The sequence below is a fragment of the Sciurus carolinensis genome, chromosome 12, assembly GCF_902686445.1.
Source record: "Sciurus carolinensis chromosome 12, mSciCar1.2, whole genome shotgun sequence".
Taxonomy (NCBI): Eukaryota; Metazoa; Chordata; class Mammalia; order Rodentia; family Sciuridae; genus Sciurus; species Sciurus carolinensis.
The window spans coordinates 11,913,311-11,984,908 of record NC_062224.1 but is presented as its reverse complement, the minus strand read 5'-3'; the positions used below and the strand labels follow the sequence as shown (position 1 = coordinate 11,984,908).

Below are 71,598 nucleotides of genomic sequence, written 5' to 3'. Positions count from 1 at the left end.
TGGTTTTTGAATCTTGGTCAATTTTAAAGCTTAATTGGCATAGTAGGTATTATGTTCCCATGATTGGTTCCTCTTTATGTTAGAAATATTGAGTCTATGTAGGAGCAGCTGTTAAAAGAAAGTTAAAAACTAAAGTTATGGCATTGTATAAGGCTTTAGGCAAGAGGATGATAATGCTCTTTGATTTAAAGGAATAAATAATGATCATTATCAAAGGGAGAAATGAAGCAGACCAGGTATCCACAGTCAAAATCCTTACCATAATTAAGTTTCTCTAAAAACAGTCCCATAATTATACTTCTCATTACCAAGATTTTGAAAAAGTTTCAACAAAATGTTACCAGCTTGTCTGCAGAGCACACTTTAGTTTGAATCTTCCTCTTTTTGTAAACACTAGGTTAGCAGATAAAAGGTGTGATAGAGTCTACCTCAAAAAGAGCTTGTTACTATGCAAAGGTATTATCTCTGTTTTCTTGATAAAAGCTTGTAAAACTTCTATCTAGCCTAAGAATATGGGACAAAGAGTAACTGTTATATACCTACTCACTGACATGTTACCACCCCACTAAATATAAAGTATAAAGAATTACCAGACTTGGAGCTGGGGTTGTGTCTTAGTGGTAATGCACTTACCTAGAACATGTGAGGCACAAGGTTTGATCCTCAGAACCCCATAAAGATGAATGAATAAAATAAATGCATTATGTTCATCTACAACTAAAAAATATTTTTAAAAATTCTTACCAGACTCAAGATCTAGCACCTGGACCACTGCAGTTAAAATAAAACTATATCCTGAAAATTTCTCAGGTGTTCCACCTCTTCTGTTCTATAACAGTGAAAGAGTGATTCCTATATTCCATATTTACATTTGCATTCATATATTCAGGTAAGACAGAAGCCCAACTTCAACTTCTTATTTTGTCATATGCAATTATACTGAGACAATTGCAAATTTGACAATGTTTGGCAAATATTAGGAGAAAGATCTAGCATCTCAAAACTTAGATATAAGATCTAGGGGATCCCCGTGGTCAACAGTCCCTGTTTCCAATGAGAATCTCTCTACCCATATTGTCTTAGCTGTGAGATTGGCCTGCTGTGCACACCCATGATGATCAGTCAGCTGTTTAGCAAGGGCTCCAAGTGAAAATCAGGTGGCTCCTCCCTTGATATTTCAATATCTAATTGGGAATATAGGAAAACAAATCATCATAAGAAGCTTGTCACAATTTACCTGAAATGGTAAGGACAGGTGTCATTTTTTACCTATGCTGGAGAAATTTCAGATAATCATTGGATTCTTTCCTTATTCTTCTAATTATGAAAAACCTCTGTCAGAATCCTTAATATCCAATAGTAAATAAATGTAAAATTTATGAAGGATTATTACCCTAATTGAGAACCATGTGGTGGCATTACTCAGATCAGTAATATAAAAGGTAAAAGCTGCCTTCTATGTTGCATGAAGTATTGAACATTGTAATATTGAAAAGTGCTATATTAGGATGTTTCAAATGTGAAAACAGAAAATTCAACTCTACTTGATTTAAAATTAGAGGAAATTGATGCAGGTCACTAATTTGGGGCAACTAATGCTTAGTTTCTTAATCATTCTATTAGGAATGTTGATATCATATATGTTTTAATGGAAAAGCAGAACTAAGTTGCTTATCTGAGAGCTTTCTGGTTTTTGTTAGAATATCTATCTCACTAGGCCTAGAAGCTAAATTTCCATCTCAGATACCAAATGGAAACCAAGTCTCCAAAACTGTGATCCTCTAAGGCTGCTATCATCTTGACTCTGTTACCTTACCTACTTCTTAGTACACTCATTCTCTTAGTTCAAATTTCTGCCCAAGACATGTGGATGTCACCTGTCATTCTTCATGCAAATAACTGAAGCTTCTAGTTTTTTGGCATTTTCAACTCCTAAGTATTTCTACTGATAGCTAGATTATGCTTGAGGTAACAGATAAAATATTAATTTTAATCATTCCATGCTTAGAAGTTCTCTTGCTCTCTGGCTTCTACTAAATTTTCACACATCAAATTCCTGATCCAACAGAGTTGAAGTCATTGGGTCTCTCTTCTTTTCTATTAATTTCCCATGCAAGCTGACATATTCACATTGCATTAACTAATAGAGTAAGTGAAAGTTGGTTAGAATTCTCTTAATATATTTCTTACAACAGACCCACCTCTGGGTGAGGCCCTTTAATAGATATGGAAAATGAGAAATCCCCAAATAATGAGGCCTGAGAAAAATAAGTAAAAATGAAGATTATGCACTGATGGCCTTCATTTCCCAAGACAAGTGTTTTCCAGGTGCCAGCTGCAGACAGTGAGGTGGTGTTTTACCACCCTTAAAAGAAACAGTTCTAGGAGGCAATAATGTCCTCCAATATAAATCCTCCCCAGACAATGCCAACAGACTTTTGACCAACAAAGCTAATTCCTGAGTGCCTAAGAAAACTGATAAGTTCAGTAGACCAATCCACAAAACAACCTGTATAAACCCAGTCCATTTCTTGGTTCGGTGGCTCATTTTCCACCAGAAATGTGGATCCAGGGTTGCCACTTCATCCCTGCAGCCCCTGAAAGATAGTTGAGATTATTCTGAGGTTTGCTCCCTACCCAGTCTTTTTGTGCTAACTCCTGTCATTTTCACCTATTGATCTGTCCTTGTACCAAGTATCTATAAGAAATATTTCTCTAATAAGAACTAATCAACTCTGCTTCTATTTTCATAGACTCTTTTATTTAAAACTGAATTCCCAACCTGTTCTCATTTGGTCTAAAATAAAACTTAAGATATTACAAGATTTTAAGTTTCTCAAGCAGCTCAAAGTCTAAGCAAGGCAAGAAACATTGAATCTTAAAATGCTTTTCCATCATGATTTTAGGGACCTAGTTGTCTATCTTCTCAACATCTCTTTTCTACAGAGTCTTGCTTGGGTCGCTCATGTTAATTCCATTGACATTAACTTGTGGTGACTCTGGAAAAGGAGCTATGACCCGTCCTAGAGAATTCCACATGAAAAGAATTCTGATGGGGGATTATATGTAAGTATCCCTTTGTTCTAAGAAGGTTTTTTTTTTTTTTATGCCTGATATTTTTTTTTATTTTTATGTAGGTTATTAAAAAAAAAAAAAAGGTAACTTGTCTTCCTTATCTGGATACTTTTCTGCTGTGCAGGGAAGTCTGCTCCCATCCGAAAAATGATGACAACAGAAAGAATAGGGAAGAGCCAGAAACAAGGGAGAATTTCTAGACTCATATGGACAATATACAGAAATTACTCTTTATCTGGGCTTTTTGTTGTGGAAGTAAACATGTCAATGAGGGTTCAGTCAATATGATATCTTTATAAGGTTTTATGCCTTGATGTAACCAAATAAAAGCAACTAATGAAGATGAGTTTCTCCATGAAACTCCTAGCCTTCCTACTTTTGGCCTGCATCCAAGAACATTCAGAATCGTTGAAAAATGGTGAATCCTCTGGAGAGCTTATGCTCCTTAGTTTCTAAGAACCAACCATGGTATGTGCAGGCATTGTTGGCAAGGGTCTCAATTTTCTTGTCCATTCCTATACAGTCTTGGTCCATTTTCCATGTGCTAGGGAAGGCTACTGGTGGTTAGGGTATACTAATTATTTTCTTTAAGATAATAAAAGAAAAATCAAAGAAATTTCTTCTGTTTTCTAAGGTACACAAGAATTTTGTGACTAACATTTTCTAAGGCACATAAAAATGACACCTAACGAAAGTCGTGTCATATTTATGAACCTTAGAGTTTACTATTTGGATCATTCATATGCCATATAATCTAGTGTTTGCTGAACTATGAGTAACAAGCTGCCTCTCTGCTCTGCTGAGGATTGTATCTAATTTAAGCAACTACTTAAGAGGTTAAGCTGTGTGCCGCTCTGGGAGAATTAAGCAAGGTGATTTACAGATGGAAAGCATTGCTACCTGGTATCTCCCAAAATTTGTGATCTGATTGGGTACAGTGACTTTCAGAACATTTACTTTGCTTTGTGGAAAGAAATGGATAGTTCTGTTGACACTACCAACAGACCAAGAAGACCACACTGTGTGATGCAACTTTGGCAATGAAGGAAAAGTAAAGGGAAGTTATTGACATAAGAAATTGATCAAATGTTATGTATATGTATGAGTCTGACACCATGAATCCCACTGTTCAGTATAATTAAAATGCACCAAAAAGAAAAAAAAGAAAAGAAAAACTTTTGAACATATTTCCCAAGTATATCAGTGCTCAACTCTGCACTTTTCAACATTTCATCTTAAAGGGCATTTTCCCTCTCTCCTCGTTGACAACAATCTGAAAGGAAAACCTGATTCCCGGGTTCCAGGAGGTCTGGTCCTTAAGCTGCAGGAAGGGAACCCTTGGACTTCTGCTCATCCTTGCCCTGTGTGCTTCATCTTGCAGAGTCAGAAGCATGATCTAAATGCAATGTGTTTTCTGGTTTCTACATGAGCTAGAGAAAAACTGACTAATAAATACCAATTGCTACTTCCCTAGAGCCTGAGATCTCCTGTCTACTCCCACACCAGAAATATGTCAGCATCTCCAAACCCCTGCTTGTAGGTTTGTGGCCAAATTAGTTTTTGTTTGTAATGAGTCACAGAGAAAACTAATCATAACAAACAGTGAAGGTAAAGATATTGAGAAAAACAACTTTATTTTGTTTATTTTGTTTATAAAAAGTGTTGAAAACTTAGTACCTTCTTTCCTACACTGGAGAACTTTGCTTTAGCAGAAAATGAGTTGCTAAGAAGTATATAGAAACAACAGAAGTGATATGTTCATTCAGAAGCATCTACACCATCACTTACATCACAATTGAAGAAGGGGTCGTAGTAGAAATCATGGCAAAGGTGTCCTTGTTAATATTCATCAGCAGATGGATAATTTGGGTGGTCAGCCAGGCAAAAATGAGAAAAAGTAAGTAAAACAGACTCAGCGACTTTATTTCTACAGGGTTAACCTAGGGCACCTAGGGAGCCCCATCATATTTCTTAAGCGAGTGTGCAATCTGCCATTCCTACATTCATGAACATAGCTTTGTAAAAAATGGTTTTGTAGTTAGAACTAAATTATTAAAATTATATTCCCTTGCCAAGAACAAAACACAAAGAACTCACAGAGTCAATAATTCACTTGTATTCATCTCTCTTGGTTGTATCAATCTACCAAAGCAAAGAAATTATTTCTTATTTCATTTTCTACGTGAGAGACAACAGATTACTCCAAATTTATTTGCTTACATTGTAGAGGAGGACACATCAATTCATGTCATGTTTAGTATAAGGAGAATTTCAGATATTGATCAATAAAAAGTATTTTAGGTATATACAATATAGCAATAAATTACAATTGAATTTTACTAATACATTAATTATTTGTTCACTGCCCATCACACACATGATGGTGCTAGATTCAGATATGGGAAGAATGTTGCAAGTCAGATATGGACTTGCAAGTCCCAGGAGCTCACCATATAATATAGTGTGGGAGAACATTTCAAAGATACATGTGCATCTGAAAAACAGTATCCAAAATATATAAATGTGGTCAACTGTTTGCAAAATTTTCCCCCCAATAATCTATTCATATCTCCCAGTCTCCAAACCCTTACCCTACATGAATTTAAAACTTTTTTCACTAAGAAACCGTGTCTATTCCCCACTGCTTTTCTCTTGCATTGGTCATTAGAACTTGGCAGAAGTAACGATGTGCCCATTCTGAACTAAGGCATGAGAATGCTCTGCAAGGATCCATTCACTGCCTAGGGAGAGTGCTCTATGATGAGGTGAAACTGGGTCATCAACTTGTGGATGTGAATTTCTATGGAGGGGATCTCAGATATCCCAGACAACAGAGCAAGCAGGACTGAAGCAGAGGGACCACACTGTTCTGCAGTTACATAGGAGGGTTCATTACAAATACATGAGAAGCCAGTGCAGCTGGAAGACACTCACTGAGTTCAGGCCAAGCCAAGGCAAATAGTCAAATCAAAGAATCATGAAATTAAAAAAAGCTTTATGTATGAACCTCAACATTGGGGGTGGGTTGTTTTGCATCTGTTCTAAGTAATAGTCCATAAAAGTACTCCTACCTGAAAATGAAAAGAAAATCAAACTACTTAACTGGGAAACAACTAAACTGACAGTCATAAAGTGAAAATAGTCAAAATGAATAATATTAAAATATATTGAGTATTTGGGGAAATGTAAATTAAAATCATCATTTATGGAATAAAAATCACCCAATACAAGTTCTCATTTCAGAAAATAAAAACAAATACAAAGAAGCAACTTGCACAGGATTGTACAATACATGACTGGCAATGGTGAAAATCAAATCTCTGTGCTTTATACAATCCTAATTATACCTACATACTGCCTGCCCCATTGTAGAGAGAGAAAACACACTGCTGAAAGCACCTGAAATCTTACATGTACCGGATATGCTGGGGATATTGACTTGGCTCAATATCATCCTTATATGTTTCAAAGAAGCGCACATGTGAAGGATACTGTGTAACAACCCAAATACCCACTGGCCTCCTCTTTGCCTGCATGTTCTCCTTGATCCTTTTTTCATTGAAACTGTGGTCCAGAACCATAACCCCACAAAGCAGCTGATAGCAGAGGTCAATCAGTGTTGGGGATTGCTTGTGCTTATTTGCCAAGGCACCATGAACTAGATCATCCAACAGAACTGGGGGATTCTGCTGAACCCTGGAAGAAAACAGAGATGCTGAAGTCCTGAGGACAAATTAGTTAGGAGGCTTTTGTTTATGTTCCTTTTGGGGGATTGTAGTTTACTGATGGCTGAATCCAATGGCATTCTAACTCTGAACATGATGCCTAGTGACTGTATTTTTATTTTGACCCAGGATCTCACTGAGATTCGGAGGTTGGCCTCAAGTTTGCCATCTCCTATTTCAGCCTTCTGATCAATGGGATTAGAGGCAAGCACCACTAAACTCATTCACAGAACAGACCCAAGTCTGTTCGGACCACTCTAAAGAGGTATCCTCAAATGCAGTGCCTGGACCAGCAACCTCAGTGTTTTGTGTGATCTTCTCAGAATTGTAAATTTTCCCCTCTCTCAGGGTCAGTAGAGAGTAATCTTCTGAAATCTGAGACTTTAGGACTATAGTTTACATCACCAATGGCATTTAGGTTAACTCTCTGATCTTCTCATTACCCTCTGTTGTCTCCTTGAGTTCCAAGAGTACCATAGTCAACCAGAACAATGTCTTTTAATTTCCAGAAAACCAGCAGTTTTCTCTAATTTTGTCAAACATGACAGTCTACCTACAGTGGAAAGATAGAAGGAATCTCATTCTACTAAATGACAACGTTAATATAAAAACAAATTGTCAAAGAAAAAGAAGTTTTAAAAAAATTAAAATATAGACTTTAAATTCTGCCAAATATCAAGAATTTGGTCAAACACTCAGCATATGTTTGAAAGATTTTTGATAAGTATTCTTCAGATGACATTTGGGTAAATTTGTTCATCAAAGCAATAAAACCAGATTCCAACTCAGGCAGTTTAGAATAATTACCCCTACCACAATAAGTAAGAATAATTTCCAATTTCAGTCAGTCAGTGTGGTCAAAGTCACCCAGAATGAAAAATCTCCGCTCTACAGAACAAGGACATTCACAAGGAAGACTTGGAAACCTGAGGCAGCCCCATTATCAGTCAGCAGTCTAGAGGTGCAGCTGGGCAGGACTATGAAACCTTCCCTGGGACTCCCAAGAAAACTGGAAGGCAGGAGGGGCATGCCCTCCCTCTCCTCTCCTCATAGGATTCACTCTCTCCCTTGAGAGTGTCCTCTTTTTTCTCTCCTTTCCTTTCTAATAAACACAAGCTTTCTACACTGAGCAACATGTCTGAAATTTTTCTAATGTGATATAAAAACTGGTAATTGAAGACCACACTGCCATGCCCTTGATCTGCAATAAGAAATTCAAGTCTAACTCCTAACTGACAGAAAATGGGAATATAAGAACAACTTAACTGATGTAATATGACAGTTTGAATAAAGTCCTGCTTCAATATCATGTGGAAAAGCATTGGGTGAACATTGTGTGTGAAAAGAGCTTAAGAAACATGACCAAAAGTAACCTGTGAACCAGAGCTGCACTCTGGAAAAGGGATAGAAATATACAAGATATTTCAGAAAAGCCAAGGGAAACTTAAATACAGACTGGATTTAGATGATGTGAGAGACTTACTACCGGCTTCAGATGTAGTAATGGAAATGTGCTATGTGAGATATAATCTTCATTCCAACGAGATGTTCTCTGAAGTGTCTAAGAGTGAATAGTCTAGTCTACAATGTACTTTGAAGAGATTTAGCAAAGTATTACTCATGTGAATGCAGATGTACCCACATAAATCAACATCTCAGAGAACCCAGAAGTCAACAATTTTAGTTACAGGGTGGAAAATATGGAAGTCCTGTATCATCTTCTCACTTTTTTGGTATGTTTGAATTTTTTCTTTATTTTGTAATAGTTACATTTTATTCCCTTATGTGCTATAATATTGATTTATTTACTCAATATCTTGTAGCTAGTTATTTGGATTGTTAATAATTAATGCAGAATGTTGTTTTCACTGTTTTGTCTTTTCCAAGTAAATACTCTCTTACCCATTCCATTATGTTAACTGAAATAAGTCTCACATAGAAAGACAAAAATTTTTCATTCTTCTGCTTGGACACTAAAAAAAAAATGTATTTGAATGTAGAATAGTGATTACTAGAGGCTGGGAAGGATGTGGGTGACTGGATAAGTAGGATGTTTAATGGCTACCCAAATTTGGCTAGATAAGTAGTAAGTTTTAGTGTTCTTGATGGGTTGACTCCAGTCCACAGAAGCCTATTGTGTATTTCATGAATGATTAGATGAGACAAACTCAAAGGGTCCACATACAAAGTCATGAAAAGGAAATGATGTTATTTACCTTGGTTTGATCATGATAAACAATTTTGGGTAAAAATAATATTGAAATTATTTTTAAATCTTTAACATTTATATTTGAAAATTTTAGTGCTCTATCAACATATAGGAAATTCATGAATTCTAGCAGCTCTGTTTGCCAAACACCATTTCTGAAAGTTGTCAAAAATAAGTTAAAGAACCATGTGCAACATAGATGTGAGTACACAGTTGATCTGATATCAGAAAGATAGAAGAAATGTAAGTAAGAGGGACTCAGGCACAAGTCCAACCATATACTCTGGTTAAAGTTCCTGAATGTGAATTTCATCCATTGTCAGTATCACCATAAACACGTTACTTCCTACAGTCCTTTAACTTTCATAAGCTTTGCTTTAATTTCCTCTAACTGTGCCTCTTGGTCCAGAAAGATGAAATAAGAGACTCAGGCACACAACCTCCACAAACACCCTGACCACTGATCTTCTCTTTTCACTCTTTTCTTGCTCACTCCCCATTCATGTGTACTGGGCTTCTTTCCTACACACAATTTCCTCCACAGCACATTCACCATCCAATCTCAGGTCATCCTTCATTACTGAAGGGCAAGCTCACCCTGCCCTGAAGTTGGATGTACAACCACTCTCCTCCTTGATCACCTTTACATCACCAGATCCCTACATAAACTGGGCTCTAAGATTTTCCCCTCATTTTAACTAAGGATTCACCCAGTGGAGATAACAATTGAGAATCCTGCACACCTCCAAACCAGTGGCACTAATCTTAGACTCTTTTGTTCCACAAAGGTAAATGAACTGGAGGACAGAATGAGTGGACAAGTGGAAGTGGTGGAGACATGAGGAAATGAATAATAGTTAGTGATGAGGCGCAGGGGTCACACCTGGTTGCAGACAGGCTTCTAACTGAGGCCTGGTTTATTCAGGATTATCACCAGCTTCCTGCAATTAAAGTTGGACAACCGGGTGGACTCAGACAACCCTGCTTCCTTACATTTCTCTATGGCCTTGAGAGCAAGGGGTTTTGAAGAGTCATTTGTACAATGGACTACATCAATATAAATGCAAGGTAGAACTGTTAAAAGAAACACTGTGTCAAGAAATGACAACAAAACTGGTTAAAATATAAAGAAGAGATAAATAGTAAAGATAGTGGGGCAAGGTGTCGGCAGCCAGAGAAAGCATTCCTGTGTCCTCTTTAGGGAATCGGACATCACTGCATGTGGAGGCAGGAGTTTCATGTCCTTGTTGTCATCAGTTCTTCTCCTCTATTTCCCCCTGTTTCATTCCAGTAGTGTGTTCATCCCTCCATTCTAACAAAAAAAAAAAAAAACAACCTAAACCCAACACCCTACTGTCGCCTCTTGAGATTTATAGGTGCCAAAGTCCAGCCCAGGAATAAAGTCCCTGGCACTGAACTCCACATTTTGATGTATGGAACTCCTCAGCCTAAGCAGGTTCTACTGCTTCTTCTCTCTTCACAGGTCAATAAGTAACTGGATTTCACAACCCCAGCTGCTTATCTAATCATTATCCAGTTCTACTTCCTGTCAAATATTTAGGCAATATTGTGTAGGAGGAGTGAGATTAAAGGAATATTCCACATGTGAGATGAGAACTGGAACCAGTTCTCTTATTTCATATGGAAAAAATGTTAAATAAGTTAATACACAGTGATAAAATGTTTTCATTATTAATAAGATTTCTCCTGACAATATTGTCATGCATTATGATAAGAAATGAAAACATAATGATCATTTGTTAGTGTGGAAACATCTCATTCCTATTCTTTCATATTTTGATTGGTTGGCTTAGGGAATGTTTTTGGTTCATGAAGACCTTTCTTGGCCATTATTATTAGAAATGATGAACTATATCATCTGTCATGTACAGAAAAAAATTTTAGAAGAGGATTATGGAGCATTTTTGAAGTCTCAGAAATTAATATCTCATTGTCAAAATGTTTTCCACAAGTTTTTCTAACAAGTACTAAGATGTTGCAGGACTGACAAGTGTACACTAAAGTCTGTACTCATTGGGATATTCTTCTCAATGGAAGACTAATTATTACAACCGCATCAAGTTAGTTTCCAATAGGAAAACAATGGATAAAGTATATTATAGCTCTCACCTGTTTGATAACTTTGAGAAAACTGTCAATATGTAAGAAACAAAATTAAGACTTATTTATTATATATAACTTTGTTCAACATTATCCACTGAAGGATGAAACTGGAAAACACTTGAAATACTATAAATTTTGAAAGAGCAGTGTAACCTTTGATGCACTGATGAAGTGGAATATTTGAAGCAACAGAAGTTAAACATGAAAGTTTATTAAAGAAAATTACTAAATATATAAAGAAGGGCTTTTATTTAAGTTTAAAAAGAAGGGAATATATTATAATCAACAACACAATACATCCATAAAAGATGCATGATACAAAAGAAAAGACTACAAATTTTAAGTAATTATTATTTCTGAATAGTGAGACTAGGATTGATCTCCTACATACTTTTTAATCATCTGCATTATTTTTTGTTTCCTTCATAATACTAAAAAAGTATTTTCTTTATATTCAAAGGCTCAGCCCCTTACACAAATCCTATTTTCTTGTGGCTTTTATTTTATTAATATAAGTTCTTTTTCAATCACTCATTATTAGAAATAATAATGCAATTATTATTGCAATTGGAATATGCAATTCCACCCACAAATATGTACACAAAATTCAAATTTTGATCCTCACAGAAAGTGTGAAAAATTTTCCTCACAGGGGAAAATTGAAAAAATATACCATTTTAAACTTTCTCTTTGGAAAAATATATTCTGAATCTTTTTAGAGTGCTTAGTAATGAAATTGTCTTTGTTAATTAGTGTACAATCCCAAGAAGTGTGCAACAATAAAGGTGTTATGTCAAGCTGCTTAGTGAAGAATAAAAGACTAACAGTTCCAGGAAATTATTTTGCAGGATGTAATGGAAGGCTAGGGTTCTTACTGAAAAGTGAGACTCTGTGTGATTGCTAAAACTTCAGTATGTTTATTGGTTCTCTGCAATTAATGTTTCCCTTTTGTATTCTAAGAAATTAAAGATGAAAAGCTCTGATCTTGAAATTTAAACAGAAAAGAAATTCCTGTAAAAACAAAACAGCCCTCTCTCAAACTGCATTTGCTTAGGGCCACTAACTTCACTGAGAGCCCTCAGTCTTCTCTATTCTTTCATGGTTTACTATTAAAATCCTGCCTATCACCTCCTGTGAAATACAAACTTGGATTATGGTGTGTTCTGACTTTACCTTGGTTGCATTTGCAGGACATTATCACCATCTCTCTTCTCTCTGAGATAATAATTGTCGGTACTGATCCTGTGCTCCAGGTGGTCTACATGGACATGGTACCTTGTGCCCAAGTCTCTCTGAATGTCCTAGCCACCAGAATGCCCTTCTTCCACGTCCACCAGACACACTAGTCAACCTCAAAAAAATCCATGGTGAACTCTGTTTCTTTATAGAACCTGGTTTTGGTGGGGAAATTTGTAGGCTAAATTAAATCACAAAAAATATGAAATGGTAAGATTGCAGAAATAAAACATTATGGCCATATATAAATATCTGTACTATATAAGGAATTTTATAAGAGTCATAAACAATTCTTTGATCTACAAATGATTAATTCTAAACAACTCTTCTGTACCTGAAATATACTTGACCATTCCTACACTGAGAGATGTTTTTCCATACCCTGGAATGAAACATCTGTGCTATTAAAACTAAGAATAACAAGAGTTATTCCTGGATTATATACATATGTTTGCATCCAAACATCAGGTAAGATGTGAGCCCAGATCTCTATTTTTTAAAAGCAATTATATTAAGACTGTGGCATCTTTGCTGATGGTTGGCAAATAATAAAAGAAAAATCTACCATCTCAAAGTTTACAGCTAAGTTCTTGGGCTGTCCCCCTGGTCACCAGTCCCTCTTTCCACTGAAACACACTCTTCCCAAATGGTCTGATCTATCCACATAGGGCTGCCATGAACATCCAGGGTGATCAGCACAGCAGTTTAACAAGGACTCCAAGTGGAAAGAGATGGCTCTTCCCTTGGAATTCAATGTCTAATTGGGAATAGAGAAAATCAAAATATCAACAGAGGCTCATCACAATACCTGAAATGGTAGGACAGGTGTCACGTGATAACTGTGCTGGAGAAAATCTCATAATCAATGGACTCTCTTTTATTGCACAAATTATGAAGATTTTCTGACAGAAACTTAAATATCTAACAATAAGAACATATTAAATTTATGAAGGCTTATTACTCTAAGTGAGAACCATGCTGTGACATTACACAGATCAATAACAGAAAGGTAAAATCTGACTTTATTGTTGCATGAAGTGCTGAATAGTGTAATATTGAAAAATTGCTAGGTTCTGATTCTTTCAGTTAACATAAACAGAAAATGCAACCCACCTTGGTGAAAAATTGTGGAAATTGATGATGATCACTAATCTGGGGCAATGAACAATTGGCATCCTAATCATTTCATTAGGAATATTGATATAATGTGCAGGTATGATAGAAAAGTGTTGAACTATGTCATTGATTGGTGATCTTTCTGCTGTTTTCATAGAGACCTTGAATATGTATATCATGAGGGTTAGAAATACCAAACTTCCATCTCAGATACTATGTGGCACTAGGTGGCATTTTATGGGTGCTATCATCTTGACTTTGTTACCTTACCACTTCTTGATACGCCCCATTCATTCTCTGAATTTTCTGCCCAAGATATGTTCACATCACCTGTCATTCTTCATGCTAAAAATGGAAGCTATCCAGTTCTTTGAAATTCTCCTAAGAATTTCTACTCATACCTAGAGTATAGTTGAGGTAAACTAGATAAAATCTTAACGTTAGCCATGCCATGTTAAGCAGGTCACATGATCTGTGGCTTTTACTTTGCTTCCATGCATCGAATTTGTGATTCATCTGAATTGCAGTCATTGGGTAGCTGTTCTTTCCCCTATTAAGTTTCCATTAATGCTGAGGTATTCAGACTGCTTTAAATGATAGAGTAAGTGAAAGTTGGTCAGACTCCTCTCACTGTCTCTGCATTTCTCCTCTAACAGATCTGCTGCTGGGTGATGCTCCTGGTTTCACACATCGGTCTATTCTTGGGCCAACTATCAGGGAGAAATATGTGTATAAAGACAACTGATCATTCTGTGTCTATTTATATAGACCCAGTCATTTAAGTCTCAGTCTCCAACTCAGAGACTCATAACCATTTGTTTAAATAAAACTTAAGATATTAATAGGTTTTAAGTTTCCCAACAGTTCAAAGCTTAGGCATCCTGGAAACATCAAATCTAAATAAATTGTTGCTTTTTATTATGATTTCAGTGACTGAGATTGTTGTTTGTCAAACATCTCTTTCCTCCACATTCTTTCTTTGGGTTACTCATGTTAATTCCATTGCATTGGCATTAGCATGTAGTTACTGTTTTAAAGAGGCTGTAATCTAGATCTAGTCAGGGCCACATGAGAAGGATCCTGTTGCGGCTTCTCTGCAAGTATCCCTGTGTTCTAAGTAGGCTATTTTAAAATGAGGTGAATCCTTTTCCTAAATGGGAAGTGCTGCTCTGCTGGATGCTCTGCTCCCAACCACATGATGTCAACAAACAGAAGAGAGAAAAGCCAAGTATAGGTGGGAGAAGCTCTTGACTGCCATGGACAATATCCAGAGCTTATTCTTTCCCTGGACTTCTTGTTATGGGAGTAACCTAAGATGTTTAAGACAATGTGGTTTTGTAGGAGTGGTTTATCTTTTGTTTTTGTTTTCATTTTTGTTTTGCTTTGTTGTATCCAAACAAAAGCAACCATTGAAGATAACAAGTTTCTTCTTGAAACCCCTACCCTCATTGCATTTGACCTACTTCCAAGAGTATTCAGAACCTGTGAAAATTGCTGAATCCTCCTGGATAGCATAAGCTCCACTGGTTTCTAAGGGCTGATCATGGAATTCACAGATTCAGCAATGTTGCAAATGGCCTCAATTTTCCCCTGCAGTCTTCTGGAGTCAAGGTCAGTTGTCCATTCATCGGGAAGTGCTACTGGAGATTAAATGAATTATTTTCTTCAAAAAAAAAAAAATTGGAAAGGAAATAAAATCAAATTTCCATTTTCTTCTATTTTCTATGGCACACAAAGATTCTGTGACAAACATACAAATGGCACATAAGAAAGTGGTGCATTTTTATTTACCTAGGAATTTATTATCTACAGCAAGCATTTCACATGAAATTGTATGTTTGCTGCTCTATGAATAAAAAGTTACCTCTCTGATCTGCTAAGGCATATCATCTAATTTCAGCAACCATCTATGAGATTACACTGCATGCCAAAGCAATGTGGTTTAAGATCCCAAGCACAGGTTTTCTACCCAATATATTCCAAAGTTGTTTTTTTTTTTTATGTGATTCAGTGGTCCAGTGTCCCTGAGTTTAATCATTTAATCCCTGATACACATGCACACCAAAAACAAAACAAAACAAACAAAACAAAACCAATAAAATAAATTTCTGCAGTTGGAGTTGGAAATGGACTGAGGGTCTGGTGACCAGGTGACCAAAATGATGTGCTGTTCACCTTCCACCCACGTTGTAAATACCTCATGGCAGTGACATTTAGTACAGTCACCTTTCGTTGAGAAAAGAAATGGATGACTCTGTTGACATGCCTGTGGATCAAGAACACGCTGCGTGAGGCAGCTTTGGCAATCACAGGCAAAAGCACTCTGAAATCGTCTGCCACTTCTAATCTCATTTTTCTTCATTGTGGGCTTTTTTGTTGCTGTAAACAACAGACTGTTTATAGAATTTTGCAATGTGAATTCACCAGAATCTAAGGTTTTCTTGATGTGTCTATGGGAGAAACTCGGTCTCTACTAGTTCAACATTTGGTCACAACACTCTATTTTCTAAATGTCTAAGTGATTTATGAGATTTCTTTCGATGAACGTATCCTAGTCGACAAAAACATTTTCAAACATATTGTAATTAAAGTTGTTTCAGCTTTTATTTTTAATGCTGATCATGTCTCCAGCTATGGCATTGGAGAAAGTAAGGAAAAATGTCCTTTTTGTCCACAGAATATATTTATGAAAAGAACATTTGCTACAAAGAAGACTGACAGAGTAAAGGAAAGGAATCAAGAGGAAGGAGGGAGGAAAAAATGGAAGGAAAGCATGGGGAAGTAATTGGGGAATGAAGTCTACCATAATATGCTATTTCCATGAATGCACATGCCACAGTATATCAATAAATCAAATCATCCACATATATACAGGTATATGCATATCATATTAAGTAAATCACAATAATAGTAGAGGAAGCAGATTGGGGGAGGGAGGCGGGCATGAAGGGGAAGTTCTTGAGTTATGAGGTTAATCAAATGTTATGTGCATGTATGAGTTTGGCATCATGGAGTTCACTAGCTAGAAGCAAAATCTTCAGCTTGCAAGAAGCAACAAAGCACTCAACTCTACTCTGTGTTAAATGCACTCTTTCCCCTAATCCTCTAACAGAATGGGAACTAAAATATTCACAGCAAGAAAGTAATTGTTTTAAGACTGAAAAAAATAAGCTATCTCCCAGGTGGATGGTGGTAATTTTCTGAAGTTTGGGTAGTCATCTCTGAGACTCAAGCCCCTGACTTCATTAGGCAGTTCCACAGGAAAACACACATTGGTTAGAAGGCACTTGAGACTGTTCTGATGCATCATTTCTATGCCCCCTGACTCACAAGAATTTCTTGGTTGACCTGTGAACAGTGCAAAGTTTGTGTCCACCTCAACCAATGCCAGGGCCAAGGCTTCCACCAGAAATCCAAACTACAGTGGATACACCTTTTGAAGACATGGAAGTAAACTTTACTGAACTCCCATGCTCACAAACCCATAAACATCTTCTGGCTTTTGTGTATACTTATTCTGCTTGGGTAAAAGCCTTCCCAGCCTACACTGGAAAGGCTACAGAAGTACCGAGGATGCTCCCCGAGGCAATTATTCCTAGATTTCTCATTCCAACAACCATCCACTCAGACAGAGGGCCAGTTTTTGTGACAGAGTTGATAAAATTATTGAACAAGAGTTTAAATATCAGATGGAAATTAAACACTGCCTATAGGGCACAGAGTTCTGCTAAAGTAAAAAATATTGGATATTAAAGGCTTAATAAGGAAAATTGTCAGGAATCTCACCTACATTGTGACAAAATTCTCCCTTTTGCACTGTTAAAGATTAGATCCACTCCTACTAAGAGGACTGAATTCCCCCATATGAGATAATGCATAAGAAACATCCCCCCCTTATCACAGGATAAGAGGAGGACTCTAGGGAAATAACATTAAGACAACTTCAAGCCTTAGGAAACACTGAACGAATTGTCAACCAATGGGTCAGAGAAAAAGTGCCAGTAAGTTTGACTACAGATACAAACCCCTTCAGGCCTGGAGATTCAGTCTAGGTCAAAGAATGTCATAGTCAACAAAATCTTAGCAGCTTATCTGCAGAGCACACTTTGGTTTGAATCTTCCTCTTTTTGTAAACACTAGGTTAGCAGACAAAAGGTGTGATAGAATCTGCCTTAAAAAGAGCTTGTTACTGTGTACAGGTATTATCTCTAGTTTCTTAACAAAAACTTGTAAAACTTCTATCTAGCCTAAGAATATGGGACAAAGAGTAACTGTTATATATCCACTCACTGACATGTTACCACCCCACTAAATATAAAGTCTAAAGAATTATCAGACTTGGAGCTGGGGTTGTGGCTCAGTGGTAATGTGCTCACCTAGCACATGTGAGGCACTGGGCTTGATCATCAGAACCCCATAAAAATGAATAATAAAATAAATGCCTTGGGTCCATCTACAACTCAAAAATATTTTTTAAAAAGTTATTACCAGACTCAAGATCTAGCAACTGGACCACTGCAGTTAAAATAAAACTATATCCTGAAAATTGCTCAGGCGCCCCACCTCTTCTGTTCTATATCAGTGAAAGAGTGATTCCTATATTACATACACATATTTTTATTCATAAATTCAGGTAAGATAGAAGCCCAACTCTTTATTTTGTCATATGCAATTATACTGAGACCATTGCAAATTTGATATTTGACAAATATTAGGAGAAGGATCTACCACCTCAAAAATTAGAGCAAAGACCTCAGGTGGCCCTCTGGTCACCAGTTCCTGTTTCCAATGAGACACTCTTCGCACATTGTCTGATCCATTGAGGTTGGCATGCACGCATATCCATGATGATCACCTAGCTGTTTAGTAGGGGCTCCAAGGGGAAAATAGATGGTTCCTCCCTTAGGATTTCAATATCTAATGGTAATATAAAAAAATAAAATATCAAAGAGGCTTGTCACAATTTACCTGAAAAGAAATCAGATATTAGTGGACTCTTTTCTTATTCTAAAAAATATAGAAATTCTCTGTCAGAAACCTTAATATCCAACAGTAAATAAATATGAAATTTATAAAGGATTATTACCCTTAGTGAGAACCATGTAGTGACATTACTCAGATCAATAACATAAAAAGTAAAAGCTGCCTTCTATGCTGCATAAAGTGTTGAGCATTCTAATATTGAAAAGTGCTAGATTAGGATGTTTTAGATGCAAAAACAGAAAATTCAATTCAACTTGGTTTAAAATTAGAGGAAATTGATGTAGGTAACAATTGGGAGCAACTAATACTTAGTTTCTTAATCATTCTATTAGGAATATTGATATCATATATGTTTTAAAGGAAAATGCAGGACTATGTTGTTTATCTGAAAGCTTTCTGCTTTTTATAGAGACTTTAATATCTATATCACTAGGCCTTGAAGCTAAATTTCCATCTCAGATACCAAGTGGAAACCATGTCTCTAAAAATGTGATCCTCTAAGGCTGCTATCATCTTGACTCTGTTAACATCTTAGTACACTCATTCTCTTAGTTTAAATATCTGCCAAAGACATGTAGATGTCACCTATTATTCTTCATGCAAATAACTGAAGCTTCCAGTTTTTTGGCATTTCAACTCCTAAAAATTTCTATTCATAGCTAGATTATGCTTGAGGTAGCTGAGATGAAATCTTAATTTTAATCATTCCATGCTTGGAAGTTCTCTAGCAGTGTGGCTTCTACTACCTCTTCAGTCATCAAATTCCTGATCCACCAGAGTTGAAGTCATGAGTCTCTCTCCTTTCTCTGCTAAGTTCCCATACAAGCTGAAGTATTCATGTTATATTAACTAATAGTGTAAATGAAAGTTGGTCAGAGTCCTCTTTACATATCTTCTGTAATAAACCTACTGTTGGGTGAGGCCTGTTAATAGATATGGAAAATGAGAAATCCCCAAGATAATGAGGCCAGAGAAAAAGAAGTAAAAATGAAGGTCATGCACTGATGACCTTCATCTCCCAAGACAAGTGTTTTCCAGGTGCCAGCTGCAAATAGGGAGGAGGTGTATTCTCAACCTTTAAAGAAACAGTCTCTAGGAGGCTGTAATCACCTCAAAAGTAAATCCTCTCCAGACATTGCCCAAAGACCTTCAACCAAAGAAAGCTCAAATTCCCAAATGCTCATGGAAATTGATATGTACACTAGACCACCCCCCCCAAAAAAAACCTATATAAACTCAGTCCCTTTCTTTGTTCAGTATTTCATTTTCCACTAGGAATGTGGATCCATAGGTGCCATTTATTCCTGCACCCCATGAATAAACAACTGAGATGACTGGTGAGGTTTGCATTCTGCCCAGTCTTTTTGTGTTAACACCTGTCATTTTCACCTGTTGGTCTGTCCTTGTACCAACTATGTATAAGAAACATCTCTAATGAGAACAAATCACTCTGCTTCTCTTTACATAGACCCATTCATTTAAAACTGAGTTTCCAACCCATTCTCATTTGGTCTTAAATAAAACTTAAGTTTCCCAAGTAGTTCAAAGTCTAAGCAAGATTAGAAACATTGAATCTTAAAAAAAAAAAATTCTTGATTTTTCATTATTATTTCAAGGACAAAGTTGTTTGTCTTCTCAACATTCATTTTCTCTAGATTTTTCCTTGGGTCACTTATGTTAATTCAGACTAGAGGGTGGCTGCATTTCATGTTGCTCCAGGACTCAGGATTCAAGAAGAGGAGATATTGAGAGACTTGGGACCAACTCAAAGCCACCGGGTGAGTCTCTCCCTTTGGGGAGGCATCCTGGATGGGACGGTAGTCCCGGAACGCAGGGAACTTTGTGAAGTAGAGTTGCCCAACGAGACACCCCTCTGGAGCAGTGAACACGGACAACTGGGAGCTTTGTAGAGGAGGCCACTCAGAACAGCGCTTGGACTCGGAGCAAGCCACTGGGGCTCCGGACAGCTGCCCAGAGGAGGAGCTGCGCAGCAAGCTGTTTGGACTCAGAGCGTCTGATCCTGAACACAGGGGGGCTGCCTGCAGAAGGAGGAGGAGGAGCACGGCGGGTCGCTTGGGCTCGGAGTGACTGCACCCGGGTTATGGGTGGCTGCCCAGAGGAGGAGGCACACGGTGAGTGGTTTGGACTCGGAGCGGCTGCACCAGAGCTTCGGGCAGCTGCCCGGAGGAGGAGGCATGTGGTGGGTCGCTTGGACTCAGAGTAACTGCACCAGGGCTACGGGTGGCTGTTGGAGGAGGAGGTGCACAGTGAGTTGCTTGGACTCCTAGCAACCACACTGGACACCAGGTGGCTGCCCGGAGGAAGAGGCATGCGGAGGGTCACTGGGACTCAGAGCGACTGTACAGGGCTCCAGGTGGCTGCTCAGAGGAGGGGCCACATAGCCAGGCGATTAGGTGCAGAGCACGGTCCCAGGACCTAGGCAACTTCTTGGTGGAAGAGTCGCACAGAGACAAGCTGATGGGCAGAGCAAAGGTTCCAGGACTGTGGGCAGATTCTCTGAGGAGGGGCAGCCTAAGGAGACTCGTCTGCGAAGGGTGAGGCTCCAGGCCCAGGAAGTAGGTCCAGGGCCCTGGGAACGTTGCAGAGGAAGGCAGCCCAGCCCAGGCGGTAGTTGTGGATTGAAGGGAACCTCTAGGAGGGGAACTGACCAGCGAGACCTCCCCACCGAGTGAGATTTCCCTGCCGGTTGAGGTTTTCCCACAAGGAGGGTAAAACCAGAGACACAGGCCCAAACAAGCCTTGCCTCAGCCCACAGCCTAGTTCCCCTTTGGATGACCATTGGTCAACAAGTGGAGGCACCACTGACCACTAGCAGGGAATATACACCACCTGAAGGCCACTACCCCTAGGGAGGCAGCTTCCTTGTGGAGCACTGCATTATCAAGTTCCTCCAAGACTGCAGGCTACTGAAGGCTAAGAGGGGATATACTAGAAATCTTCAGGGACATTATAAGTCAATAGAGGAAATCTGCAATATCTCAGTGGTCCACTGATACTTGAACAATATGAGAAAACAAGGGAAGAAAATGCCCCAAACAAATCTAGATGTTACATTAATAAAATCCAATGACAGCATGGCAGAACAAATGACAGAAATGGAGTTCAGAATGTACATAATTAAATTGGTCAGGGAAGAAAACAATGAGGTGAAAGAGCAAATGCAGGCATTGAATGATGAGATGAAAGAGCAAAAGCAGGCATTGAATGATTGCACCAATCGACAGTTAAAAGAGCAAATACAGGAAGCATAAGATCATTTCAATAAAGAGTTAGAGATATTGAAAAAAAAAACAAACAAACAGAAATCCTTGAAATGAAGGAAACAATAAACCATTTAAGAACTCCATAGAAAGCATAACCAATAGGATAAAACACCTGGAAGACAGAGCCTCAGATATTGAAGACAAAATATTTAATCTTGAAAAACAGTTGACCAAACAGAGAAGATGGTAAGAAATCATGAACAGAATCTCCAAGAACTATGGGATATCATGAAAAGGCCAAATTTAAGAATTATTGGGATTGAGGAAGGTTTAGAGAAACAAACCAAAGGAATGAACAATCTATTCAATAAAATAATATCAGAAAATTTCCCAAATCTGAAGAATGAAATGGAAAATCAAGTACAAGAGGTTTTTAGGACTCCAAATACACAAAAATACAACAGACCCACACCAAGGCACATTATTATGAAAATACCTAACATACAAAATAGAGACAGATTTTTAAAGGCTGTGAGAGAAAAGAACCAAATTACATTCAGGGGGAAACCAGTATGGATATCACCAGATTTTTCAACCCAGACCCTAAAAGCTAGAAGGGCCTGGAACAACATTTTTTAAGCCCTGAAAGAAAATGGATGCCAACCAAGAATCGTATACCCAGCAAAACATACCTTCCAATTTGACGATGAAATAAAATCCTTCCATGATAAACAGAGGCTTAAAGAATTTACAAAAACAAAACTAGCATTACAGAACATTCTTAGCAAAATATTTCATGAGGAAGAGATGAAAAGCAAAGGAGCAAATCAGCAAAGGGAGGAATTATCCTAAAGCACTTGTCAAATAAAGGAGGAACCAAGTCGTGTCAAAAAAAAAAATAAATAAATAAATAAAATTAAAAAATGAGCCAAATGACCAGGAATACAAATCATATCTTAATAGTAACCCTGAATGTTAATGACCCGTACTCATCAATCAAAAGACATAGACTGGCAGATTGGATTAAAAAGAAAGGTACAACAATATTTTGCTTGCAAGAGACTCACCTCATAGAGATACCCATAGACTAAAGGTGAAAGGATGGGGAAAAACATACCATGCACATGGACTCAGCAAAAAAACTGGGGTATCCATCCTCATTTCAGATAATGTGGACTTCAAGCCAAAGTTAGTCAGAAGGGATAAAGAAGGACATTTCATACTGTTTAAGGGAAGCATAAATCACAAGACATAACAATCATAAACATCTATGCCCCAAACAGTGGCTCATCCATGTATGTCAAACAAATCCTTCTCAATTTCAGAAACCAAACAGACCATAACACAATAATACTAGGTGATTTTAACACGCCTCTCTCACCACTAGACAGATCTTCCAAACAAAAATTGAACAAAGAAACCATAGATCTCAATACCACAATCAATAATTTAGTCTTAATGGACATTTATAGAATATACCATCCAACCAAGAGCGAATACACTTTATTCTCAGCAGCACATGAATCCTTCTCTAAAACAGACCATATATTATGCCACAAAGCTAAGGTTAGCAAATACAAGAAGATAGAGATACTACCTTGTATTCTATCAGATCATAATGGATTGAAGTTAGAAATAATGAAAGAGTAAAAAACAGAAACTACTCCAAAACCTGGAGATTAAACAATATGCTATTATATGATGAATGGATAACAGAAGATATTAGTAAGGAAATTAAAAAATTCTTAGAGGTAAATGAGAACAAAGAAACATCATATCAAAATCTCTGGGACACTATGAAAGCAGTACTTAGAGGAAAATTTATTTCATGGAGTGCATTCAATAAAAGAAGTAAAACTCAACAAATAAACGACCTAACACTACAGCTCAAAGTCATAGAAAAAGAAGAACAGTCCAACACCAAAAGTAGTAGAAGACAGGAAATAGTTAAACTCAGAGCTGAAATCAATGAAATTGAAACAAAAGAAACAATACAAAAAATTGACAAAATAAATAGCTGGTTTTTCAAAAAAATAAACAAAATTGATAAATCCTTAGCCACACTCACAAAGAGAAGATGAGAGAAAACCCAAACCACTAAATTCGGAATGAACAAGGAAATATCACAAAAGACACGATTGAAGTACAAATCATAATTAGAAGCTATTTTGTAGAATATTTTGTAGAATATTTTGTAGCTATTTTGAAAATCTATACTCCAACAAAATAGAAAATTTCAAAGACATCAACAGGTTTCTACAGACATATGAATTGCCTAAACTGAATGAGGAGGACATACACAATTTAAATAGACCAATTTCAAGCAATGAAATAGAAGTCATCAAAAGCCTACCAACAAAGAAAAGTCCAGGAACAGATGGGTTCTCAGCCGAGTTCTACAAAACCTTTAAAGAAAAGCTCATTCCAGAGGTCCAAGATGGCGGACTAGAAGGAGGCTGTGTTCCTTGTACCTCCGTAATGCCGGGTACAAGCAGAGGATATCTGTTTCTCGGTGAGGCAGTTTTTGCTGCTTATCGATCCCCTGGTGTTTACCCATTTGTCTGCTGTGATGACCTGCAGTCTGCCAGCGTATCGACGCCTTTTTTGAGAGCATAATGCTCACTGTCAGGTGTCGATCATCCGCCATTTTCCTGCCTCTCACCTGTCCATCGCCTGCCTTACTCATATCCATCACCCAATGCTCAAGGTTCACCTCCTGATCGTCCAACAACAGTCAGCAAACTGATCGCCAACCACCAGTGGAGCACCGCTGCCTGCTGCTGCCTGGAAGTTCACTGTCACTGTACCTGCAGGTTTGATTACACGTGGCTGCCACCATTTTGAGACAACAGCCAGGCCCCATAGGACCCCTGGCCAGACGGGCTGAGCCCCGTCTCCAGGATCCCTCAACCCCACCAATCACTCCCTGTCTCTGGGGCCCTCACATCGACTGCCTGCTCCCTGCTGCCAGGATCCCCAGACCAGCTGACTGCGCCCTATCACCGGGACCCCAGAACGACTGATTGCACCCAGCCTCCAGGATCCCACAACCACACCAAACACACGGGACCTCCAGGACCCCTGCCGGACCAACCGCATCCTGTCTCCAGGACCTCCAGCTGACCATGTCCACCCCTGAGCTGCAGCTCCCCATTTGTCAACACATTTCGAAGCCAGAGCGGCCATCTTGGATAATCCTGGAAGCTGTACTTCTGATCTTTGGGTGGGGAAAATCCCATCCTGAGATGCCTGCTGGGTGTTTGAAGCTCATTGTCAGGTACCTCTCATGCATCAGGCTACTGAACACTGGGAGGTTTCATTAGTATATGAATGATATACAGTAGATTTTCTTTTTTAAAAAATTGTAAGTTTTTATTTCTTTACTTTTCTTGCACTCTTTTCCTTTTGTTTATCTGTTCCCTCAGAGTCTCTTTCTCCCTTTTTCGCATGCTAACATCCGATTTCTTTTGATTACACTCTCACCCTTTCTATTTTCTAGAACTTCTGTATATTCTTTTCTTCTCCCATTAACAGCCACATTCTACATCCCTTTGCATCCTCTTTGTCCTCCATTAGAAACTGCAGACCTTATTGCAAACCTGTTTGTTTTACCAAAGATAATATTTGAACTCATTTTGTTTATTATGACAATTTTGTTATTGTCCCTATAGGGGCTATTTGGTCTAGGATTGCATAGTGTCTGAATTGGGCACTGCTAATATTGATCTCCCCTTAAAGAAAGGGTTTTGGAAACCTATAGGTTCACTATAAGCCTATAGGGGGAAATCTGCAATACCCCAGATCTGCACTACTAGAGGGGAAGATACATGAACAACATGAAAAAACAAGGGAAGAAAATTATCCAAACAAATCTAGATTCTATAGTAATAGAATCCAATGACAGTATGTTAGAAGAAATGTCAGAAAAAGGACTTCTGATTATACATGATTAAGTTGATACATGAAGCAAAGGATGAGATAAGAGAGCAAATGAGAGATTCTAAAAAAAAAAAAAAAAAAAAAAAAAAACGGAAATTGTTGAAATGAAGGAGACAATAAACCAAATAAAAAACTCAATGGAAAGCATCACCAACAGACTAGACTGCTTCGAAGACAGAACCTCAGACAATGAAGACAAAATATTTAATCTTGAAAATAAAGTTTCCCAAACAGAGACAATAGTAAGAAATCATGAACAGAATCCCCAAGAACTATGGGACATCATGAAAAGACCAAATTTAAGAATTATTGAGATTGAGGAAGGCACAGAGATACAAACCAAAAGAATGAAGAACCTATTCAATGAAATAATATCAGAAAATTTCCCAAACCTGAAGAATTAAATGGAAAATCAAATATGAGAGGCTTACAGAACACCAAATGCACAGAATCACAACAGATCCACACGAAGGCACATTATAATGAAAATACCTAACATTTAAAATAAAGATAGGATTTTGAAGGCCATGAGAGAAAAGCATCAGATTACATATAGGGGGAGACCAATATGGATAGCAGCCGGCTTCTCAACCCAGACTCTAAAAGCTAGAAGGGCCTGGAACAACATATTTCAAGCTCTGAAAGAACAAGTTTGCCAACCAAGAATCCTATACTCAGCAAAACTAACCTTCAGATTTAAAAATGAAATAAAATACTTCCATGATAAAAAAAAGTTAAAAGAATTTACTAATAGAAAGCCTGCACTACTGAATGTTCTCAACAAAATATTCCATGAGGAGGAAATGAAAAGCAACAATGGAGGTCAGCAAAGGGAGAAACTACCTTAGAGAAAAACCACTCAAAGGAGAAACAAAGCCAACTTAAAAACCAAAAATAAGCCAAATGACTGGGAATACAAATCATTTCTCAATAAAAACCCTGAACGTTAATGGTCTAAACTCATCACTGAAAAGACATAGACTAGCTGAATGGATTAAAAAGAAAGACCAACAATATGCTGCCTGCAAGAGACTCATCTCATAGAAAAAGATATCCACAGAGTAAAGGTGAAAGGATGGGAAAAATTCTACCACGCACATGAACTCAGTACAAAAGTGGGGGTTTCCATCCTTATATCCAATAAAGTGGACTTCAAGCCAAAGTTAGTCAGAAGGGATAAAGAAGGACATTTCATACTGCTTAAGGGAACCATAAATCAGGAAGACATAACGATAGTAAATATTTATGCCCCAAACAATGGTGCATCCCTGTACATCAAACAAATTCTTCTCAATTTCAGAAATCACATAGACCACAACACAATAATTCTGGGCAAATTTAATGCACTGCTGTCACCACTACATAGAACTTCCAAACAAAATCCAACCAAAGAAACCATAGAACTCAATAACACAATCAATAACCTAGACTTAAGAGATATATAGAATATTCCATCTATCAGCGAGCAGATACACTTTCTTCTCAGCAGCACATGGAACCTTCTCCAAAATAGACCATGTGTTATGCCAGAAAGCAGCCCTTAGGAAATGCAAAAAAATAGAGATACTGCCTTGTGTTCTATCAGATCATAATGGACTGAGAGTAGAAATCAATGACAAAATAAAAAAAAAAATTACTCCAACACCTGGAGACTAAATAATATGCTATTGAATGAAACATGGATAACAAAAAACATCAGGGAGGAGATTAAAAAATTGTTAGAGGTCAATGAGAACGACGATACAACATATCAAAATCTCTGGGACACTATGAAAGCGGTACTAAGAGGAAAATTCATTGCATGGAGTGCATTCCAGAAAAGAATGAAAAGTCAACAACTAAATGACCTAACATTACAGCTCAAAACTCTAGAAAAAGAAGAACAGAATAACAGAATAACAGCAAAAGTAGTAGAAGACAGGAAATAATTAAAATCAGAGCTGAAATCAATGAAATTGAAACAAAAGATACTATTCAAAAAATTGAAAAAACAAAAAGATGGTTCTTTGACAAAGTAAACAAACTAGATAAACGCTTAGCCACACTAACAAAGAGAAGGAGAGAGAAGACTCAAATTACTAAAATACATGATGCAAAAGGAAATATCATGACAGACACCACTGAGAAACAGAACATAATGAGAAGCTACGTTGAAAATCTGTATTCCAACAAAATAGAAACTACTGAAGACATTGACAAATTTCTAGAGACATATGCTCCTCCCAAACTGAACCAGGAGGAAATACACGATTTAAACAGATCAATATCAAGCAATGAAATAGAAGAAGCTATTAACAATATACCATCCAAGAAAAGCCCAGGACCAGATGAATTCTCAGCCGTGTTCTACAAGACCTTCAAAGAAGAACTCATTCGAATACTTCTCAAAATATTCCAGGAAATACAAGAGGAGGGTACCCTACCAAACTCATTCTATCACCCTCATACCCAAATCAGGAAAAGACACATCAAGGAAAGAAAATTTTAGACCAATATCCTTGATGAATATAGATGCAAAGATCCTTAACAAAATATTGGCAAACCATATCCAAAAACATATTAAGAAAATTGTGCACCACGATTAAGTGGGGTTCTTCCCTGGAATGCAAGGATGGTTAAACATTCATAAATCAATAAACGTAATCCATCATGTCAATAGACTTAAGGATAAGAATCATATGATTATTTCAATTGACGCAGAAAAAGCGTTCGACAAAATACAGCACCCCTTCATGCACAAAACACTAGAAAAAATAGGGATAGTAAGAACATACCTGAACATTGTAAAGGCTATTTATGCTAAGCCCATGGTAACATCACTCTTAATGGAAAAAAAACTGAAACCATTCCTTTTAAAAATGGGAACAAGACAGGGATGTCCTCTTTCACCACTTCTATTCAACATTGTCCTCGAAACTCTAGCCAGAGCAATTAGGCAGACCAAAGAAATTAAAGGGATATGAATAGGAAAAGAGGAACTCAAGCTGTCACTATTTGCAGATGACATGATTCTATATTTAGAGGATCCAAAAACCTCCTCCAGAAAACTTCTAGACCTCATCAATGAATTCAGCAAAATAGAAGGCTATAAAATCAACATGCATAAATCTAAAGCATTTTTATATGCAAGCGATGAAACATCTGAAAGGGAAATGAGGAAACCAACTCCATTTGCAATAGCCTCGAAAAAAAATAAAATACTTGGGCATCAATCTAACCAAAGAGGTAAAAGATCTCTACAATGAAAACTACAAAACATTGAAAAAAGAAATTAAGGAAGACCTTAGTAGATGGAAAGTTCTCCCATGAAAAGACTACAAACTTCAAGTAATTATTATTTCTGAATAGTGAGACTAGGATGGATCTCCTACATGCTTTTTAATCACCTATGCATTTTTTGATCACCTACATAAAATTAAAACAGTATTTCCTTTACATATTCAAAAGCTCTACCCCTTACATAGATCCCATTTTCTAGTGGTTTTAATTTTGTTAAGATAAGCCCCTTCTCAATCACTCATGATTTGAAAAAATGCACTATCTCCACCCACAAACATATACACAGAATTCAAATTTTGATCCTCACAGAAAGCATCACAGGTGAAAATTGAAAAAAAAAAAAACAATAGCCTTTTTAACTTTCTCATTGGAAAAATGTTTTCTGAATCTTTTTATGTTGTTTTGTAATGAAAACGGCCCTTGTTGATGAGTGTGCAGTCCTGAGAAGTGTGCACACCAAAAAAGGTGTTATGTCACACTGCTTAGTGATGGATAAATGCCTGACACTCCAGGAAAGTATTTTGCACGATGTAATGGAAGCCTAGGTTTTTTCTGAAAAGTGGAATTCTGTGTGATTTACTAAAGCTCCGAGATGTTTATTGGTTCCCTGAAATTAATGTTTCACTTTTGTATTCTAAGAATAGTATTTATTTATGAAGGTGAAAAGCTCTGACCCTGGAAAGTAAGCAGAAAAGAATTTCCTGGTAGAACACCAGCCCTCTCTCAAGCTGATTTTGCTCAGTGTCACTAACCTCACTGAGAACCCTCAGTCTTCTCTGCTATTTAGCAATTTACTGTTAAAATTCTATCATGTCCTGTGACACACAAACTTGGATTATGATGTGTCCTGACTTTACCTGGGTTGCATTTGCTGGATATTATCACTATCTGTTTTTTCTCTGAGATAAAAATGTTTATCTATACTGATCCTGGGCTCCAGGTGGTCTACATTCACATGGTACCTTGTGCCCAAGTCTCTCCCTGAATGTCCCAGAAACAGACCCAGAATGACCTTGCTCCACATCCACCAGACCTCACTAGTCAGCACCCTCAACAACATGTATGATGAACTCTGCTTCATTATAAAGTCATTGGATCTTTTTTTAGGGGGAGGGATTTGTAGGTCAATTAAAATATGGAAGACAGACAGCTTCTCCCTTGGGATTTCAATGTCTAGCTGGGAATACAGACAATCAAAATATCAACAGAGGCTTATCAAAATTGGCCTGAAGCAGCTGTTATGTTATAACTCTGCTGAATAAAATCTCATGATCAGTGGACTCTTCTTTTTGCACAAACTATAAAAATTTTCTGGCAGAAATTTAAGTATCCACCAATAAGAAAACATTAAATTTATGAAGGCTTATTACTCTAAGTGAAAACCATGTTGTGACATTACACAGATCAATAAACTGCCTTTCTTGTTGCATGAAGTCCTGAACAGTGTCATATAGAATATTGCTAGGTTCTGATGCTTTCAGTAGTAAGGAACAGAAAATTCATCTCACCTTCATGGAAAACTTGAGGAGATTGATGAAGATCACTAATCGGGGGCAATGAACAATTGGCTTCCTAATCATTCTATTAGGAATATTGATACAATGTAGAGGTATAAGAGAAGAGTGTCAAACTCCATCATTTATTGGTCATCTTTCTGCTGTTTTGATAGACCTTGAATATCATATCATAAGACCTAGAAACACCAAACTTTCATCTCAGATACCAAGAGGAATTATCATACCTAAAAAGGTGGTGTCTTAAGGCTGCTATTCTCTTGACTTTGTTATCTTACTAGTACTTGATACACACCTTTCATTCTGATTTTTCTGCCCAATATATGTTGACATCACCTGTCTTTCTTTCATACAGAAAATGGAAGCTCTCCAGTGGTTTGGTATTCTCCTAAGAATTTCTACTCATACCTAGAGTATACTTGAGGTAGCCTAGATAAAATCTTAACCTTAACCATACCATGTTAAGCAAGTCACTTGCTCGGTGGCTTTTACTATGCTTCCATGCATCAAACTTGTGATACATCTGAATTGCAGTCATTGGGTCTCTCTTCTTTCTGTATTAGTTTCCATTAATGCTGAGGTATTCAGATTGCATTAAATGATAGAGTAAGTGAAAGGTGGTCAGACTCCTCTCACTGTCTCTGCATTTCTCCTCTAACAGACCTGCTGCTGGATGAGGCTCCTGGTTTCACACACTGGACTATTTTTGTGCCAACTATCAGGGAGAAATATGTGTATAAGACAACTAATCATTTTGTGTCTATTTATATAGACCCATTCATTTGAGTCTGAGTCTCCAACTCAGAGACTCATAACCATTTAGTTGAAATAAAACTTAAGATCTTACTAGGTTTTAAGTTTCCCAACAGTTCAAAGCCTAGACAACCTGGAAACATTGAATCAAAAGTGACTGAGATCATTGTTTCTCAAACATCTCTTTCCTCCACACTATTTCTTTGGGTCACTCATGTTAATTCCACTGTCATTAACATGTAATCACTGTTTCAAAGGGCTATGATCCAGTCCTCGTCAATGCCACATGAGAAGGATCCTTCTGGGGGCTTCTCCACAAGTATCCCTGTTATTTTAAAAACAGGTGAATCCTTTCCCCAAATTGGAAGTGCTGCTGTGCTGGGTGCTCTGCTCCCAACCTCATGATGTGAACACAGACGAGAGAAGAGCCAAGAGTAGATGGGAGAATTTCTTGACTGCCATCAACAATATCCAGAGATTATTCTTTCCCTAGCCATTTTGTTATGGGGATGACTTAAGAGGTTTAAGCCGATGTAATTTTGTTTCAGTGTTTTTTTTTTTTTGTATTTTGCCTTGTTGTATCCAAACAAAAGCAACCAATGAAGATAACACATTTCTTCTTGAAACCCCTGCCCTCATTGTATTTGGCCTACTTCCAAGAGCATTCAGAATCTGTGAAAATTGCTGGATTCCCCCAGACAACATAAACTCCATTGTTTTCTAAGGATTGACCATGGGATTTGCAGAAGCAGCAATGTTGCAAAGGGCCTCAATTTTCTCCTGCACTCTTCTGGATTCATGGTCAGTTGTCCATTCATGAGGAAATGTCACTGGAGATTAATTGAAATATTTTCTTTAAAAAAAATGAAAACAAAACAAAATCAAAAATTTTTTTTTTTAATTTTCCATGGTACACAAAAATTATGTGGCAACCAGAGGATCTTGGCACATAAAAAAAGGTACCATTTTTATTTACCTAAGAATTCATTTTCTACATCGTACATCTCACATGAAATTGTATCTTTGCTGCACTATAAGGAAAAAGATGCCTCTCTGTTCTGCTATGGCATGTCATCTAATTTCATCACCATCTCTGTGGTTTACAATGTATGCCAAAGCAATGCGTTTTAGAGATCACAAGCAAAGCTTTGCTACCCAGTATATTCCAAAGTTTTTTTGTTTTTGTTTTTGTTTTTGTTTTTTTATTATTGTAAACAAATGGGATACATGTTGTTTCTCTATTTGTACATGGAGTCAAGGCGTACCATTTGTGTAATCATAAATTTACATAGGGTAATATTGTTTGATTCATTCTGTTATTTTTCTCCCTTCCCCCCCACCCTTCCAATCCCTCTTTTCCCTCTATACAGTCCTTCCTTCCTCCATTCTTACCACCCTCCTTATCCTTAATCCTAAACCTAACCCTAACCCTAATGCTAACCCCTCCCACCCCCCATTATATGTCATCATCCGCTTATCAGCGAGATCATTCATCCTTTAGTTTTTTGAGATTGGCTTATCTCACTTAGCATGATATTCCCCAATTTCATCCATTTGCCTGCAAATGCCATACTTTTATCATTCTTCATGGCGGAGTAATATTCCATTGTATATATATACCACAGTTTCTTTATCCATTCATCAACTGAAGGGCATCTAGGTTGGTTCCACAATCTGGCTATAGTGAATTCAGCAGCAATGAACATTGATGTGGCTTACTTTGTAGTATGCTGATTTTAAGTCCTTTGGGTATAGGCCAAGGAGTGGGATAGCTGGGTCAAATGGTGGTTCCATTCCAAGCTTTCTGAGGAATTTCCATACTGCTTTCCAGAGTGGCTGCACTAATTTGCAACCCCACCAGCAATGTATGAGTGTACCTTTTTCCCCACATCCTCGCCAACACCTATTGTTGCTTGTGTTCTTGATAGTCGCCATTCTAATTGGGGTGAGATGAAATCTTAGGGTAGTTTTGATTTGCATTTCTCTTATTACTACAAAGTTTTTGATGAGATAAATTTCAGTGGCATTTAGTACAGCCACCCTACTTTGAGGAGAGAAACCGTTAGCTGTGTTGACACACCTTATGGACAAGGACCACACCGTGAGGCAGCTTTGGCAATGGCAGGCAAAAACACACTGAAATTGTCTGACATAGTATCCCATTTTTCTTCACTGAGTTCCTACTTAGTGCTCTAGAAAACTGACTGTTTATAAAATTGTGCAGCATTAATTCACCATAATCTAATGATTTCTTGATGTTTCTATGGGATAAACTTGATCTTTACAAGTCCAACATTTTTTCACATCACTCTATATCCCAAATGACCAAGTGATTTATGAGATTTCTTTCCATGAATGCATCCAAATCAACCAAAATACTTCCAAACATATTGTAACTAAGGTTGTTTCAGCTTTTCTTTTCAGTGCTAATCATAACTCCAGCTATGGCATTGGATAAAGTATGTTAAAAGGTCCTTTTGTCCACAGAATATATTATCAAAAGAACATTTGCTACCAGGAAGACTGCCAGAGTAAAGGAAAGGAATCGAGAGGAAGGAGGGAGTAAAAAAGTGAAGGAAAGCATGGGGAAGTAACTGGGGAATGAAATCTGCCATAGTATGCTATTCCCATATATGCACATATCACAGTATATCGATAAATCAAATCACCTGCATATATACCTGTATATGTTATCACATTATATAAATAACAATAATAGTAGGAAGATCTGGAGTAGGAAGCAGATCAGGGGGAGGGAGGGAGGAAGGAAGGGAAAGTTAATGAGGTATGAGATTGATCAAATGTTATGTGCATGTATGAATTTGGCATCATGGAGCTCACTATCATGTATCATTATAGTGAACCAAAAAGAAAAAAGAATTTTGAACAGAATTCAAAAGCAGAGAAATTTCCAACTCTGCCCTCTTCAAACTTTGCACATCTGACTCCTCGTGCTTTTTACAGGCCAGGTTTCCTCTCTTCTCCTTGGTGAACATCTGAAAGGGTAACTTCATTCCCCAGTTTCCAAGAGCAGGCACTCATTCTTGAGCTACAGGAAGGGAGTCTCTGGACTACTGCCCCCCCATGCCATGTGCTTCATCTGCAGATGGTGAACAATGATCTAAATGCAATGTGCTTTCTTTTTACTCCAGGAGCTAGAGAAACACTGACTAATAAATATCAGTTGCCACTGCCCTAACGTCTGAGAACTCCTATCTTCTCCTACCCCAGAAATGTATTATTACCTCCAAACCTCTGCTTGGAGAGAGGTAGACAATTACATTTTGTTCATAATTGGTCAAAAAGAAAGTCATAAATGTGACAGAGATGGTGAAAATAAGAATCTTGATGAAAACAACTTTATTTATTTTCAAAAATTGATGAAAATTTAGTGCCTGGACTATTGAGCTTTGCTGTAGCAGAATGGGAATTGCTAAGAAGCATGGATTAACAGAATTGATGTGTCCAATCAACAGCACCTGAGTCATCTCTTCCAACTCTTTCGACATAGGGCATACTAGTTGAAGTCATGACAAAGATGTTCATGTTAATATTCATCAGCAAATGGATAATTTGGATGGTCAGCCATACTACAATGAGAAAGAAAAATGTAACATACAGTCACTGATTCCCTTTTTACAGGGATAAGCAAGTGAAAACTACAGAGCTCCATTATATTTCCTGAGTGGTTAGAGAATCTGCCATTCCTACTTTCATGAACATAGCTATAAAATAAATAATTTTAGTTATATGAAAATTATTCCTATTAAATTACCTTTTCTAGAATAAAACACAAGGACTCATAAAGAATTCACTCATATTCATTTCCCCTAGCTGTATCAAAGGAAAAAAGTCTTTTCTTATTTCACTTCTCAGTGAAAACAAGGATTGCTCCACTTCTACTTCTTTAATTTTGTGGAGGAGAGCACATCCATTGTTGCCACCTTTAGTATAATAACAAGTTCAGATACTGATCAATACAAAGGTGTACAGTATGTTGCTAGCAATTTTACTTCCATTTAACTAATTCATTAATTATTTGCTCACTGCTCATCACATGCAACATGGTGCTAGATTCAGATATGGAAGGAGTGTTATTTATAAGATGGACCTGCAAATTACTGGAGCTAATCATTTAGTATTTAGATCTCCATACTTTAGTAACAATACAACAGAAAACCATTACTTCTTTCACAACTGCACCAAAAAGGAGAGAAATACTTGAAACTACAACAAACAAAGGCCCCATCTACCACAGTTACATACGACTCAATAGCAATATATCGAAAATTTCTGTTCAAGCCGTCTAGGTCTTTCATGTCTTCTGAAGTCAACTCAAAATCAAAAACCTATCACAGAAGTAGGAAGTTTTTAGCTACATATTGCCAATACTGATAATCCAATGAAGTCCAAAGAAAGAAGACTGTTGCAAAAATATTTGCAGTATCTGAGAAGTTTCCAAAACGTACTGAAGACATCAAGCAAAACACTCAAATGGTTAATAAATAACAGGAGAAATTTATAAAGAAATCACTTCTGACATGTAATACATTGAAATTGCACCAACAATAGACAAAAAGAGATCTCAAAAAGAGATCAATATTATTCAAATGTTATTCAGACAATATTATTCAAATGTTACAGTGTCATGTATTTAAAAGACCTCAAAAAATATACTAAAGGCAACGTTTTGAAATATGTTAAATAATTGAATAATTTTCAATAATATTCATTTCTTTTAGTGGGAGGGTACCAGGGATTGAACTCAGGAACACGTGACCATGGAGCAAAATCGCCAACCCTGTTTTGTGTTTTACTTAGAGACAGGGTCTCACTGAGTTGCTTAGCACTTCATTTTTCTTGACCCTGGCTTTGAACTCGAGATTCTCTTGTCTCAGTCTTTGGGACTGCTGGGATTACAGGCGTGAGCCACCATGCCCAGCTATAGTTTTATTTCTATATCCCACTAGTGATCATTTGAAACTCCAACAATGATTTTGTTCAAAAATTTTAAGTCAGAGATTTTTTTAATGCTAATTATGTGCTGTTAATTAGGCTAATAAAAGCAAAGGAGATGGCTCAAAGAGAATCACTTTGTCTAAATTTGAGACATTTTATACATGGGAACAATTTTCACAAATTACTAAAATGCTGAAAAGAACGGATACCTCAATCATTACCCATTTCCTTAAAAATGCCAAGAGAGTAAAATGTTGATAATTTAGCAATTGACAAATTACATGAATGACAATCACTGAATTTTTACTTGAACTTTTCTGTGCCTTAGGAAATTCTCAAAATGAAAAAGGATATGTTATCTAATGATTATCAGAATTATCACAAATGTATGAATGAATCTAACAGTATACATGCAAATGCCTTCCTAGTGAAGTTTACTGCAGAGAAGGTTAAAATTTTCAGAATAGATAAGGTGACTTTCCTGGCTGTTTCAATGATGAGATAAAGAATGCAGACAGATAGCTTCTCAGCAAGATAGATAAACAAAAACATTGGGGTACTTTTGTGGAATTTCATACTGGAAACTCAAAATAGATTGGGGACTCTTGAACGTGAATATAATAAAACATAATTAAATAAGGAATAAATCCCCAGAACCATAGACACTGCTATGACTGGAGGCAACAGTTAGTGTTCCCTCCATGAGCACAGAGAAATCAAAGGAAATAAAGGAATCCACATTTTTAACAGGACAGGAATGTCTGGGTAAGGAGAGTTTAGAGATCAAAAACCCTGCCTCCGGATGTTGAAACAACCTGGCATTCCCGGGGAAGAATCCTACTTGATCATGGTGCACTCTCTTCTTAACATGTTTTTGTATGCGATTTGCCAGGATTCTGTTAAAGACTTTCGTGTCTATATTCATCAGATATATCAGCCTAAAATGTTCTTTCCTTGATGTGTTTTTGTCTGGTTTGGGTATGAGGGTGATACTAGCTTCATAGAATGAGTTTGGAAGGGTTCCCTCCTTTTCTATTTCCTGGAACACTTTGAAAAGCATTGAAATGAGTTCTTCTTTGATGGTCTTGTAGAACTCAGCTGAGAAACCATCTGGTCCTGGGCTTTTCTTGGTAGGTAGACTTTTGATGTTTTTTTTTTTTTTTTCCATTTCATTGCTTGAAATTGATCTGTTTAAATTGTGTATGTCCTCCTGGTTAAGTTTGGGAGGGTCATATGTCTCTAGAACTTTGTCGATGTCTTCAATATTTTCCATTTTGTTAGAGTGTAGATTTTCAAAACTTCTCATTATGTTATGTATTTAAGTGGTGTCTGTCATGATATTTCCTTTTTCATCATGAATTTTAGTAAGTTGAGTTTTCTCTTTCCTTCTCATTGTTAGTGTGGCTAACGGTGTGTCTATTTTGTTTACTTTTTCAAAGAACCAACTTTTTGTTTTGTCTGTTTTTTGAATTGTTCCTTTTGTTTCAATTTCATTGATTTCATCTCTGATTTTAATTATTTCCTGTCCTCTACTACTTTTGGTGTTGTTCTTTTCTTCTTGTTCTCGGGCTTTGAGATGTAATGTTAGGTCATTTAGTTGTTGACTTTTTGTTCTTTTCTTGAATGCGCTTCACCCAATGAATTTTTCTCTTAATACTGCTTCCATAGTGTCACAGAGATTTTGATATGTTGCATCATCATTCTCATTTAGCTCTAAGAATTTTTTTTATGTCCCCCATGATGTTTTCTGTTATCCATGCTTTATTAAATAGCATATTATTTAGTCTTCAGGTGTTGGAGTAATTTCTGTGTTTTATTTTGTCATTGATTTCTAATTTCACTCCATTATGATCTGATAGAATACAAGGTAGTATCTCTATATTTTTTGCATTTACTAAGGGCTGCTTTGTGGAATAACATATGATCTTTTATGAGAAGTTTCCAGATTCAAGTTTGGTTCAACATCCATAAATCAATAAATGTAATTCATTACATCAATAGACTTAAGGTTAAGAATCACATGATTATTTCAATAGATGCAGAGAAAGCATTTGACAAAATAAAACACAGCCTCATGTTAAAAACACTAGAAAAAATAGGGATAGTAGGAACATACCTCAACATTGTGAAGGCTATTTATGCTAAGCCCATTCTTAATGGAGAAAAACTGAAAGCATTCCCTCTAAAAACTGGAACAAGAGAGGGATGCCCTATTCTACCACTTCTATTCAACATCATCCTTGAAATGCTAGTCAGAGCAATTAGACAGATGAAAGAAATTAAAGGGATATGAATAGGAAAAGAGGACCTCAAGCTGTCACTATTTGTTGATGACATGATTCTATATTTAGAGGATCCAACACACTCCACCAGAAAACTTCTAGACCTCAAAAATGAATTCAGCAAAATAGCAGAATATAAAATCAACACCCATAAATCTAAGCATTTTTATTCATAAGTGATGAAACATCTGAAAGGAAATGAGGAAAACAACTTCATTCACAATAGCCTCAAAAAAAAAAATAAAATACTTGGGAATCAATCTAACCAAAGAGGTGAAAGATCACTACAATGAAAACTACAGAACACTAAACAAAGAAGTTGAAGAAGACCTTAGAAGATGTGAAGGTTTCCCAGGTTCTTGAATAGGCAGAATTAATATTATCAAAATGTCATGATTTGAAAGGTGCTACACAGATTTAACACAATTCCAATTAAAATCCCAATGACATTTCTCATAGAAATAGAGAAAGCAATCATGAAATTCTTCTGGAAGAACGAAAGACCCAGAATAGCCAAAGCAATCCTGGGCAGGAGGAATGATGCAGAAGGTATCAAATACTAGACCTTAATCTCTACAATGGAGCCATAGTAACAAAAACAGCATGGTATTGGCGCCAAAACGGACAGTTAGACCAAAGGTACAGGATAGAAGACATAGACACATACCCACATAAGTACAGTTATCTCATACTAGACAAATGTGCCAGAAACTTACAATGGAAAAAAAGATAGCCTCTTCAACAAGTGGTGGTGGCAAAACTGGAAATTCATATGCAGTAAAATGAAATTAAAACCCCTATCTCTCACCCTGTACAAAACTAAACGCAAAATGGATCAAGGATCCAGGAATTAGGCCTGAGACCCTTCACCAAATAGAAGATAAAGCAGGCCTGAATCTCCAACACATTGACTTAGGACCAGACTTCCTTAACAAGACCCACGTAGGGCAAGAAATAAATGCAAGAATCAATAAATGGGATGGATTCAAACTAAAAAACTTTTCCCAGCAAAGGAAACAATCAATAATGTAAAAAGAGAACCTACAGAGTGTGATAAAATATTTTCCACACACACTTCAGAAAGAGCACTAATCTCCAAAGTTTATAAAAAACTTAAAAAACTTTACGCCCAAACTGCAAAGAACCCAATCAATTAATGGGCTAAGGAAATGGGCAGACACTTTACAGAAGATATACAGGTGATCAACAAATATATGAAACAGGATAAAAGACATGGAGACATACCCACATAAGTACAGTTATCTCATGCTAGACAAAGGTGCCAAGGGATGTCATCATCCCTAGTAATTAGAGAAATGCATATTGAAACCACCCTAAGATTTCATCTGACTCCAATTAGAATGGCTATTATCAAGAACACAAACAAAAATAGATGTGGGGAAAAAGGCACACTTTTACATTGCTGGTGGAGTTGCAAATTAGTGCAGCCACTCTGGAAAGCAGAGATTAGGAATGGACCCACCATTTGACTCAGCTATCCCACTCCTCAGTTTATACCCAAAGGACTTAAAATCAGCATACTACAATGGTGCAGCCACATCAAGGTTCATAGCAGCTCCATTCACAATAGCTAGATTATGGAACCAACCAAGGTGCCCTTCAATAGGTGAATGAATAAAGAAACTGTGGTATATATATACAATGGAATACTATTCAACCATAAAGAATAAAATAATTATGGCATTTGCAGGTAAATTGATGGAATTGGAGAGTTTGATGCTAAGTGAAATAAGTCAATCCCCAAAAACCAAAGACCAAATGTTTTCTCTGATAAGTGGATGATGATATATAACAAGGTTAGGTGTGGCAGGGGGAAGAGAAGAATGAAGGAACTTTGGATGGTGTAGAGGAAAAAAAAAATCTGCCTCACTAAACTAAAATGTTTGCTGCATAACATTCTTGTGTGGGAAGAAATCCTCCATCTCTCATGGTGACATGCAGAGGACAGAGGAAGAAAGCATTTTGCAGCAGTGGTGAATGGAACCAGCAGCTAAGGGAGCTTATTTCTGGCATACCCGAGTCTGGCTCAAAATACTGGCCTAGCAAACCCCCACATGGATAGTATAGTGTATGCCTAAGTGACCAAGAGAAAAGCAAATGGCTAGAGAGGTTTGTAGAGGGGACAACGGGGTGTGAAAACCCTCCTGGCTCTCCTCTGCCCCTGCAATCTGGCTGCTTCTAGCACCTGCAGGGAGACACTAGCCTGGCTGGAAATTCAAAAGTATGCGGCTAGGGAGACAGAGTTTGGACACTGAATCCAAGACCAGGAGCCATGCAGTCACCAGGGACCTAGTTGACTAAGAATTGGTTCCTCCACCACTTGAGTGGAGCACAGGACACATTCCTTGGGTACACTCTTTCAGCATGGACAAGAAGTTACTGGGCCCTAGAGCTGTACTGATTTAAAATCTCCAGACCAATTCCATACAACACAGTCTGGAGCCTACCTAAGCCTACAGTCTGCCTCCACAAATAGGGCCTCTTGGATTACCTGTCTATCCCTAGCAAGACCACCTTGAGGATGGAGCAAGTATCATTCTCCAAACAACCCAAGCTAGCTGCTAAGAAATTTTTTTGAACTCCAAAAACACAGTTCTTTAACTTTTCATTAAGAACTTATTCTTTCTTTTCTTTTTTATTCTTTTCTTTTTTCATTACTCTGCTAAAGTGTGACATTATTGTTCCAGGACATTTAAACATATACATATGTGTCATTTTTTTCTCATTTATGGAATTTTTGAAAGCAGTTCTTTTTAATGGGTCAGTTTTGGGGGCACTAGGTGTTTCATAAGTATATTTCAGTTTTGTTTTTAATTTTTTTTATTTTTTATTATTAATTTTTAAATGTTTACTTTTTTCTCATTTGTCTGTTTCCGTTGACTCTTTCTCTCTTCTGCTAATGACCTATCTCTGTAGTTCTCTCATTCACATGTCCTTTAATTTGTCACTTCTACTTTTTCTCCTCTTTCCTCATATTTCTCATATTCTATGTCACCTCAGTTCTCTCCCTGTTCACCATTTGAAATTATAAACCCTTGTGCAAACTAAATGTTTTCTGTTGTGTGCAATCACTGTGCCCATCATTTGTCTTTATTGTGACAACATTGTAGATGTCATAACAGAAAATGTTTATGTTCACAACAGAAAGTGTTTATGTTCATGCTATATACTGTTTAAATGTTTCATGTTATTCTTTCTCTCCACCTAAACAGTGAGGTACTAGAAACTTTCTTGTACACTATAAGGCTACATAGTAGATAATCTACTGCATCATATCCATACCATTAAAAGGGTAGACACACAAACAAAATGATAAAGCAAGCTAACAAACTGTCCCAAATAAACCAACATACTCTATTAAGAGAATCTATTAATAATGGAAGAAATGTTTGAGAAGGAGTTTTGAATGTGCTTAGTTAAACTGATGGGACAGCTAAAGGATGATGGAGGATACACATGAAGTGAAGATCACTTCAATAAAGAGAGATTCTGAAAAAAAATCGAGTAGAAATCCTAAAAATGATGGAATAAATAAACAAAAAGAAAAATTCAATGGGAAGCGTCACCAACAGACTAGACCATGTAGAAAGCAGAGTTTCAGGCAATGGAGACAAAATCCACGATCTTAAAAATAAACTTGACAATGGAAAAAATATGTAAATGACCATGAACAGAAATTTCAAGATATATGGAACAACCTGAAAAATCCAAATTTAAGATTGATTGGTATAGATAAAGGCTCTGAAACATAAAACAATGACTGCACAATTTTTCAATGAAATAATACCACAAAATATCCCAAACCTAAAGAATGAAAATGGAAATTGGATACAGGAGGCTTATAAGACCCCAAATATAAAAAATTAAAGCAGACCCAAATAAAGGCACCTTTATTATGAAAATGTCTAACATACAGAATAAGGATAGACTACTAAATTCTCCAAGAGAAAAATGATAGGTCATGTTTAGAGAAATACAACTCCAGATATGAGCTGATTTCTCAGCCCAGACCCTCAAAGCTAGGAGGTCATGAAATAATCGACATCAAGCTCTGAAATGAAATGCATGCCAACCAAAAATATGCTCCTCAGCAAAATTAACCATCAGATTTGAATTTGAAATAAAAATCTTCCATTAGAATTTTACCACAATATGGTATGACTAGCTAAATATTGGAAACTTGTATCACAATCATGGATTGGAATCTTTAATATTTCAAAATAGTTTCTCTCCAAGTTTGGTGAGAGTTACAATCCAATATCAAGCAAACAATGACAATCTGGGGAGAAACTGATATGATGATTCTAAATTATTTGTAATAGATCAATCTATAATAGCCAAGATATTTTAAATGAGTGAAGAAGTAAGGAAATGCTTTCAAATCTAGGACAGAAAGTCTGATTTTCAATCTTTATTAAGACTGGGAAAGAGCAAACAAGACAATCACTAATAAGAAAGTAGCCAGAAATGTAGTTCCTGTTGTTGGGAAGTTTAGCAAGTGATTTAAAAGTTTATGTGAGTATAAGGATGCTTATTTTTCATAATGTTAAATGAATTTAATTTGGAATGAGAAACCATAACACTTTTGTAAAGAAATGTAATAGATAATTGTTGAGTTCCAAAATAAGAAAAACCATGAGACTCATCAATCACAGAGTCAAGGCACGAAGACAATAAGAGGAGGAATATATACCAATAGGAGAATGGAAGTACAAGTAGAATTATGGGAGAACATATTTTACCAAACACATCTGCATCTGAAAAACTGTATTCAAAGTATTAATGTGGTCAAATATTTACAAAAATGTTTGCCCAATAATTCATACCTCTCATAATCTACACTCTTTCCTATGTGAATTTGTAGCTTCTTTCACTAAGAGACAGTATCTGTTTCCCCCACCTGCAAAGCCTTGCATGGTCTATAATGTACATTGGCCATTAGAACTTGGCATGAAAGTAATATGCCTATTCTGAGCCTAGGGACAGGAATGCTCTGCAAGGGTCCATTCACTAGATGGGGACAGGAGTATGTGGTGAAGTCAAACCAGAGTCATCCAATGATGCTTGTAATGTTCTGTGGAGGGAGCTCAGAATCCCCAGACAACAGAGCAAGCCAGACTGAAGCAGAGGGACCATGCTTTTTGGCAGATACACAAGAGAGTTTATTACAAATGCATGAGAAACAAGTGTAGCTGGAAGATATTCACGGAGTTCAGGCTGAGCCAAAGCAAAGATTCAAACCTTAGAACCATGAACTAAACAAAAGTCTTTTGTACTAAAGTCAATATTAAGGGTCATTTATTTTGCACCATCTCAAAGTAATAGTTCAAAAAAGTTCTCCTACTTGAAAATGAAAAGATGAAAAATGCATTTAAATAGGCAATTCATAAAATGACAGTAGACACATGCAAAAAGCTCAAAATGAAAAAGTATACAAATATGAAAATACATTGAGGAGGATTTGGGGAAAGGTAATATAAAATCATCATTTATGAATTAAAAATCACCCAATACAATTTTTCATTTTAGAAAATAAATACAAAGATGTCACTTGCAAAGGTTACAAAATACATGGATACTAATGGTGAAAACCAAATCTCTGTGCTTTTTGCTCTCCTAATTCTATCCAGTTAAACTGCCTGTCCTATCGTACAGCAGGAAAATACACTTTGGAAAGCACCTGAAATCTTACATGTAGAATGTATTAATTTGGCCCAAAGTGTCATTATGTTTCAAAAAAGCACACATGTGAAGGATTCTATTTAAGAACCCCAATGCCCACAGCCATCCTGTATACCTGAATGTTCTTTTTTATTTCATTCTCCTTTAAGCTCTGGGCCAGAGCTACCACCCCACGCTGCAGCTGGTAGCGGAGGGTAATCAGAGCTGGAGACCTCTTGTGCTTTTTTGCCAAGTCACCAAGAACTGGATCATCCAAGAGAACTGGGGAGCTCTGGTCAACCCTGGAAGGAAAGAGAAATGCTGAAGTCCTGAGGCCAGGTTAGTTACGAGGTTTTCATTTGTTTCTGTGTTTTTCACTGGAGGATCTAGGGGATTTACTATGGATTGAATCTAAAGGCATTTTGCCAGAGAGCCAAATGCCTACTCCTTTTTATTTTTATTTTGAGACAAGTTATCACTAAGTACATCAGGCTGACTTCAAGCTTGCAAACTTCCTGCCTCAGCCTCACAAGTCCCGGGAATTAAAGACAAGCACCACTTCACCCACTCACAAAAGAGTCTCAGGTCTGTTGAGAACGGACCTGAATTGGGAACCTCAATTGCACTGCCTTTACCAGAAGCATAAGTGTCTTTTAAAATTTTCACAGAAATGGAAATTCTCCCCTCTCTCTGAGTCACTTGAGAATGATCTTCCAAAATCTGAGTCTTCCAGGACTGTAAATACTTCATCAACAATGGCATTTTTAGGTAAACTCCCTGATGTTCTCATTACCATTTTTTGATTCTTTGGGTTCCAAGAGTACCATAGGCCACCAGAACAATGTCTTTTGATTTGCAAAAGTCCAGCAGTTTCTTCTGGTTGTGATAAACATGACATTCTACCTGCAATGGACAAGATAGAAAGTATCTCATTCTACTGAATGCTAAAGTCAATATGAAAAAAAGTTTCAAGGAAAAGAGGCTGATTTTTTTAATTAAAACTTGGACTTCAAATTGTGCCAGAAAAGAAAAATTTGATCAATGACTTCAGAGAATAAGTTGGAAAGACACTTGGTAGGTATTCCTCAGGTGACATTTAGGTGAATTTGCTCATCAAGTCAAAAAAAAAAAAAAAAAAAAAAAAAACAGATTCCAGAACTCAGGGACTTTAGACTAATTCCCTCAAGCCATAATCTGTAAGAACCAGCTCCAATTAGAACAAGTCAGTGTGGGCCAAAGTGACCCCAACTTGAAAATCTCCCCTCTGCATGGCAAGAGCACACACAAATGGAGACTTGGAATGTGAGGCAACCCTACTGTTAGTAAACAGTCAAGTGAACCTTGGCTGGTCTATGAAATCTTCCATGAGATTCATAATAAAACTGGGAGGTAGGATGGGCATGCCCTCCATCTCCTCTCTGAGCAGATTCTCTGTATTTCTTGGGAGTGTCCACTTTTCCCTTTTCTTATCTTTTCCAATAAACTCATGCCTGCTACCCTGATCAACATGTCTGAATTTTTTCTAGTGTGATCAAAAACAGGTAACTGAGGACCACTCGGCCAGGGCGTTGATTTATATAAAGAATTCAAGTCTAACATCTAACTGACTGAAAATTGGAATATAAAAATATAACTGATATAATAAGACAGTTTGAAAATATATTGGTTCAATATTATTTGAAAAGGCAATATGTGAACCTTGTATGAAAATATCTTAAGAAAAATGACAGAAAACAACATGTGAACCAGAGTTGCTTTCTGGAAAAGAGGAAGAACTATACAAGATACTTCTGAGAAGCAATGGGATATGAGAATTTAGACTAGGTTTAGATGATGGGAGCAACTTACTAAACTTTAGACATAGTAAAGAAAATGTGCTATGTGAGAGATCAACTGCAGTCCTAGGAGATGTTCTCTGATGTCTCTAAAAGTGAAGAGTATAGTCTATAATTTACTTTGATGGCACTTAGCAAAATATCACACATAAGCAAACATCTAGCAGTAAACCCAGATATCAACAATTTTAGCTACTGGGTAGAAAATATGAAATGGGCTATGTCATGCTCTCAATTTTTCTGTGTGCATAGAAAATTTCATGATAAAAAATTGGGGTGAAATTAATACTACAATAATTGTCAATGTATTAACATTAATACTTGAAATTTATAGCACTCTATCAACATATATGAAATTTATAATTTTTATGATCTGTTTTCCAATCAAAATTGATTATTCCATGACTGAAAATGGACAAGAAGTAAGTTAGAGCAAAGAAAATTGCAAAGAATTGACGTGATTACACAGTTGATTTGATATCAGAAAGCATGGAAGAAAGAAAGTAACACAGAGTCAGGCACAAGGCCAACTGTATATTCTGTTTGAAGTTCCTGAATATGGATTTCACCCACCAACAACATCACCATTAAACAAGTAACTTCCTCTAGTCCTTTAACTTTCACAAACTCTACTTTTCCTGTAACTGTGCCTCTGGGCCAAGAAAGCTGAAATAAGAGGAAACAAGAACTCTGGCACTCAACCTCCAAGCATACCCTGACTACTGATCTTCCCTTTTCACTTACTCTTCTTGCTGCCCTTTCAGGTGTGCTAGCATTCTTTCCTACACACAATTCCCTCCACAACCCACTCACACATCCAGTCAGGTCATCCATTATTGGTCAAGGACAAGTTCAATTATCCCTTAAGTCTGAGGAATAACCACTCTCCTCCTTGAACACCTTTACATCAGCAGATTCCTACATAAACCAGGTACTAAGATCTTCCCCTCAATTTCAATAAGCAATCAACCAGCAGATATACAATTGAGAATCCTGCACACCCTCCAAGACAATGGCACTAGTCTTAGACTCTTCTGCTCTAAAAATGCAAATGAACTGCAGGACAGGACAAATGGACACCTGGCAGTGGTGCAGAAACAAGGAATGAATAAGAGATGGTGATGAGGCTCAGGGGTCTCACCTGGTTGCAGACAGGCTTATACCTGAGGCCTGGTTTATTCAGGATCATCTCCAGCTGCCTGCAGTTAAAGTTGGACATCCCGATGGACTTGGCCAATCCTGCATCCTTACACTTCTCTATGGCCTTGGGAGAAATTGGTTATGAAGGGTCATTTCTACAGTCGACTGTGTCAATATAAATGCAAGAGAGAACTGTTAAGAGGAACACTGCCAAGAAATGAAAACAAAGCTGGTTGAATTGGTTGTTAAGAAGAGAAAAATGGTAATGATGATAGAGCAAGGTGGTGACAGCCACAGAAAGCATTCCTGTGTCTCTTTAGGGAATCGGACATCACTGCTTGTGGAGACAGGAGTTGCACGTCCTCACTTGTCATCAGTCCTCCTCCTCTATTTACTTCTGTTATATTCCAGTAATGCATTCCTCTCCATAACTTCAACAACAACAACCAAAAAAACTCATTTAAAGATAATGATTTCTAGACACAAAATTTCAGGGGACCTAAATGTTGCCCCAGGTGGTCAGACCTGCAGACACTCACCTCCCATATGGCACAGAGATCGACAGTGTCATATATTAATTTTCCGTTTTCATCACATGGAAAAATCTCTTCCCCTGGCTGAAATAGAAGTGATCAGAACAGCAATCATGCTGAATTCATATGTCCATGAAAAACGATGACTCTAGGTGTATCTATGGGATGGGACACTAAACCTCCATGAAATAAGTGGAGCATCGCTATATATTCATCTTGCCTTTTGTTACTTTTCCTGTCCTGACATTACCCTGTGGAAATGTCTCTTTTTCACTGGGAAAGTCTATGATTGCATGTATTGATCTCCTACAATCATGGGTTTCAATGATGACACATGCCACAGTGTACTTTATCTACCTGGACACATGAAGGTCCACAAATATTTATCTGTGTCTAAAATGGTCAATCAAGTTTCTATTCAAGATTGATTTGATGCTGGAATATGAGAGACCCTAGCAATCATTAATGACCATGAAATTGAACTGTTCCAAAGTCAGTTTATTTTATAGTTTATTATGACCAATGGAAAAGGCTAGGACAAAATTCAAGCAAACTTCTTGTAATGTAGACATAATAGATGAATAGACAGAGACATTTATGAAGATTACTTCTATTCATGAATCTAAATGGTTTGGACTTTGTATAATTCATGAAAATTAGGTTCATATAAATTTATCATAGAAGCTTAATTTAACCACCTCTAGTAATTATGTTCATGTTAATAGCTGAAATTAAATAGTTTCAATGATGCAAATGGCCTACCTTCATTGATAATGGGGAATGAATAAGATACAGGTCAACATAGTCAAAATGAAGTTTTTTCAGTGATCTTTCCAAACAAGATTGGACCAGCTCTGGTCGGTGAAAAGTGCTCCATAGCTGCAGAGGTTAAAGAAAGGAAAATGTGCTGGATTAATGTTTTACCCATATTTGGGGACTTTATTCATATTGAGACATTTATTGATCTATTATTTGGATACGCTTGATCACAGAGATGCTATTTTCTTCAGGTCTTGGGATTCCGTTCATCTGATCTACTCATGTGAACTGGATTATTTTTTGTTAGTCGACCAATCAAACTGTGGAAGGAATTATTCAAGAGATACTACTTTTATCAAATACTAACATTATTGAATCTCTGAATTGCATTTTCATATGATTGCAAACCTATTTCTAGTCCATCTCAAACATTCATTTCACCAGATAAGAATTAGGTGTGTTTTTTTTTTTTTTACAGTACTAAAGAGAAACACATTTTAAACATTTTAATATTTGCTAGACAAAAATCAAGACACTTGAGCTGTATCTTCTTTACTACTCATTGGCTGTCCTAAATTGTTCTGTGATATTGATAAGTGTTAAATTTGTTACTCAGAATGATAAGAAGTTTCAGAAAATCACCATGGAGGTAATAAAACTATGATCCTATCATAATTCTATCTGATTCCACAACCAATACAAAATCATAGTTCTGATTTCAGAATAAGGAAAGTAAAAGAACTTTAAATTTATAAATTTGAAGACTGTGAGTAGCAATTCATAATCATTCTCTCTTTTAATACTGAATCTTATGTGTGAATAAACATTGCACCTATGTTTACATTCCACCAATAACTGATCATCCAACAGCAATTTTAACTTCTTCAGATCACATTATGGTAATTTTTAGACTGTATGCACAATACCTTTGTAGTGTAGAATATGTCTTCTCTCTTCACAGTACCATCTGCTATCTTGCTTCTAATGGCCAGTCCTACCTCTTCTTCTACTTGGTAAAAATATGCACAATCAATATGGTGGATTCCAGCTTCTATAGCTATTTTGGTGGCCTCTATTGTCTTACTATTAGGAATCTAAAGGAACAAACAAAAGTATTTGAGAATCATAATATGAGAGGTAATGCACAGTGAGCAAAGTGGGCACTTAATTAGGCTAAAAGGAATTTTATATTGAAAGTTTTCCTCTGATGAATTAATTAGGTGACAAGGGTCTAGTCTGCTGAATGTTGCATGCCCATTTTTCTTATCTGTAAGACATAAAGAAAGAGCCAATGATTGATTTTGAATATCATGGGCAGAAGGAGTGAACTCACAAAACTCAACTTTTGCCCATGTCTTGGTTAGTGATGCATTTGTGGTAATGATCTCAAATTCACTTTGTCTGGGATTCTCCGAGTTAATGACCAAAAAATCTCTGTCACCCACACTGAAGTTAAAGGGACAATCTGCAAAATATACAAAGAACTCTAAATGTTTAACATCAAAACAAAAACCCAACCAATAAATGGGCAAAGGGACTAAAGAAACAGTTTACAAAAGGAGATAAAGTCAACAAGTATGTGACATAAATGTTCAACATCTCTAGTAATTAGAGAAATGCAAAACTGATTGGAGTGAGATGAAATCTTAGAGTAATTTTGATTTGTGTTTCTCTAATTGCTAGAGTTGTTGAACATTTTTTCATATACTCGTTGCTTGATTGTCATATATTTGTATTTCTTCTGTGAAGTGTCTATTCATTTCCTTCCCCATTTATGAATTGGGTTATTTGTTTCTTTTTGGTGTTAGGTTATAATTATCAAGAATACAAGCAAGAAAAATTGTTGGCAAAAAAGTGGGGGGAAATTACATTCATACATTGCTGCTGGGAATGCAAATTGATGCAACCATTATGGAAAGCAGTATGGAGATTTTTCAGGAAACTTGGAATGGAACCACCATTTGACCCAGTTATCCCACTCCTCGGTGTATAGCCCAAGGGCTTAAAATCAGCAAACTACAGTGAGGCACCTACATCAATGTTTATAGCAGCTCAACTCACAGTAACTAAACTATGGAACCAAACTAGGTGTCTTTCAACAGATGAATGGGTGAAGAAAATGTGAAAAAAATATATATGTATATATGATGGAATATTACTCAGTTTTAAAGAAGAATAAAATTCTGGCATTTGATGGTAAATGGATGGAGTTGGAGGATATCATGCTAAGCAAAATAAGCCAAACCCAAAAAACTAAAGGATGAATGTTTTCTCTGATATGTGGACGCTAAACTATAAATGTTGGTGAAGATGTAGGGAAAAATGTACACCAATGCATTGCTGGTGGAATTGCAAATTGATGCAACCATTCTGGAGAGTATTATGGATATTTCTCAAAAAACTAAGAATGGGAACCTCAATTACACGTTGCTACATGCCTTCTTAATACGAATGGAAAGGTGCTAAAATTAGAATACCACTATGATTCAATCACATCAATCTTTATAGCAGCTCAATTAACAATAGCTAAAGAATGGAACCAAACTAGGTACATTTGAAAGATGAATAAATGAAGAAAATGTGGTATATATAAACAATGGAATACTTCTCAGTAACAAAACATGTATTTATGACATTTTTCAGTAAATGGATGGATCTGGAAACCATTATTCTAAGTGAAATCAGCAGATCTAAAAAACCAAAGGTCAAATGTTCTATCTGATATTTGGATGCTAAGACACAACAGGGGGAAAAGAAAGGAAGAATAGAGGATTAGATAAAGTGGAATGAAGGGACAGGAAGGGGGAGGGGAATGGGACAGCCTGTGAAATGACTCTCACTTAACTTCATATGTGAATACACCACCATGAATCTCCACATCATGTACATCCACAAGCCTGGGATCCTAACTAGGAAAAGATATCCTCCATGTGAATATATACTCTACTGTCATATATAAATGAACAAATAAAAAAGCATAGGGTCAACCCCTCTCTTCCAAGTGATGGGATAGAAATGAGGGCACTATGGAAAGGTAAGTGTCACTCATTCAGCCACCTTTCACCGGACACAATGTCGTGAGGAAGAAGAAGACCTGCTTGGCAAAACAATGTGAGGAGGGAGATGCTGCCTGCCCAGGCTCTCACTGCTGGCCCTGCCCATGAGCTTTCCTCAGTAAGGACTTACGCCTCATATGCAGTCTTCAGGCAGTGTCTCTGGTCTTTGGGGAACCTATTCCACTGACCTGGAACAACAGGACTATGAACATGACTGCAGAATAAATGGATAAACTCCTCTGTTTATACCCTTTAGGAGTAGCCAGAATTTTGTGTGTTACAAAAAAGTGAAAAATTAGTGTTCCCAGATGCCAGTCAGAGGTCAGATTGAAAATAGGCTCTTGAAGAAAGAACAATGTGCCATGTCACCACTGGTCACAAGTGTATCTCTATGTGATAGGACTAAACACTGACTGGAGATATATATATATAAAAAAAATATATATATATATATAAATTTATATATATATATAAAAATATAAATTTTATATACTCTAAGGATATATATTTACAAATAAGAAAAAATATTCGTCTTATAATTGGTTATTCACATAAGTGTCAGCCCTTAAAGCTACACCAATCGCTTTTGAGCAAGATGCAATGAGTTGAATTGAAAATTGTTGCATGTTCACAAAATTTGAAAGATGATTTGAAAATTCCTTTGTTAAATAATAAAAAGACAAATCAAACCCACTCTTTTCTATTTTAAAATTTTCAGAACTTTCTTTTTCCATGAAATCAAAATGAATGTCTATCCAAGAACATGGGAGATCTTTCCACTAAGGTTTTCTTTAATTTCTTTCTTTAGTGTTCTGTAGCTCTCATTGTAGAGGTCTTTCACCTCTTTTGTTAGATTGATTTCCAAGTATTTTATTTTTTTCGAGGCTATTGTGAATAGGGTAGTTTTCCTGACTTCTCTTTCTGAGGATTTATCACTTATGTATAAGAATGCATTAGATTTACGAGCATTGATCTTATATCCTGCTATATTACTGAATTCACTTACGAGTTCTAAAAGTTTCCTGGTGGAAATTGCTCATTCCTCTAAATATATAATCATGTCATCAACAAATGCCTATCTCTCACCCTGCACAAAACAACTCAAAATGGATCGAGGACCTTGGAATCAGACCAGAGACCCTACAGATTATAGAAGAAAAAGTAGGTCCAAATCTTCAACATGTCAGCTTAGGATCAGACTTCATTAACAGAACTCTCATAGCACAAGAAATAAAAGCAAGAATCAATAAATGGGATAGATTCAAACTAAAAAGCTTTCTCTAAGCAAAGGAAACTATCAGCAATGTGAAGAGAGAGCCTACAGAATGGGAGAAAATCTTTGCCACTCATACTTCAGATAGAACAATAATTTCCAGAATATATAAAGAACTCAAAAAACTGTACATGAAGAATACAAATAACTCAATCAACAAATGGGCTAAGGATATGAATAGACACTTCACAGAAGAAGATCTACAAGCAATCAACAAACATATGGAAAAATGTTCAACATCTTTAGTAATAAGAGAAATGCAAAAACAATAGGTGTTGGCGAGCATGTGGGGAAAAATGTACATTCATACATTGCTGGTGGGGTTGCAAATTAGTGCAGCCACACTGGAAAGCAGTGTGGAGATTCCTTAGAAAACTTGGAATGGAACCACCATTTGACCCAACTACCCCACTCCTTGGCCTATACCCAAAGGACTTAAAATCAGCATACTACAGAGATGCAGCCACATCAATGTTCATAGCTGCTCAAATCATAATAACCACATTGTGGAACCAACCTAGATGTCCTTCAATTGATGAATGGATAAAGAAATGATGGTATATATATATATACAAAGGAATATTACTCAGCCATAAAGAATAATAAAATTATGGCATTTGCAGGCAAATGGATGAAATTGGAGAATATCATGCCAAGTGAGATAAGCCAATCTCAAAAAACAAAAGGGTGAATGGATCTCACTGATAAGTGGATGATGATACATAATGGGGGGAGGGAGGGGGCAAGAACAGAGGAAGGAGGGAGTGTACAGAGGGAATAGAGGGGTGGGAGGGGTGGGGGGATGGAAAAACATAACAGAATGAATCAAACACAAATACCCTATATAAATGTAGGATCCCACAAATGGAACAACTCTTCTTCATGTACAACCAGAGAAACAAGTTGTATCCCCTTTGTTTACAATAATTTTAAAAAATGAATGTCATTCTGGACCTACTGCCCTCAGTTGATTCCAGTCCTGATTTTGTTAGGTATAAGAGCACTTGGAGTAGGGGGCCCTTCATGATGCTTTGCCCTACAATCTAACCAAATGCTGTCAGAAGTCTTCACATTTGCTATCTGAATGTTTCCTTAAGTCTTGCAAAAGAAAAAAGTTCAAATTCAAACTTCAGGGAATAGTACCTTGTCGTAAAATTAAGTGATCACAGGATGATATTTGAATAAAAATTTCTTTCCGGTCGTGCGAACTTAGCATGCCCCATTTCAGAGGGTTATATGTCCATACAACACACATGAATCATGACCAATAATTCACAAATGCCCTTTTGTGATCCCAGTTTGACATATCAGGATGTGTAATTATACATTCAGGTGAATTTCAAACAGTTGAGAGCACATGAAAAATTCTACTCAGCTCAGGTTCACCATTTTCCATACAATGCTGCAGGCGACCTCAGAGGGGAAAGGAGGTAAGACCCTTCATTTATTCAGCACTTCTCATCTCCAGTACCTTTTGCTACACAGATGTCTGCGAACCTTGCCTTCTCGGAAGGAAAAGACATTTTCTGAAGTACAGAAATAAACAGAAACCAGTACCAGTGCACACCAAGTGCTGACATTCATCTCCTTACTAAATTGGTGGAACAGACTGAAACCAGACAATGATTTGTCCCTCCTGTATATGGAATAGTTCTCTAGTCTGGAGAAGCAAAGACCCATATGAGCCCTTCAGAATCACATAGGAAACAAGTAATATGACCACCCAGATTGGATTCCATTCATCCTCTCTCTTCGTTCTTTTGAACCCTCAACCCAACATGCTACTGTTACCTCTTCAGGTTTATAGGTGCCAAAGTCCAGTGCAGGAATGAAGTGGCCATCACTGAGCTCCACATACTGATGTTTGGAATTCATTGCTGTCTCTCCTCAGTCTCAGCAGGTTCTGCTCCTCCTTCTGCCTTCACAGGGCAGGTATAACTGGATTTCACAACCCAAATTACTTGTGTAATGGTTGACCAGTTATACTTGCTATCTAATGGTCAGCCAGTATTTTATAAGTGGAATGAGATTAAAGAAATATTCAATATGTGAGAAGAAAATTGGAACCAGTTCTCTTATTCTCTTATTTCATATGGAACAACTTTATGTAAATTATTACACAGTGGTAACAGTGTGATAGTGTTTAGGAAATTTACTCTGTAAAACATGATCAAGTGTTATATAAGAGATTGAACCAGTATTGATCATTTGTCAAGCCGGAAAACTCACATTCCCATTTTTTTGTATTTTTGTGTTTTGCAGTTTAGGGTTTTCATTTTTTTCTTTAGGTCATGATAAAGTCTTTCTTGATCATACATTGCTAGAAATGATGAACTCTCATACACCAGGTAGAAAAACACAGAATTTTTTGAAAAGGACTATGGAGCATTTTTGAAGTTTCAGAAAAATAATAAAATGTTAAAATGAACAAAACTAGCCTTTTTAATTTTCCCATTGGTAAAATATTTTTTATAATTTTACTACAGAGTCCCAAGAGGATGCAGTTCTGACATGTATGCAGTAAAATCTGCACTTACTGTGACATTCTGTTCAGGGTAAGTCAAATGATTACAGTCACAGGAAATCATTTTGCAATAGGCAACCACTGGCTACAGTTTGTTACAGTTTTCACCTGTTAGATAACTTCAAGAAAACTATCAATAAGTAGGATGCAAAATTAAGACATTTCATATCATTTAATACCTTGTTCAACTTTATCAGTAAAAAAATGGAAAATTTAAATTATTATGAATTTTAGCATAACTGTGTAAAATTTTATGTACCAATGAAATGGAATATTTCAGCATCAAGAATAAATGTTTATAAATAAGATTTATTAAATACAGAATAGGGGCTTTTAATTTAGTGAAAAGTGAAGGGAGTACATTATAACCACCAACATAATATATTCATAAAATTGCATAATAAGAAAGGAAAGACAACAAACTGTAATTATTCATTCTTTCTGAATAGTGATTCTCCTATGTCCTTTTTAATCAACTAGACATTTTTTGTCACTTCCATAACTTCAAAAAACTGCTTACAAATATAATTGGAGAAGCTCTGGTTCTTACACAGATCCTATTCTCTTGTCATTTTGGTCTTGTTAAGACAAATCCCCTTCTTGGTCACACATTAATTAATGAAATGACCTATCTTATGCCACGCACAAAGACTCAGAATTTAAAGAATTGTTGAGTGTCGTTCTCGCCAGCAAGAACGACCCGGAGACGTGATGGGTGGTAAGCTTCTTTATTAACAGCAGATTCTTCTTCCTCCCCTTAGGGAAGTTACTGTCACTTATATAGGTTATATCAACTAATCAGAATATTCATGATATGTGGGGAGAACATAGACGTATATGGGTATAACTTGGAGCACTTAAGAATAACGCAAGAATCATGCAGAGGCCCTGACCAATTACTGAGACTTCCTCAAAGTGACGTTAGTTGTTTGCGCACAGAATAGCAGTTTCCAACCACACTGGCAGCTTGCCAGGCGCCATCTTGGCCAGGCCCCACCTAGGGCCAGGGGCCCGTATGCAACCCCGACAGTTCCCCCTTTTTTCTTTTAAAAGAAAAGCTCGGGACCAAGCCTGTCTTAGGCGGAGTGGTCAACTACCGTCCTTACCCGTCATCGGATAACTGTAGAGCATGCTACAGCTCCTGTCTTAGGTCGGTACGGCGTCACCTCCTTCCTTACCCGTTTGGTCAATGGTCCAGCCTCGCGAGCCACACTTGTGGGGAGCTGCCGGCCTCTAGGGCAGCCATGGCCTGATGGAAGATGATACGATCTCTCGCTTGACTCTGGCGCACACGCATGATAGTGCGTGAGAGGAAGATAACAGCAATGATCATAAGCATGCATAATGCTCCCGTACCAGCCCACTGCTTAATAAAACTGAAAGAGGAGGATAACCAATTTAGCACTTCAGACATTGGAGCTACATCAACTCTAGTAGCATTAAGGCTAACAATTTGAGATCTAAGAATAGCTGTAAGATTATCAAATTCATAAGACCAGTTGGAACGTAGCTGAACAGACAAGATTCTAGACAAGTTTGTTGTATAGCTGAAGTTATGATAAGCTATGGGTGTAACACAAAGTCCTCTTAGGTGATAAATGCATCCTACGCTTAACAGTTCCTGCAAAATGTCCATTTGTTCCTGGAGTAAGTCCACCCTCTGGTTCACCAAGAGAATTCCCGCTTTTATGTGTTGATCTACTGTCTGTTGAGTAGATAAGGCTGTTGCCGTTTGTTCAACGACGCTGTTAACCGCTTGAGCCGTTTGAACAGATGTCGATAAAGCAACAGCTGCTGCAGTGGCTGCGGCTGCTGATGCAACCACGGCGGCAACAATTGCTGCGGTGATTCCAAAATCTCTCTTGTTTCTAGACAGCAATACTGGCAATTCATCATCTGTAACAGAGACTGGGACTGGTAGGAAGGTAGGAACACACATTAAGTCTGCCAGCAGGAACCTAGAAGCATTTTAACATTGAGAGATAGCACAAATCTGAAGTACAATTGAGAGAAGCAGTTGTTTTGTTACATAGTTGAACTGTTTCTCCTAAGAGACTAAAAAGAGGTTGTAAGTTAGTTTATTCCGTGGAAACACACAAACTGAGCCGCAGCTCCAGTAAAGCACCGGGTTACCCTTATTACCCAAAGTTAAAAAACCCCAAACAAAGAGACAAAGAGAAAGTTTATCTTTAGGGGACCTGAAGGTCTCCTCTATTCCCCCTTTTTGTTTATCATGGATAGAATCTTATACCCATTTGTCTATCCTGTCTCGGTTATCAGTTTGTTTAATCATTTGGTACTGTTGAGTAAGGACCATAGTTTGGATTGTTTAAAGGGAATAATACAGACTTCTCCCAGCAGGGAGAAGGGGGCCATGGCTGATATTCCAAAAGTTCCAAGAAGTGAGCGCACCCTACATCCCCTATAGGTCAAAGTTTCCTTTGTTCTTCAGTTCTCTCCCCCCTTACCTTTCTCTCCTTCCTGCCTATGTGACTAGGCCTGGTTTTGCGTTAAGTGAGAAACCATGGGCAGGGGGAGGGCCAAGGTGATTCAGGCAGGTAAGGGCCCAGGGGACATTAGTTAGCATCTCCTTGCTTGCAGTCCTTGATAAAGGCAGGTAAATTTGGTAATCAATGGGCTCCGGAGATCCTTGACATTTTCAAAGGCAGATGGCTTGATGGCTTCATTTCCTCGAATTGACCCGATTCCCTATTTCTACACTAACTACCTGTCCTTAATTCTGGCTTTATTCCCCCCTTTAGCTATAGGAACTCCCAACTGCTTTAAGGAAAAGGGGGCGTCGGTCATTCTGGCTGCTTCGAAGCTGAAAGGGGGCAGTGAGGGGCAAGCAGTTTGGAGTTTCTTTTTTTAAAAAAATCGGGTCAATCGAGGGGTCCAAGGTAGAAGTCTGGTTGGGGAAGAGCAGGTTGTAAAGTTATCTGGGGGTGGGTGCTTTTATGATAGAAGAACAAAAAGACATGAGTACTGAAATGAAATTAGTACAAAGTAAATGTTGTAGCATCTGGAACATGTCACTGAGTATCATGAAAATGACAGAAGTCAATCTTTTACCAGGAGGTGGAAGAACTGAGAAATTGTTCCCATAACTAGACCTAGCAAAGGCTGGAAAGGACAAGGCCTTTATTTGGGAACTTTAACATTGTCCAGGTTATCAGGAATGTAAACACAACATTTAACTTTTAATGTCATAGATATCCCAAAAAATATAGTTAAGCTACTTAAGTCATCTGATTTTGTAAAATATTCCTTTATTGGTATAACCTGTGTTTAGTAGAGAGCTCTATACTTCTGTTACTTAGGGCTAGGTAATCATACGAGCAAACATAGATCAAGTCTACCTGTATAGCTTAGGAAGGTCTGTAGGCCTTAAACTGACTAAAAACTTCTGACTCTGGCAGTTTCTCTTGATAGTTATCAGGCACATTTGCTGAAGAATCTTTCTTTCATTTGTAGCTTCCAGTTTTTATTCTAGTGGACTAACACAAGTGTACATCTTAAGTTACATTTAACTGTTATTTTTCTTAAATGCCCAAGAATGGTTATATTTTGGTTTTAACTGTTTTGCTGGGTGTCTAACATCAAGTTGGTCAAATTGACCTGGTTTCTGTCTTGTTAAAGAGTCAGTTGAGTTCCCACAGGGGCCACTTGTAGAGAACTTAAGAGCAGCTTCTTAGCTCCACCAGTGCCATTGGTTAGGCAGGGTCTCCTTGATGAGGTGACTTCCTTTGGAAGCATTAAGGGATGTCTCCCTTTTTTTATGACCCTCCTCTGCAGCAGATGCACTGAGTGATTCTCATCCTCTAGTCTCAACAATCTCCTTGATCAGGAGGTTGTGTGACACAGAGTTGCAAAGCTCCTTAGAGAAGTTCTCTTGTTCATGGGTTCAGGCTGACTGAGGACAAAAGATCCAAATACTGGCCTATCTTGCCTTTTGTATTTAATTCCAATCTCTAAGTTTGATCTTAATCATCCAGCAAGTCAGTTTTACCAGTCATAAAGTAAGAGTACTGGGCTTATTATCACAAGTTACCTAGGTTGCGTGTTCTTGAAGCAGCTACTTCTGCAAAACATTAACAGGTAACAGTTTTACAAAATGAAATTAGCAAGAGTAAAAATATATTTTGTTTGTATAATAGCTATCTTGAATTTTGACTGAGAACCACATTATATTTCCTATTTGAGATCATAGTAATTTTACAACAAAAAAACCCAATCTTTTGATTATAACTTTAAATAAGCTGAAGTCTGACTTATCTTGGAGTCACTCTAACATGCAGTAAGGTGAGAGGCAGAGCCTTATCTCAGGTAAGGCGTGACTCTTTATAGATCTTAAGTGTTTTAATTTTGATGTTGATCTTTGTTTTTTTTTTTTAAATATCATTAAGTAGTTTACATATACTGTTTCCTGAGTCTATACAAACTTTATAATTAACACAATTTAACATTGTATCTAAAACATGAATCAAAGAAAGGCTGAGAGAGCTTTTAACTTTCCTTTTGTGTGTCAAGGTGGCAAAATATTTTTATGTTTCACAAAATTAACCTTTAAACAAGTCAGGCTCTAATGTTTAGAAATACATTTACATTTGAAATTTTTTATCTTAATGTAAAATATAACCAATTTTATATATATCCTATTGATAACAGGTCCTCTAATAGAACACTAAATGATAGAAATTAATCCCCAATGAAATTTACTCTTTATAAGCTTAAAATTACCATTACAGACAAGTTTATCTGGAGAATAGCAGCTTGATAAATTTCCTGTTTTAAAACTTGTATACCTGAAAATTATGAACACATTGAATATACAACTAGAAACCATTTCACAATTACCTTGACACTTTTTTTCTTACCAAATTTAGTTTTTTAAGAAAAATGTAGACTCTGTAACACAGTACAATACTTTAACAGTTGTTTAACCATAATTGTATACACCCCAATTTTTAAGACTAATTGTTTTAAAGAATAAAACTTAAGAGACACAAAGTTAAGAGTAAATTAGTGTTTTTAAGAAATCCTTGTCATGTTACCATGTCATTTTACCATATAGACTAAACTTTGGCTTATATTAGAACATTAGTATTTTACCTTAGGAAAAACCTTAAATAGCTTTAGCTGTTTTACATACATACAACCAACTTAGTTATATACAGACTTGTTGAAACTTGCCCTTTACTTACACACAGACTTTTTTACCCAGAAACATTTTTTTTTCTTTTTATTAAATACATTTTAAACCCAGAACCTTTTATTTTGTCTTTTTTATCTGTTGACCCCTTTTTGTTTACATTTTGAAACAACTCTTATGAAATTTTTGAATTTAGATAAATCACTCTATTTTAATAAGATTAAATATTTTGTTGTTTATAGTACTCTTAATTGAAACACAGGTGAAACTTTTGGGACCCTTTATATATAGAATTCCACTTGTTAGGACATAACTTTTAATAACCTTGTTTTTAGTTTAGTGATGACACAAAGCAATTTTAAACCCTTTTATTTACCAACCTATGAAAGCACCAATAATGTTTAAGTATGTTACCCCATGTAATTTAAGGAGTTAAAAGTGCTTGATGTTATTTAACAATTAGTATTTTAACTTTGTAAATTAACCAGACGTCTCTACAAACACATTTGAGTAATCCCATACATGTTAACTCCAATTTATTTATTTTATAAAAACCAAGATATCAGACAAGTGTCCTGAACAGGATTTGTTGCCTCTTTCCTGCTGAAGAAAAGTCCTAGAAGCAATTGATATTAGACATTGTTTAACATTAACATTTTATTAGTTTGACCACCTGGAGACTTGCAAGTTATTTTTAAAGATATTTTACTTTTATTAGTTTACTCAATTTAAATTGAACCTTTTTTTAAATCACGTGAATAAAAGTATTTGGATCCATTTTTAAATTTTAATTTTAAGAGCGCTCAGTTTTGACAAAACATGACATTAGACAGCACAACATAACACATAACACAAAATCAAAGGCCTTGTAACTTTATAGGTAAATGTTCATTGCAATGAAACAGATGTTTAAAAACTTCAGTTGAATAAAAAATAGAACTGATCAAAAAGAAAAAAAAAATCATTAACCTAGGTATGCAGGATCAAAATTATGAGCTCAAAAATACAGCATTAAAGAAAAACAAAACAAAACAAGAATCCTAGAAAATAAGTTAGTCGCAAAGTTTTCCAGGCTCTAGTAGCGGCTGTGGCTATTTGTTGGTAAATTGCACCAGGGAAATGAGCTTGTTGTTGATTACCACTGTACGGCCCAGTACCAGTCAGCATCTCTAGATTCCATTGTGGATTACCGGCAGCGGCATTTCTGCGTGCTGTCTCCTGGCAAAAGTCTTGGTTTTGAACTTTCCATTCTATATATTGTCCTCCACTCAAAACTGCTCTTGCCAAATTGCTCCAATCATCAGGAGTAAGAAAGAGGGTAGACATAGACTCTACAATGGATACTGTAAATGCTGCTTGTGGTCCATAAGTACTAACTGCTTCCTTAAGCTGCTTTACCAATTTAAAGTCTAAAGGCTGGTGAAACCTTTGTTGATTTTGATCTTCCATAACAGGGTAAAACCCTCTTTTAATCCCATAGATTTCTTTCCATTTTTTTGTTTTACACTCTGAACAAGAACATTCCTTACTATGACTTGAGTTAAAGGGCGGAGGCCATCCATAAGGTGGCGCTGAAGGAGCACAAGTCACTTTCTGAGTTACTTCCTCATTTATTTTAAAGTGCGCCACAGGCTTTACTTTCTCTTTGTGTCCTGTCTGTGGTTTCGTTAGCACTTCCTCCTTCTTTTTCCACTGCGCCACTGCATATTTTTGTAAGCTCAATTCCTTTAAAGCCTCTTGTAACGCCTTTTCTTTGTCTTCTAGCTGTTGCCCTATGCCCTCCAATTCCCTTAATGCCTGTTGACTAATTGAACCAGCTTGAGAACACTTTGTTTCTTCACTAATTTTATTTAACTCCATCTCTGAGAGTCCCTCTTCGCTCTCATCAGAATCTGACTGAGCGCTAACAGAGCCCTTTTGTGACTCTTCTTTTACCTTTTTTAACACTTCCTTTCCCTGCGCAACTGCCTTTTGTAAAGCCTCCCAAGGGGAACGCAAACAAGTTCTGACTAATGACCAAACTGCTAACGTCCCTGGGAGCGTTACCGGACAGCGCTTTAAATCTTCCCCCAGGTGTTCCCACTGTGGGATATTTAGCAATCCTTTCTCCAAAAACCAAGGTGAAATCTCCTCTATCTGCTTTAAAAATGCCCGAGCAGTTTTTGTCTTTAAGGGAGTGCCGTTAGCTTTAAGAATTTCTTTCAAGGGACCTTCCATTCTACATCTAGTAACCTCGTTCCCCATTTTTTGAGGAAACTTTAACTTCTCGTTCCTAGGAACTTTATCACAATCACAATATTCTCGTCTCTAGGAAACTTCCCTGTCCACTGACAGATCTAGGTGCACACTTTCACAGATCGTTACTCACCTCACTCACCTCTCCGCGGCACGTAAGATTCCCGGGTTTCGGCGCCACCTGTCGTTCTCGCCAGCAAGAACGACCCGGAGACGTGATGGGTGGTAAGCTTCTTTATTAACAGCAGATTCTTCTTCCTCCTCTTAGGGAAGTTACTGTCACTTATATAGGTTATATCAACTAATCAGAATATTCATGATATGTGGGGAGAACATAGACGTATATGGGTATAACTTGGAGCACTTAAGAATAACGCAAGAATCATGCAGAGGCCCTGACCAATTACTGAGACTTCCTCAAAGTGACGTTAGTTGTTTGCGCACAGAATAGCAGTTTCCAACCACACTGGCAGCTTGCGAGGCGCCATCTTGGCCAGGCCCCACCTAGGGCCAGGGGCCCGTACGCAACCCCGACAGTTGAGCATTTTTCAAACTGACACTCAAAAAAAATCAAAGGTTAAAATTGCAAAAGTTAGACTTTTTAACTTTCTCCTTGGCAAAATATCTTCCGAATCTTCTTATGTTGCTTTGTAACACAAATGTCCATTGTTGATGAGTGTGCAGTCCTGAGATGTGTGTACCAAAAAAGGTGCTATGTCACACTGCTTAGGGAAGGATAAATAAATGACAGCTCTAGGAAAATATTTTGCAACATGCAATAGAATCCTTAGAATCTTTTTGGAAATTCAGACTCTGTGTGATTGCTAAAGCTCCAGGATATTTTTTCAGTACCCAGAATTTAATGTTTCAGTTTTGTAATCTAACAGAAGTATTTACTTGTAAAAGGTAAAAAAGTTCTGACACTAAAACTTAAACAGAAAATAATTTCCTGGAAGAAAACCAACCCTCTCTCAAACCGCTTTTGCTCAGTGTCACTAACCTCACCAAGAGCCCTCGGTCTTCCCTACTGGTTTGCTATTTACTGTTAAAATTCTGCCTATCACCTCCTGTGAAACACAGACTTGGATTATGGTGTGTCCTGTCTTTTCCTGGGTTGCATTTGCTGGTCATTTTCACCATCTGTCTTCTCTCTGAGATAAGAATGCTTGTCTATACTGATCCTGGGTTCCAGGTGGTCTACTTGGACATGATACCTTGTGCCCAAGTCTCAGAGCCAGAATACCCTGCTCCACATCCACCAGATACACTAATCAACAACCTCAACAACATCCATGGTGAACTCTGTTTCGTTACCGAATCATGGTTTTGGTGGGGAGATTTATAGGCTAAATTAAATCACAAAAAATATGAAATGGTAAGACTACAGAAATAAAACCTTATAGCCATATATAAACATCTATATTATATAAGTAGTTTTATAATAGTCCTAAACAATTCTTTGATCTACAAATGGTAAATTCTAAAGAGCTCTTCTGCATCTAAAATATATCTGACTAGTCCTACACAGACAGATATTTCATCATTATATATGTTTGCATCAAAACATCAAGTAAGACATGAGCCCAGCTCTTTATTTTTTAAATGCAATTATAATGAGACTGTGGTATTCTTGATAATGGTTGGCACATATTAAAAGAAGAATCTACCATTTCAAAGTTCAGAACTAAGACCTGGGGTGGCCCCTCTGCTCACCATTCCTGTTTCCACCGAAACACATTCTTCCCAAATTGTCTGATCCATTCACATTGGCCTGCCATGCAAATCTAGGGTGATCAGCACAGCAGCTTAACAAGGGATCCAAGTGGAAAGCAGATGACTCCACCCTTTGGATTTCAATGTCTAATTGGGAATACAGACAACCGATATATCAACAGAGGATTATCACACTTTTCCTGAAATGATAAAGACAGGTGACATGCTGTAACCATGCTAGGGAAAAGTCTGATGATCAGTAGACTGCTTTCTTATTCTCCAACCTATGGAAATCTTCTTTCAGAACATTAAATATCCAACAAAATGAAAATTTTAAATTTATGAGGCTTATTACGCTAAGTGTGAACCATGTTGCAACATTATGGGAATCAATAAAAAAGGTAAAAGCTCCTTTTATTGTTTCATAAACTACTGAACATTGTAATATTGAGAAACCCTAGATTAGGATGCTTTTGTTTGTAGAGACAGAAAATTCAACTCAACTTGGTTGAAAATTTTAGGCAAAGGATCTAAGGTGCTAATTTGGGTCAACTATCACTGAGTTTCCAAATTATTATATTAGAAATATGAATACTACATGTATGTATATAGGAAAATGTAGCACTAAGTTGTTTCTTTGAGATCTTTCTGGGTTTTGATACAGACCTTGAATATGTATATCACAAGCCCTAGAAATTCCAAATGTCCATCTCAGATACCAAGTGGAAACCACATCTGTAAAAATGTGGACCTCTAAGGCTCATATCATTCTGATTGTTACCCATTCTTGGTACACTTCTTTCATTATCTTAGTTTAAGTTTTTACCTGAGATATGTTGATGTCATAGGTCATTTTTCACTTAGAAAACTAAAGCTTTCAAGTTTCTTGGTATTTCCAACTCCTAAAAATTTCTACACATACCTAGACTGTAGTTGACTGTCACCAACCAGCCAGACACAAAGTGAAACATGCACCACACTCTACTTGCTTGGACAGAAAGGACCTTTATTATAGGAAGAACACTTACTTATATATAGTTAACAAACCAATCAGAAACTTGTTGCCAAGGGGAAGTAAGTCTTGGAATATTACTATTGGTAGCTTAGGCAGGGTCTGACAGGGACAGCCAGTGTGCTCATCTTCCTGTTTACAGAGAGAGACAAACTACACGCCCACTGGCACTGTGCCAGCCGCCATCTTAGCTTGGTCTTAGCTTGGTCTTTGTGGCGCAACCCTGGACATCGCCCGCCACATCTCCCCCTTTCTGTCTATAAAAGAGACCGTGCCTGTCTCAGGTTGTCCAGGACGGAGCCACATCCTTACCCGTCATCGGGTATTGAAGTCTAAATCCTTCAATCCCTGTCTTAGGTTGGTATGGGCTCCTCCCGAATCTTACCTGTCATTGAATACCAGTCTAGCATATTTAGCCAGACTTGAGGGGAGGTTCCCACATCTATAGCGACCAGAACTTGGCGAAAGATAGCTGTCTCTCTTTGTTGACGTCTGTGTATCTTGTATAAACACCAGATACACAAGATAGCTATAACACACAATAGACCACCAAGGGACAAAAATCCAAACCAATCTTTTCCCCATTGGACAACAGACTGGACAAAGGAAGCTAATTGGAGTACAGAGGTTACCTCCACTCGGTACTGTTTATAGCAAAAATTTGAGATCTTAGGGTAAATGTAAGGTTGCCAAACTTAGAGTTCCAGGTTCCATTAAGATACATGGATAGACTTTTGGATAAATTAGTGGCCAAACTTAAGTTTTGATATTCTACAGAAGTTATACACATGGCAGATAAATAATGAACACATCCCACTGACATCAAATGAGTAATGATGTCTAATTGTTCTTGTATTAAGTCCACTCTCTGGTTGACCAACAGAATTAAAGCTCGCAGCTGTTGATTGATCTCTGATTGAACAGTCAAGGCAGAGGCAGTGTGTTCTGACAAGCTATTGACTGCTTCTGCTGTAGGAATTACGGTGGCCAAGGCAGTGGCAGCTGTGGCGCAGCAGCAGCAGAGACTGCAATTGCAGTTACTATAGCAGTGGTGATGCCAAAGTCTCTCTTGGATCAGTAGAACAGACAGCTCATCCTCTTGGGTTTGTACTGGCATAGGAAGGTACGTAGGGATGCTCATCATGACAGCTATGGGGAAATCGGTTGCATTCCAACATTCTGTAAGAAAACAAGAACTTTCTGGACAAGTAAGGTGGCTACCATTAGTAGTAGCATTGGATACAAGGAACATGAAGGGAGGCCTGACACATACAGGTGTATGAGGGAAGGCATTTTCCTTAGTACAATTTTGTACTTGGACTGTAGATTCAAAGGTAGCAGACATATTTTGTATATACATGCAATTCTTTAGAACTCCTCCTAGAATCATAGATAAGGCTGAAATATCTGCACATACTCCGAATGAATTGCAGAGGAGCCAAACATCAAAAGGATCTGGAGTGATAAATTGTGTGGGGTTTTGTTTAGTAAAGTTATATCCCTGGAGAGTCTCATTTTTATAAGTAAGAAAATTAGGAGAAAAGGTGAAGGAATGTCCTTGATCAATAAACACAGGTGGGGTTCTTGACTGACATCCAGCGGCCCTCAGAATCAAGATTTAAAAAGTTTAAAATGAACAAGGCAATAGATAATTTGTCTTTTGGGGAGCTGTATGATGCCCCTATTCCCCCTTTTTGTTTATAAAGCATGTTTTTAAGTGTTAAATGGACACACTCAACAATGCTTTGTCCAGTAGGATTATAGGGAATTCCTGTGACATGTTGAATACCAAAGGTGGAACAAAATTGTTTAAAGGCCTGGGATGTATATCCAGGACCATTATCTGTTTTAATTTGTAACAACAAACAGTAACCAAGCAAATAAAAGCAATAAAAATACTAACACAACTAACACTTTAATCACATTCATTTACTATAGGACATCCTTTGCTGTCTCTCAGGACAACTTTCTGTTAAGTTCCCTCACTAGGCGAGCCTTCCATTAAACCTTTTTTGCTGTCTCTCGGGACAGCCTTCTGTTAAACCTTAAGGCCACTGTTTCCTCAAATAGGGAAACCTTCTAGTTAATTACGCTAGCAAAACTGTCTTTTACTTACCTTATCCTTGTGGTGCTGATTCTCCTGGCTCTGAAGCAGCGAGGGAAGACCAGCTTGAATCTGAAGTGCCAGTCACTTGGGTGTTAACAGCCACTTCTTCTGGGAGCCCCTTCACCTTCCCCAGGGAGACCTGGGGTATTCTGCTCTCCATTTGAGAAGGAGCTGTTCTTCCTTCTGACCCTGAACTGCTGGATGGAAGGTGAAGCCACTCCAAGCTCAAGGCCCTGCCCCAGGATGCCAGAGCCGTGGCAATCCCAGAGGAGTGCCCAACAGGCAAAATGGTGAAGTCCACTCCACCAGAAGACCCGGCCCCCCAACAGTCGCTGCTTCAACCAGGGGAGAGAGGCCTCCCGGAGCCCCCAGAAACACCTGGCTCACTCTGGAGGTCCGAACTAACGTGCCCTCCCCGGAGTCCACTGCCGAAAAGTCCTCCCGACACGGACAAAAGACGATACTCTCAATCGTGTAAATTTGGATGAAAGATGCTATCCTGATAGAACTGCCTTGCTTTGGTCTTGATGTGCAAAAATTCTTTCTACATAAACTTGAGTAGGTGGCATAAAGTGCACTGCCAGTATACAGGAAACATGCAGCTTTCCAAATACTTCTAATTAGGTAGTCATAGTCAGTAGGAATAGCAAATGAGGTTTCATAAAGTAGGAGAAAAAGCAATTTAAAGTAACCCAGAGTGGTGACCAGCTTGCTAAAAAAAAGACTGAGGGAGCCATTTTCATGTGTTCTTGCCTAGTTTTTATAAGCACCACTAAGTTAATAGCTCTCTCTTTTGGGTGTTTGCACTATGTAATGCTTTCAATGCTTTTTGATTTTATTGTTTTTGACTTTTTTTTTTTTTGGTATGTGTGTATATTAAAATATTTTTCATTTTCAAAAAATAAAAAATAAAAAGACCATGCTCTCTATGCGGGGCCCACCACCACTCTCTGACCAGTGGTCATCCACAGTAGCCGCGCTCCCAACTCCGGTGCCCAGTCGAAGCATCCCGCGGTGTTACGGTGCCCGGCATGGGGGCAGTGTGGCTGGGGCCGAGGGGCATGGGCTCGTGGCGCTTCTGGGGCGGCGTCGGCTGCGCCTCGCACTCCCACCCAAGGTCCGGCGGCTGTGACGGCAGTACGCTGGACAGGAGCTCTAGGCGGGCTAGGGAGGGAGGCTGACCCGGCATCCAGAGGGCCAACTGTAGTGGCAGCAGCGGCAGCAGATACAGCAGGAGCGTCGGTGGCGGCCACCGCAAGGCGCATGGCGAGGCCCTGGTGGTGGCGCCCGCCCGCGCTCACATGCACCGCACATGGGGAGGGTGCGGGGCGGCGCGGGTCAAGGGAAGCGGGCGGCCTCTGCCGCGCCGGCCTGGGGAAGTGAGAGGAGTGAGGCTGCGAGCGCGCTCCTCACCTCAAAAGTTGTGGGAGCCGTGGGCGGGCGGCCGGGGCCTGCGGGCACTCAGCTCAGAGGCCCTGAGCCTGCGCTCTGGCACCTACGGGGACCGCACCGAGTCCAAGGCCAATGGTTCCATCATCCACAAGCGCAAGGACTGCGGGAAGGAGTTCACGCACACGGGGAACTTCAAGCGGCACATTCGCATCCACAGGGGCGAGAAGCTGTTCTCGTGCTGGGAGTGCAGCAAGGCCTTCTCCGACCCGCCACATGCAAGGTGCACGAGAAGACAGACAGCCCCTTGAAGCCCTACGGCTGCGAGGCTGGCTCATCAGCCTGCTGAACCTGCACAAGTTGCGCACTCGGGCCAGGCGCGCTACCGCTGCGAGGACTGCGGCATGTTCTTCACCACCTCCGCCAACCTCAAGCGGCACCAGCTGGTGCGCAGCAGGGAGAAGCCCTACCAGTGCGACTACTGTGGCTGCTCCTTCTCTGACCCCACGTCCAAGATGCGCCACCTGGAGACCCACGACACCGACAAGGAGCACAAGTGCCCTCACTGCGACAAGAAGTTCAACCAGGTGGGGAACCTGAAGGCGCATCTGAAGATCCACAGCCCCGTATGGGCCACCAAATGTCGCAGACCAGCGGGACACAAAGTGAAACACGCACCACACTCTACTTGCTTGGACAGAAAGAACCTTTATTACAGAAAGAACACTCACTTATATACAGTTAACAAACCAATCAGAAACTTGTTGCCAAGGGGAAGTAAGTCTTGGAATATCACTGTTGGTAGCTTAGGCAGGGTCTGACAGGGACAGCCAGGGTGCTCATCTTCCTGTTTACAGAGAGAGACAAACTACACGCCCACTGGCGCTGTGCCAGCCGCTATCTTAGTTTGGTCTTAGTTTGGTCTTAGCTTGGTCTTAGCTTGGTCCTCGCTTGGTCTTTGTGGCGTGACCCCAGGCATCGCCCGCCACACTTGACATAACTAAGATGAAATCTTAACTTTAACGATTTCATGCTAAATAGGTCTCTTGCTCTGTGCCTTCTACTACATCTCCATACATCAAATTACAGCTCCACCAGAGTTGCAATCATTGGGTATCTCTTCTTTTGTCCGTTAAGTTCCCATTAAAGCTGATGTATTCACTTTTTGTTAACTAATAGAGTAAAGGAAAGTCACTCAGACTCCTCTTACTCTTTCTACTTTTTTCCTGTAACAGACCTGCTGCTGGATGAGGCTTCTCAGTTTCACCTATTGCACTGTCCTTGGACCATCTAGGAAAAACATGTCTATAATGAGAACTAGTTATTGTGCTTCTATTTACATAGACCCTTTCAATTAAATGTAAGTCTCCATACCAGACACTCATACTCATTTGGTCTGAAATAAAATCTAAGATATTATAAGGTTTTAAGATTATATCAAGTAGCTCAAAGTCTAGGCAAGACTGGAAATGTCAAATCTAAAAAAATTATTGTCTTTCAGTATGACTTCAGTGACCAAATTGGTTGGCTCCCCAACATTCCTTTTCTCTCCAGACTAGTCTTTGGGGCTCTCTTGTTAATTCCATTGCCATTAGCATGTTGTCACTGTGGAAAAAGGGCTGTGAACCCAATCCTAGTCCATGCCGCATGAGAAGGATCCTGCTGGGGGCTATTGTGTAAGTATTCCTCTATTCTAAGGTGGGTTTTTTTTGGGGGTAATAATGATATTAATCCAAGAATATAGAAATCATGGCAGCAACATAGCTTAACATTAATGTGAAAAAGTTAAAAATACATGAAAACATTTGAGACAAGATGGTTCTCAGGACCACAGTTTTGACCATAGCTTGAATGAAAGTAATTACTGACTAAAAAAGGTCATGCCAATGAGAAGAGAGACTGGCCAACTCTGGAATGGCTTACACTACCAGATATGGATATCAAAAATAACTTAATATTCTCATAGATAGATATCACAAACATCTGGAAATGAAATATTGGAAGCACAGTGTTTGATTATTTCTAATCTGCATGTAAGTTTCAATGAATAATCTTTCATGGGTATTTGCTTTAACATATTAGGTAACATAATATTCTTTCCCTTGTGTTTGCTTTGGATTTATTTTGCTTTTCTTTTTCCTAAATTCTTCATGTGGGAGCTTGGATTATTGATTTAAGACTTTTTTTCTTCTTTAACATATGCACTTAGTACTATAAATTTTTCTCTAAGTATTTCTTTAGATGTGAAACACAAATTTTGATGTGTTGTACAATTATTTTCATTCCACTCATTTTTGTTTTACTTTAGTATAATCTCTGAATGGATTATTTTGAAGTGTGTTGTCAAGTGCTTGAAGATTTTGATGTTATCATTCTGTGATTCTAGTTTCACTGTGGTCAAAGAACACATGATATATGATTTTCTTTTGGATTGGTTGAGGTTTATTTTATGGCCTAGGATATGGTCTGAATTAGTGTATGCTTCAGAGATTCTTGAAAAAAATTGTATTTTTCTATGGCTAGGTGGAGCTTTCTCGTACATTTTAATTTATAAAATCATCATCCTACTGGCTAACAAAGTTGTTTAGTTCTATATTCTTGCTAATTTTCTGTATACTTGTTCTGTCAACACAGAGAAGTACTGCAATTTCTAACTATACTTGTTGATTTGTCTATTCTTTCACTTCTATCAGGTTTACTTCAATATTTAGTAGCTCTGTTGTTTGGTGCATACACCTTTAGTGTTACTGTTTTTTTATTGGTAGATCAA

General features: G+C 37.7%; 1 protein-coding gene across 1 annotated transcript; it reads right to left on the bottom strand.

Annotated features, from left to right (window-relative positions):
• Positions 1-34,520: 34,520 nt before the first annotated feature.
• On the bottom strand, positions 34,521-54,622 carry LOC124961142 (aldo-keto reductase family 1 member C3-like). Its single transcript, XM_047519888.1, has 9 exons — positions 54,488-54,622; positions 49,294-49,461; positions 48,371-48,487; positions 47,615-47,692; positions 47,077-47,199; positions 44,894-45,003; positions 44,237-44,402; positions 35,444-35,526; positions 34,521-34,767 (listed from the first exon to the last, which is right to left on the bottom strand). Exons 1-9 carry the CDS (start codon positions 54,569-54,571, stop codon positions 34,725-34,727), a joined length of 972 nt encoding a protein of 323 aa, XP_047375844.1. The 5' UTR covers positions 54,572-54,622; the 3' UTR covers positions 34,521-34,724.
• Positions 54,623-71,598: the final 16,976 nt, after the last annotated feature.

Excerpts from the sequence above, each read along its gene's own strand:
- LOC124961142 (XM_047519888.1), bottom strand. The coding sequence starts at position 54,571 with ATGAATTCCAAACATCAGTATGTGGAGCTCAGTGATGGCCACTTCATT. Across the intron at positions 44,403-44,893 it reads ACCCAAAGAATCAAAAAATG|GGTTGACCAGAGCTCCCCAG; the intron begins GTAATGAGAACA and ends CTTTCCTTCCAG. Across the intron at positions 34,768-35,443 it reads CGATATATTGCTATTGAGTC|TATGGCTGACCATCCAAATT; the intron begins GTATGTAACTGT and ends TTCTCATTGTAG.